Source organism: Sminthopsis crassicaudata, chromosome 5, assembly GCF_048593235.1.
Source record: "Sminthopsis crassicaudata isolate SCR6 chromosome 5, ASM4859323v1, whole genome shotgun sequence".
NCBI classification, from domain to species: Eukaryota; Metazoa; Chordata; class Mammalia; order Dasyuromorphia; family Dasyuridae; genus Sminthopsis; species Sminthopsis crassicaudata.
This window is the reverse complement of record NC_133621.1, coordinates 306,163,725-306,224,672: the sequence shown is the minus strand read 5'-3', so window position 1 is coordinate 306,224,672 and position 60,948 is coordinate 306,163,725. Positions and strand designations below refer to the sequence as shown.

General features: G+C 48.1%; 3 protein-coding genes across 8 annotated transcripts; 2 read left to right on the top strand and 1 right to left on the bottom strand.

Moving 5' to 3' along the window:
* The first annotated feature begins 553 nt into the window (after positions 1–553).
* Positions 554–31,059, top strand: ZBED4 (zinc finger BED-type containing 4). 2 transcript variants are annotated; one of them, XM_074272062.1, is made up of 4 exons: positions 554–678; positions 2,228–2,304; positions 15,124–15,227; positions 25,724–31,059. In XM_074272062.1, exon 4 carries the CDS (start codon positions 26,089–26,091, stop codon positions 29,608–29,610), a length of 3,522 nt encoding a protein of 1,173 aa, XP_074128163.1. In that variant the 5' UTR covers positions 554–678; positions 2,228–2,304; positions 15,124–15,227; positions 25,724–26,088; the 3' UTR covers positions 29,611–31,059. The 2 variants fall into 2 exon arrangements, with proteins under 2 accessions (XP_074128163.1, XP_074128161.1); XM_074272060.1 differs by lacking the exon at positions 15,124–15,227.
* Positions 31,060–41,622: 10,563 nt separating this feature from the next.
* Positions 41,623–50,352, bottom strand: ALG12 (ALG12 alpha-1,6-mannosyltransferase). Of its 5 annotated transcripts, none has more exons than XM_074272055.1 (11): positions 49,910–50,352; positions 47,289–47,408; positions 46,586–46,853; positions 46,350–46,482; positions 44,359–44,532; positions 44,079–44,273; positions 43,482–43,585; positions 43,073–43,296; positions 42,583–42,752; positions 42,406–42,481; positions 41,623–42,272 (listed from the first exon to the last, which is right to left on the bottom strand). In XM_074272055.1, the coding sequence occupies exons 3-11, from the start codon at positions 46,745–46,747 to the stop codon at positions 42,041–42,043; spliced, it is 1,470 nt and encodes a 489-aa protein (XP_074128156.1). In that variant the 5' UTR covers positions 46,748–46,853; positions 47,289–47,408; positions 49,910–50,352; the 3' UTR covers positions 41,623–42,040. The 5 variants fall into 5 exon arrangements, with proteins under 5 accessions (XP_074128156.1, XP_074128154.1, XP_074128155.1 ...); XM_074272053.1 differs by having other exon boundaries at positions 49,921–50,293; XM_074272054.1 differs by having other exon boundaries at positions 47,289–47,403; positions 49,921–50,283.
* A 133-nt stretch (positions 50,353–50,485) lies between these two features.
* On the top strand, positions 50,486–59,061 carry CRELD2 (cysteine rich with EGF like domains 2). Its single transcript, XM_074272059.1, has 10 exons — positions 50,486–51,252; positions 52,044–52,126; positions 52,486–52,596; positions 53,256–53,347; positions 53,955–54,131; positions 54,404–54,499; positions 56,068–56,151; positions 57,500–57,595; positions 58,113–58,256; positions 58,755–59,061. The coding sequence occupies exons 1-10, from the start codon at positions 51,097–51,099 to the stop codon at positions 58,802–58,804; spliced, it is 1,089 nt and encodes a 362-aa protein (XP_074128160.1). The 5' UTR covers positions 50,486–51,096; the 3' UTR covers positions 58,805–59,061.
* Positions 59,062–60,948: the final 1,887 nt, after the last annotated feature.

Here is a 60,948-nt window from a genome sequence, read left to right as displayed (position 1 = left end):
GTCATTCACGTTAGCGTTAGCGTTTCCAGGCGATCCCCAAAACGGCCGCGGCCTGCACTGAGAGAGAAGTTTCCCCCTCAGGTTTTCCCCATGTCCCTCCCGGCCCCCCCATGGCACGAAGCAGGCGCTTCCGGGCCGCCTCCGTCACGGGGCGGGGTCGGGCCGCGCGGAGTCCCCCGGAGGAGGCGGGCAGCGGCCATCTTGAGGCGGCCCTGAGCGCGCCCCCGCCCGAGTTCCCCCTCGGACTCCGCCTCCTGTTGCCTTCAGTTCCCCCCACCCCCACTCCCGCTGGGGCGTGCGCGCTCTCGCCCCGATCTCTCCGTCCCGGCTAGCGCGTGCGCGCTCCCAGAGGTGGCTGGCTTCCTCCCCGTCCGGACGTGCCAGGGCGTGCGCGCTCCCTGCCTCTCTCCTCCCCCGCCCTCCCCCACCGTGGTTGGCCGCCGGAGCTGGAGCCGCGGGCGCCCCGCGCGCTGTGGGAGCGGAGCGGGAGGGGAGGGGCGGGGGAGGAGGAGGAGGAGGAGGAGGAGGGAGGGAGCGGGGAGGGGGAGGGGGAGGGGGCCGAGACAAAGCGGCCGCTAATGAATGGGGACCGGGATCCGGATCCGGCTGCTCCTCCTCCGCCTCCGCCTCCTGCAGCCGGGCCGCCGGGCCGAGGCCGGGGCCGGGAGAGCCGAGGAGGTGAGTGCGGGGGGCGGAGGGGCCGGCACGGCTGGGGGCGGGGGGCGGCCCCCCCCACCCCCCGCCTGGCGGCCAGGAAGCGCCCGCCCCCGGGGCCCGGGGCCCCCATTGTCTGCGGCCGCGGCCCCGACCCGGCCCGGCCCGGCCCGGCCGCCACGCGGCCCCGCGCCTTGACAGCTGCCCCGGGCCGCGGAGAGGGGCGCCCGTGTTGGGGGGGGGTTCGCGAGCCCATTGACCGTCCCGCCGAGCACGGTCCGACCCGGGCTCGGCCCAGCTTGCCCGCTGTCTCCCTGGGGTGGGGGGGTGGGGGCGCCCAGGGCGGGCGGGCGTGAGTGTGGCCGCCAGAGCCTGTGCTTGCATCACTCGGGGCGCCCGTCGGACGTGCATCCCCGGGGCGCCGCGGCCGCTGCCCGAACCCCCCCTCCCCCGGCCCCGCGGGGAGAAAGGAAGCCAGGGTTCGTATTGAATGGGAGGAAGCGGCGCCCGGTGGGCCGGCCCGGTGCCCGCCGCCTGCCATCCGGCCCGCTCCGACCTGCCGGCCTCCGGAAATAAATAAATATTGGTGCTCCGGGAGCTTTCCAAATGGGTCACGGTGACACGGCGGGGGCAGCCTGCGAGGCGAGCGAGCCAAATTTCACTTCCTTGCACGGACGGAGTGAAAGAGAAAAGCGGCTCGGAGGGATTTATGGTGTGGGGGAGGCTTTGTGGGGCACAGGTGTACCGAAATTACGCGTGGGGCATTTCAACAAGTCCCTTAAACAAATAGCTGCCAGATTATAGTCTTGTACTAATCCATATTCTGCCCCCTCCCCCCCAAAAGACTTGAATGACATCCAGAGTCACCAACATTAACAATATTTCAGAAGTCAAAAAAAAGTCATTGTTTTGGGATCAGCTTGCTCTGCTAGCTGTAATTCTATGTGCTTTGTCAATTGCTGAAGAGCGCTGGAAACTGACTTTAAACGACCTTTAGCAGTCATCCTTCCCCATTCGTGCTAGTTAATACCTGAATTAAGTGGTTGGTGTTTTGGGCTGAGACCTCCATTCTGTACTGTGACCTCCCTCCGTGTGTGCAGTTGTGGGTGCGTTGGCTGTGCAGGAACAGATACGCCGGGATTCTCATTAAAAAGAAACACTCTCTTTTAAAATTTCAAGGAAATGATGAGGCTAGCAGAATTGAGTTCCATGTATAAACCAGGGAGGAGATTGTCCCTCCAAAAGGCAGATGAACGTTTTTTAATAGTATTTATTTTCCCTAATACATGCAAAGATCGTTTTCAGTATTCACTTTTGGAAAACTTTGTGTCCCAATTTTTTCTCCCTTCTTCCCTCCCTCCCTCCTCCCCAAGACAGAAGCGATCAGATGTAGTTTAGGTTAAACGTGTAGTTCTTCTAAACATGTTTCCATATTCCTTGTGCTGAACTAGAAAAATCAGATCGCAAGGGAAAAGATCACCAGGAAAAAAAAGCAAGCAAACAGCAAAAAGGTGGGGAAGTCTTAGTTCCTTCCTAATACCCCCCAAAGCCTGACTTAACCCCTGTTTTTCAGATCCTGTTTGGACTTATGGTTGGAAAAGTGAAGAAAAGTGTGGGAAATGAAGTCGAGGACCAGGGAGAAGATGATGAGTAAGTGCTTTCTTTCCCGTCGTTTCTCAGTTGTATTTCTCCTTTTTATCTTTCCTGGTGCTGGTGAAGGTTTTAGAGCTGGGTCATGGGCATTGCCAGGTGGGAAGGAGTACTGTTGAGACAGCTTCGGGGCCCCTGGCAGGAAGCTGCTCAAGTTTTCGAAATGGCATAGACTCTGACCCCTGAAGCTGGCCGAGCCCACGAGCCCATGTGCTTCCTGATTTCCTTGTGTAGCAAAGCAGTTGTGCTTTAGGTTGCTTTGCCAGCTCCTTTCAGAATGAGATGGATAAATAGCCTGTGAAGAAAGTGATCATTGCTTTTCATTTATTTTTGTCCCAGTCATTTCTGGATGTAATTCTTCCTCCAGAATCAAACTCTCCCTTATGATAAAGAAAAACAATCAGAAATACTTGGTAATAGTGTACATAGTATTCTGCCCTGGCAGACCCCCGATCTTTGCAGAAAGGAATAGGGTCTGTTTCTCTTTCCCCATTGGATCATTATTGGTTTTTCACTTGGAAATATCTTCCTTTTAATCTTTTCACTTACACTGAATAACCTAGTTTTTAGAGCATTTTACTTTTAGGAAGATACCCTCTGGGACTCTGCTGTTGTACCATATTTTACTCTCCTTGGGGAGCACAGCTAAACAAAGAGCAGAATCTTTTAAAGTTTCGTTGTGATGCTTGCCAAACACTATGGAGCAGGCAGGAAAAACCTGTTGGTGTGGTCACCTATAGAAATTGTTGATGCTGCATTTATACTTATTCTTAGGTTTTTGAGTACGCCTACCACCATTTCCCCTTCCACTCAAAAGCCTCACGTTTGTGACTTTCTTCCTTCAGCGGATTTTTCAAGGCTCCTAGCCTTGCCAGCAGCATCCTTCCCTCTGCCACTCCCTCTCCCTCCCTTGGCTCCCTGAGATCTTATTTTTTGGCAGATTCTGTGAGATCCCCATTCTCCTCATCCCATCCCATAGGAGCTCTGGTGCACAGGGCTGGAGCATAGCAGCAGGTGGAGAGGCCTAGGGCTTGTGGTCCCAGTGTTTTAGTCCTTGACGTACTCCGGGGCCTTCTCCCATCTTGGGGAAATGGCTTCTCTTCAAGATGGCTCGACCCCTGCTGCCAGTCTGGGAGTGCCTGGTGGGGCCCAGCCTCACTGGGCATTGCCAGTCCATTTCTTGGGCGGGCCATGGCTCTTACTCGGCTGTTCTGTCTTAAACCACAGAGTTGGGTTTGAAGCCTTCGGACTAGATGAGAGATAATTTAAGTCTATCCTTATTTGGCTAAGCCCAGGAGCTGGTGTGCTCTGATAGAGGTTCAGTTACTCTACCAGCCGGCTTGTGTGGTTGAAGTGGAAGAAACTTGGCAGACCCTGGGGGTCCCTAAGCCTCAGTGCAGTCACTGATGGGGTACAGGTGCACCTCCTTTTGGGGAGCTGGGAGAAGAACTGACAGCACAATCCAGAGTCTTGGTATTTGACCCAGAACATGCCCAGGGCAGAACAGGGACCAGATGACCTTCCTTTGGACTGTTTGCTTGCTCTGGAATGCATTTTGTTACTAAGGTAGCCTTATCAGACTTCAGAAAAGGGCTCCTGGCCTGACCCCTCCCATTCGGGCTGTGGGCCTGCCATGGTCCCCACCACACAGGAGGCAGGCTGCTCCCGGGCCAGGGGGCGGCTGTGTGCCGGCCCTGGGCTAGAAGGAAGGAAGGGGCAGCGGCAGGTCGCCGCTTCTCTGCCCGTAAACAAGGCCCTCGTTTGCATTAACCTCACTAGGAAAGAATGCGATCTACCAGTTTGAACCAGGCCAACCAGGGGCTGGCGAACTCTGCCGGCTTTGTGTCCAAAGGCTCTGATTTACTGGGGCCTCAGACCGAGCCCGCCAGACCTTCACTGTCCCAGTTTGGACGTATAGAAAAGGGAGCCAGAAAACTGCCCCAAAGTCTGTCTGGGGAGATTGCTTTAACATTTGTCAAGGATTTGGGGTGAAAAGATATAACCCAAGGAACTAACACACTTTTTGTGTAGTATTCACCAAAGAGAAACAAGTGGAAGAATAAAACTAGGATTTTACTAGTCTAGGGACCTCTGAGACATGGGAACTTCCTCGGGAGGGAGCCCAGACCTTCTTTGTCATTAGGGATCACCTGAGGGTGCTGAGAACTTGGGGAACTTGCCCTAGAGGATCAGAGGCTAGGCAAACCTTGATTGAACAGAAAACATAGGTATACTCCTTGCTAATGAGAAAATTGGCACTTGGGTTTCCACATTGTCATTATTTGGAATGTCTGTTCTTAAGGCTGATGAGTGAAAGAGATAAATTCAACTCCAGAAACATGCATTAACTGTCTGTTATGGACAGGGCTCTCTATTGTCTCTGGGGCTGCCAAGACAAAGGTGCCAGCTTCCTTGGCATGACTGTATTGTTCTCAGGCAGTCCCAGCACTCACCCCTTTGGGAATATGGGAGTCAAGTCTTTAGAGAAGACAAGGATTATGACAGAAAACCCAGTTTCCCCAAGAGAGGCCATTGAAATTGGAGGATGGTTCCTTGTCTGTTTGGGCTAGACCAGGTAAAACTTCCTGAAGACGATCATTGTCAGCCCGAGTACCAAATGAAATCTTTGAATGAAAATCCTGGCTTCCTTCAGCAAGGGACAAATTTGTTGGCTTTTTCAGCTTTGAATTTTTTTAAATTATTAACTTTTTTTTGTGCTTGGGATCTCGTTGGATAAACTTTATTTCATTTTTTATGGTTTCAAAGATTGTTTTAGCTTGTTCCTTTTTACCCCCGGCCATAATTGGCGAGCAGCCAAGTGCTGGGGTTAGGGTTATGTGTGTAGTTCTCCCCTTCCCCTATTTTGGGCAAGATCTCTCATGGATGAAGTCCCAGAGCAGGATACTTTTATAAAGCAAAAGTTTCTGGCCCTTGATGATGGCCTGCCGATGACATAGAAGCAGGCCTGCCATCCATGTGAGGAGGCTTATTTCTTGAACTTTTTGTTTACTGCTTATGTGTCATCACAGTTGGGGAGACTGCCTTCCCAGCTCCAACAAAAGAAAATCAGACCCATCTCTAGAAGATGGCTTGGGATAGGGAGCAAAGATGAATTCTCACTGTGACCCCCACCCCGGTCCTGGAGAGCAGGGCTCACACCTTCGACAGTGCTAAGCACAGGATCAGGGCTGGTTTTGGCTTTGTTTTTGAAGAAAAATATTTAAAGGAAAGAAAAAGAGAAATTTCAGTTAGAGGTTAGGGAATATGAAGTTGTACATCTGTTTCCATCCACAATCACCAGCCTTTGGCCTCCAGGGCTGCTTGGGACTCCTTGGGTAGTTGTGAGGGAGCACCGATGGTTGGGACCTGCTTTGGGAAGCTGGGCCAGCCTACTAGCACCCTGCCAAACACTTCGTGACTCCCCTCGTTGGACCTCACAGTAACTCTGGGAGAAAGGTATTGTTAAAAGACCCATTTTACAGTTCAGCAGACTGAGACGGGGAAGTGTCTGCGACTGGATTTGTGCTTTGACTCCCTGGACCTCCTGCTGTGCCCCTGTGCCTTTCAGGCAGCTTGCTGTCCCAAGAATGAATGAGAAGGAAGGCGCTTTTCACAGGTTGGCAGGCCATCAGTAAGGCTCCAGGGTAAATTCATTATTGCCCCCACTTGTATATACTGTGGTCAGGATTTGAGAGAGAAATATAGCGTGATTTTTGGTGAAGCAATTGGGGTTACGTGACTTTCCCAGGGTCACAAGTATCAGTATTGTAAGTATGACTTACTAGTAAGTAAGTGTGTGAGGCTGGATTTGAGTCCAGGTCCTGCTGCCTCCAGGCCGCTGCTCTATCCGCTGCCCCAGTAACCTGTTTTAAAAAAATAAACTTTGAAGTGTGTGGGAGGACAAGGCCTTGGCTGAGCTGCCGCACACGTGAGGAGAGATTATATACAAATGTGTACAATGTGAAGAGTTTTGGGGGCCCCTTGACCCCTTATCCTTTGGCTGCGCTGTCAAGGGCAGCTTCTTAGTCGTAGATTTCAAGGGTTTGTGGAGCCCTTTGTGCCCAGCACTGCGTGGGGGAAGGTGAAGAGCTTCTCATTGAAACTGGGAGATGCTGGGCTCCCTCAGGATGGACCAGCCAGCCCAGGGATGTGTCCGTAATCCATTGTCCCTCTCCTGAGGAGACCTGCTCTCTAGAACCATGTGCAGAGAGAACAAGGAAGGTCCGGGGCACTGCCTGCAGAGGGACGGAGGGCCATCAGAATCCAGAGGAGGGGTGAGTGGGACCCCCCAGCGGTCAGCTCCCTGCTCCTGACCAGCCTTCCTGGCTTTCCCAAGGCTCTGAGATTCCTTCCCTTCCTGCTTGGGTGTGTGAGAGCAGGCAGCTTCAGAAAGGAGACTCTAGAGGGAGCTCCCCACCTTTAAGAAGCTTTTTGGTTTCTGTCCCACTGTCATTTCCCAGGGTGTTGCTTGGAGAGGGGTGGAAGGGGGAGAAATCCAAGAGAAGTGTTTGAAGCTGGGTATACAGCACCCTGCTTAGGGGCTCCCACCTCCCCAAGGAGATCCTCGAGGAACTTTGCCGAGCCCCAGCCTGGGTGTTGCAATTTGCCCTGGAATCTGTGGTCTCTCTCCATTCTCTGCTTTGGCAGCAGTGGTCTCCCACGTTCTATCACCAAGCACCCCGGCCTCAGCTCTTCTAAGCGGGGTGGTCAGCTGATTCCTCACTGATAGGCCCCAGCATGGGCTTCATTTTCTTAGAAAGGGCTGATAAGAACATTCTTGCTATACATGGTATCCTGCTGTCTTCTTCCATCTCTTGAGGGTTGTGCCCAGGAGGGGGATCGTGGGCTCGGCTGGTGTCGACAGCTCTCCCTGAGGCCTCCCTGGCCAAAGCCAGGCCCCAGTCTGGTCTGGAGCAGAAGCTTGATCAGAGTCACAGAAATGGGCCAATTTGCCTGGGATCAATAATGCCCCTTAGGCCTCTTAGTTCCCCTTTCAAACCTGTTTCCTGTTTCCTCTGATTTTGGGGTATTTGGTACTTGGGCCTTGTTTGAGAAAGTCACTTTTCTCTTGGCCCCGTGATTCCCTCTCTGTGCTGACCTTGCTGCCCCCCTTATAAGTCCTAATGGAGCTTGGCCCTGCCCTCATTCTTATCTGGCCTAATTGGTTTGGCCCAAGTAAGTTATAAGCTGATTAAGAATTGTTTATCCTTGTGAAAATGAGGTTCCACCTTAAGGACTAATGTTCTAGGCATGAAACGGTCCCTTGTAGGCATTATATACAGATATAAATTACTGAATTGTGCAGTGTACAATTAGAGACTAGAAGTGCACATTATAATGCACTAATTGTGTGGAACAGACCGTTCTAGAGTTGGGGGGGGGAGTGATTAATTAAAGCTCCTTGGAGGCCATGGGGCCTGAAGGGGAAGCTGGGGTGGGCCAGAGAGAAAATAGCGAGGGGTTTGGGAGGAAAAGCACTTTTGGGAGAAGGTTTGAGAGGACATCCGAGGCCATGTTTGGGAGGTTCCTTTGGAATCCCTTAAGAGCATGCTGGGGAAAGTCTTGGAAGTGTGGCCAAGACCTGTGGTTTCCCCTTTGTAGCATCTCAGACTCACCCCCTTCTGTAACACAACTCCTCTTTTCCTTGTGCCAGGTGGTTTCAGAGGGGTTGGCCACCTTCAAATCCCTCCCTCCTCCAGTCCATTCTTCATTCAGCCACTAAAGTGATTTTCCTAAAGTTCAGGTGTGACGGTGTTGCCCCTACATGGTAGACTCTAGTGGCTCCCTATTACTCCCAAGAACAAATACAAAATCCAGTCTAGTGTTCAGAGCCCTCTATAATCTGGCTCCAACTTCTCCAGTCTTCAGTTACTCGTCCTCTTTGCTCCAGGTCAAGGCCCTCCCTCTCTATTCTGGGCCCTCTTCAAGGCCTGAAAGGCTCTCCTCCTCTTTACCTGTTGACCTTCCTGGCTTCTTTGGAGTTCCAGCTGAAATCTGCTTCTAGAGGAACCCTTCCCCAGCCCCTCCTCCCAGGGCTTGCCTGTTTGTCCAGTACATTACCTGCTTTGTGTGTCTGCGTTGTTTCCTCTATTATACTGTAAGCTTTTTGAGGTCAGGGATGTCTTTTGCCCCTTTCTGTTTTGCCAGCACTGAAGGCCGGGCCTGATTCATGGAGATGTTCATTCTGGACCTTCATGATATTGCGGCCATGCCAAGCCTTGCGTCCTCCACCACCTCTTGAACTCTGTTGCTTCTATGCCATGATCCATCCATTAAACCCCCCCCCCCTTTTGCCTTCAGTCTTTCCTAATATCAGGGTCTTTTCTAGTGAGCCCTTTCTCATTATGTGGTATTGGTATTTAAGCTTCATTTTCAGCATTTGTCCTTCCAATGAATTTGTTGCTGTTCACTCGTTTCAATCCCATCTGACTCTCCAGAGATACTGGAGCTCATTTACGAGTGAGGAAACGGAGGCAGACTGGGTTAAGTGACTTGTCCAGGGTCACACAGGAAGTATCAGAGTTTGATTTGAACATGGGAAGATGAGTCTTTCTTATTCTAGGCCCAGCACTCTAAGCACTGCTTCACCTTATTACCCAATAAATAGTCCGTATTTGATGTATTTATTTAATGTTTTTTTCCTTAGTTACATTTTAAAATGCAATTTTGTTTTTTACATTTGTTTTAAAAATTGTTCAGTTCTAGATTCTCTTCCTTATCCCCACACCCAGTGAAGATACCACTTATGGTTATGCAGAACATTTCCAGAAAAGCCCAATGAGTAGTCTGAATTCATTTCTTGAAGTACAGACTTACTTGATCTCCTTCTAGTTCAGTTCTCGCACCTGCACATTGCTACTAGAAAAACCACAGCTTCAACTTACACTTTGTTGGCAGGGTGATGTCTCTGAGTTTTTCTTTGCTGCCTAGATTTCCCACAGCTTTCCTTTGGAGAGGAGCGTCTTTTGATTTCATAATTGTAGTCAACTGACCATAGTGATCTTTGAGCCCAAGAGTATAAAAATCTGACCCTGCTTCCATTTTTTTCTCCTTCTATTTGCCAGAAAGTGATGAGATGAGTTGCCAAGATTTTCTTGATGTTAAACTTTAGTCCAGCTTTTATACTTTGCTCTTTCACCTTCTTCAAGAGGCTTCTCAATTCCTCTTCACTTTCTGCATCAGAGTGGTATCTCTGCACATCTGTTGGTATTTCTTCTGGCTCCTTTTGTTCCAGCTGTTGTATCATCCAGCCTGGCATGATGTACTCTGTACATAAGTTAAATAAATCCTTGTCGAGCTCTTTTCCCAGTCTTAAACCAATCGATTGTTCCATGTTCGGCTCCAACTGTTGTTTCATAGCCTGTTTACAGATTCCTTAGGAGACAGATAAGATGATCTGATACTCCCATCTCTTTGAGGGCTTGCCACTTTTTGTTGTCATCCACATGGTCAAATGCTGTAGTGTAATCAGGGAAGCAGAAGTAGATATTTGAAGTTCTCTCGCTTTTTCCATAATTGGGTAAATGTTGGCAATTTGGCCTCTAGTTCCTTTGCCTCGTAGAAAGCTAACTGTTTTGTTTTTTGGGTTTTTTTTTAGAATTCTCGGTTCATGTATTGTTGAAGCCTAACTTGCAGAATCTTAAGCGTAAACTTGCCAGCGTGTGAAATAAGCACAGATGTTCTGTAATTGAACATTCTTAGCATTGCCCTTCTTTGGGAATGAAATGTAAACTGATCTTTTCTAATCCGTCGGCCACTGTTGAGTTATCCAAATTTGTTGGCCTATTGAGTGCAGTACTTTAACCACATCGTCTTTTAGGGTTTAAATAGCTCAGCTAGATTTCTGTCACTTCCATCAGTCTGCTTGTTAGCAATACTTTCTAAGGCCCACTTGACTTTGTTCTCCAGAATGTCTGGCTCTAGATCAGTAACCACACCATTGTGGTTGTTGGTACTGTTGAGAGCCTTTTTATTTAGTTCTTTTGTGTATTCTGACACATAGTAAGTGCTCAATAAATGTTTATTGAATGAATAAATTGAATGATTGGGGATAATTTGTTAATTTTCCTTAATCCAAATTTTCTCGTCCTTAAAATGGTGATAATATTATTTTACATTATTGTAAGAAAACTGCTTTGGAAATTACAAAGCACTATGTATTTTAAATTATTTTTAATAAGTCTTTTATTGATCTTTTAATTTCAGAAATATATTTATTTTTATTTTCTTTCTATCCCTCCCACTGCCTCTGCCCACAAGACTAAAAAAGCCCTCCCCCCAAACCAAAGCCCTCATCATAAGTATATACATAATCCTGCAAAACAAATTGGGGGAGCCTGAAGATGTCAGTCTGTCTCTGCATTTTATGTTTTTTGCCTTTCTGGTACAAGTGAGTGGAGTGTTTCATCTTCACTTCTTCCAATTCATGGCTTATCATTGCCTTGATAACAGTTTAGCGCTTCTTTTCTCTCTCGTGTTTTTTATTTATACAATTTTATGTATACAATTGCCATTGTATAAATTGTTCTCCCAATTCTGCTCACTTTGCATCCTTCCAAATTTGCTTTAAAATTGTCCATTTCCTCATTTTCAGTATAATAATATTCTATTACATCCTCATGCCCCAGTGTGTTTAGCTATTAGTGTGTATTGCCCAATAGGAATAGACTTTCTTAAGTCTTTAGTTTGAGGCTAACTAAAAAAAAATGTAACTCTTTGCGCCTAATTCCAGATTGCTTTCCAAAATGGTTGGAGTAGTTCACAATTCCACCAATGATGAATTAGTGTCCAAATTTTTCAACTTTCCCCTTCAATCAAAATATTACGAGGCTATTTTAATTTGCTTTTCTCTGATAAATGATGATTTAGCACATTTATTCATATAATTATAGATTGTTTTGATTTCTTCATTGGAAAACTGCCTATTCATATTTTTAGACCATTTATCAATTGAGGAATGACTTGTATTCTCATAGATTTATATATTTTAGTTTGAGATGTTTATCTGAGAAACTAAATATTTTCCCCCAATTTTCCATTTTCCTTCTGATCTCATCTATCTTTGTTTTATTTATACAAAACCTTTAACCTTAATTTAATATAATTGAAATTATCAACCTAAAAACTTTCTCCCAATTTTCTGCTTTCCTTCTGATCTCATCTACATTTGTTTTATTAATGCAAAACCTTTAAATGTAATATAATTGAAACTTTGTTCTCTGTCTCTTGTTTATTCATACATTGTTTGCCTAGCCATAAATCCAATAAGTAATATATCCCCTGTTCTTTAAATTGTCTTGAAATAGCTTTCTTTCTATCTAATGTATCCATTTTGTATCCATTTTTGACCTTATTTTGATCAGTGGTGGAAGATATTGGTCTATGCTCAGTTCCTGCCATATTGTTTTTTAGTCTTTCCAACACTTTTTATTGTTTCTGGGGGATATTGTGGTGCTTTTAAAAAATGCTTTACTAACAGATTGACATTGAGCAGCAGTAAAAACCCACTAAACTTGCTTAACCACTATTTATTTAAATTAACTCAGTGTATAATATATTACAGTCTTTCTGTGTAAGGAAAATTTTGCAGATAAGTGGGATTTGTGACCAGATATTCAGATTAAAGGACTAAGTTTGAAGACTGGAGAACAGTGGTGCAGTTAGCGCACCCTGGGGAATGAGAACAAGTCAGAAGGCATAGGGCATTGTTTAGTTTTTTTTTTTAATAATAGCTTTTTATTTTGCAAATACATGCAAAGATAGTTTCCAATATCCACTCTTGAAAAACCTTATGTTCTAAATTTTTCTCCCTCCCGTCCCCTCCCCAGACGGCAAGTAATCCAATATAGGTTAAATAAGAAGGCGCAGGGCATTGTGAAGGAGCAGTGGAGCGCGGATGGGAGGCTCCCTGCTCCTGGCTGTTGGAAATGGGACGGAGCGGAGGTGTAGAGGCCCAGATTGTGGGAGAGAGGAGGTGGCCTGGGGTCCCTATCCTTATGCCTGCACCCGGGGCCCAGCCAGGAAGGGATGGCTGCAGCAACACTCCAGGGTGCCCAGAGAGGACAGGCCTCCTCCTGCCAGGGCTGGCAGGGAGCAAGGATGGGGGCCAAAGGCTCGTTGGAACGGATAATTGGTGAGGGAGGGGAGCCTGTCCCTTGAGCTCCTTTCTCTCATGAAGGTCCATGTGGGCCATTGGGAGCCCCTTTATGGAGAATGGAACCCCCATGTCTTTTTGAAGACAGATGGAAAGAAAGGTGGCTAGGGATGCCTTGGGGGTGGGGCAGGGGTTCTAAGAGAGGGGGGTGGGGAGGAGCTAGCTGCTCGCCTTGGAGCTCGCTCCACCTGCCACACTTCCCCATCTGGCTCTCACACATGACACTGTGCCTTCCTCTCCCCCTTCCCATCTCCTTCCTCAGACATCGCTTTTTGTGGCCCAAAGTCTCTCCCATTTCCCCCAGCTGCTGGTTCTCTTCCTCCCTCACCATCTTCTTTTTAGTTACATCCTCTATTTATTTGCTTTTATTTGCCTGTTTGCTGCCATAGATATTTATGTGTGTGAGCAGGGGTTGTGTCATTCTTTGTACTGGTATTCCAGCACCATGGGGCCGGGCACCGTAGGTACTTAATCAGTTCTTGTGGATTGAAGGCAACTTGCTCTGATTCCCTGTGTGTGTGGGTCAGATGAAGGACGACCTCTGACTCATGTGTTCCCTTGGCTTGGGATTATTTCTCTTTTATAAAAAGTTGGGGGGGGGTTGGGGCAAGGCTTACTTTGGGTACCTGCTGGGTCCCCCTGCCTCAGATCTTATGGTTCCCTCCAGGTCCACGGGGCCTTAGGCCACAATCATTAATAATACTGGCAACTAACTGATCCAGATGGGGAGGGGCCTGATCTGAGGTGTCCGAGCTCAAAGAATTGATAGTCATTCTATAAACACTTTAATCACTGATCGGAGTATTTAATGTTGAGAATTTAACAGTTGCATTTGGGTGAGTGAGAAGTAACATGACTTAGGAAACATTTTAATTCAAAATGTATTGTTAGGTTCTTACTAAGTGCTAAGTCGGTACTTAACAATTCTCTAGTTCACATCTTTAGTTCACACCTTTAAAAGGAGTTCTGAAAAGGAGTTTACACAACCTTTAAAAGGAGCAAGTTCATTGGTTGAAGTATTTCCCACAAGCCCCTGAGTTCTCACATGCCCATTCTCTGGGAGGATAAAAGAAGACAACATTGGGCCTGGACAAGCAGTCTGGATTGGGGAAGGACAAGAGCTGGAGGAGATTCAGAGCCAGGATTCAGGAAAAAGAAGAAGAGGCTGGCTGGAGGCTCCAGAAGCCTCCCAAGAAACCCGCACACAGAGAAAAAGATTTAACAGAAAAGAAACCTCCTCCCAGAGAAGGATTACAATTGAGAGACGACAGGACTTTACAATGTATCTTTTGTATCTTTTACCCAAAGATAAATATTGGTAGGTGAGCAATGGCAAATATTTTGAATATTTAAAACCTTGAATTCCTCAGTTTCAAGTGATGTTATAAGGAGTGTCACGGAACCATTCAGGGCAGAAAAATCATTCTGGGTCTGGTCGTGTTTAGCTGATATGGAGCGGTTCTGAAGGAGGCGTGACATACTCTCATTGTTTGTCCTTTGTCCTCCAAGAGGATGTGACGTCCGAGAGGGGATGCCATGACATGTGAGGGAGGCAGGGCAGTGCTAGGTCATCAACCTTGCCTTCTCCTCCAGAGCCCTCTGTCTTCTCTGCATATTTGTGCAGGGGCTGATGTCTCTGTGGGAGGTTAAGAAGGTCCTGCTCTGAAGCGCTGTGCCGCTATGTGGTGAGGGGCTGGGAGGGGAAGAAAGTTGGAAACAGAAGAGATCTGCAGACAAACATTAAGGGCCTACTGTCTGCAAGGAAATCCTCCAGGACTTCCAGGCCACATGCAAACGAGAGTGTGGTCATTGCAGATTGAGGGGGGCTTTTCTAGGAGACCTGGCAATGAACCTTGAGGAAGTGAGGGATTTCATGTATCACAGGCCCCAGGAACTGGCTGTACAGGGCATCAAGGTGGAGAAGAAATGACATGTTGGGCTAGACATGAGCATTGGGCGGGAAGACTGGCATGGGAGGCGGAAGCCAGATGGCAATGCCTGAGAGGGGGCCACGCCTGAGCTTTGGAAAGCCCCCTTGGCAGGTGGGTGGAAAAGAACTCTGAGGGGCTGTCTGCCTGACCGGACTCCTCGTGATGGCAGTGGAGGCCCAGCAGGACACTGGTCAGCCTTAGTAACAAGGGACATGTGTGGGCAGCAAGGCCCAGATACTTCCAGAGCCAGGCCTGCCTGCTGCAGACCAGGACCTGGCTTGAAGAACTTCCAGGGTCTTGACACTTTCTTAGAAATAATTGTGGGATTTCTATTGAACACTCGATGACTTGGGCAAACTCAGGAGTAAGTCATCCATCCCACCCTAGATACCCCAAGTCAGATGCACCTGAGTGACTTTCCTTTGTCTTTCCATTTCTGTCAGGTATGGGTTAGTGTGAGAGCTGATAACAGCAGCCGCTTCTGCTTGAATGTTTGCCGAACGTTTTATTAGGCTGTCTCTCTCCCCATAGGTGATGTCCTATCCCCATTTTACAGGTGAGAAAACTAAGCGCAGAAAGGCTGTGCCATGTGCCTTGGCTCACACAGCTGGGGAACTGTCTCCCTAAGTCTCAGTTTGGCTTCTTATCTGCTAGGCCACAGGGACAGACACTGACAATGCTTTTCCTTGTAGCCGCAGACTGCTGCCATAGACAGTTTGTCTTTTTCATTCACAGAAAACCAGCAATTCTGACATTCGGGAGCGCTGGGGAAAGGTTTGCAATTGGAGAGCAAAACTAGCACGTGGCCACTGAGTCTCTTGTAGAGTCTCCTCCTCCAGGTTAGAAATGTCAGCCCTCTCTTTCCCTTTACTGACTGTTTATTTCCCTTTTGTTTTTTAAATAAAATGTTACTGCACTCTCTTGTTTATCTCTCACCTTCATTTCCTGGGGTGGCTTTCCCTTTCCCAGAGAGGCCTATACTTTGTAACAAAGGGTCAGAGAGAGAGGAAACAATGTAGCAAAGCGCTCAAATGTTTCTTTCAAAAAACATTCCATTTTATATATCTTTCCCCCTCCACCCATTGAGAAGGCAAGAAAAACAGTATCCATTACAGATACAAATAAGAGAGACATGTACAGAATAGATTTCCACGTTAGAAGCATTCAAGGCTTAAAAAAACCAGGGAAAAGGAAGACAGCGCCTTCAGTCTGCCCCCTTAGTCCTTGCGCTCTCTCCCGAGGCAGGCAAGCTCTTGGAATTGTCTCAGGCCATTGTTTTGATCGGGGCAGCCCCATCTCTCCCAGCTGGTCGTCCTGGGAACGACCATGAACAGCGTTCTCCCGGGTCTGCTCACCTCACTGGGCATCAGCTTATACAGATCTTCCCAGAACCATCCCCCTCATGGTTTCCTACGGCCCGGTTGTATTCCGTCTCTTGTCTGTCTCACCTGACAGGCTTCGGCTGAGCTCTGTTTCAGAAGGTCTGATGGGATGTTCCACAGCCCTAGGCCTCCATCTCTGATGCAGAGGGGCTTTCTCTTTACCTTGGTTTTGTTCTCAGGTCTGTTTTTTCTTCTCGGGTCACTGGTGTTCTCCTGCAGGCCACTAAGGCCTCAGTGAGCTCCCGCCCATCTTCCTGGCTTCCCAGTGCTCATCATGTTCATCACTTCTGTGGCACCGCAATTTCTGTACCCAATTCCCCCATCATCCAACATAGACTATTAAAAATAGAGTTTTCTTTCCGATTCTTTTCTCTGGCAGAGAGTGTCGCTACCCATGGTTCAGTTTGGTCTCTCTGTTTATAACTGAGAGAGTACGTGTCTCCCAATGGGGGTTTGGGGGCCAAGGGGTGTGGATGTTATTTTCAGTTTCTTTGCATAATTACAGATTTCTTGGCTCCCAGTTTCTTCAAGTTCTCTGATTCTCCTTTTCCCTCCTCTCTCTAAATCTGGTCATTTCTTCCTTCTGTTCCTCTGCCTGCTCTCCTGGGCAAGCAGATCTCACACCCAGCGGAGGTAGAACCCCCCTTCCAGCCCACTGTTGACTCCTACTGCCCTCATGGGCCATAAAAGGCCCTGGTCCCTCTCCAGAGTATGCTGTTCAGGCATTGTCCTCAAAGGAAAAGCTTCATCTCCTTTGATCTGACATGTCTTCTCACCATGGCTGGCCACTTATTATCTGTGGTCGCTCTTCCCTCTGATCTTTGTCATCTGTGTGATGATCACGTGGCCAGGCTTTTGGTAGGCCATAAAAATGCTAAGCAGTGCCCGGCCAGGCCGGTCCTGGAGGCGCCTTCTTTAAAGACTCTCCTTAATCCTACTCTCATCACACACTTCCTCCCGTCCCTTCCACCAGAATCTATCCCCAGTGGGTCACCAGGGCCAAAGCCCAGAGAATAAAGAAGGCCAGCCCTTCCATCCCCCTGCAGGGCCAGGCCGGGTGCATGAGTGTATGTGCAGCATTCCACGGTCTTTTAGCAATCTGAGTGACTCGGGAGTCATAGACTAGTGGGAGCCTCCTTTTCTGGCTAGCCTCCGTCTGTGCCCCAACCCTCCTTTTGCAGGGGGGGCTTGAGGACCATTCCCAACTCCCACCCCAGTCTTCAGATGCCCCGACTTGTCTGGGCCCAGCGTTAGGGTTCCGTCCTTCCTTTCCTCATATGGCCAACTCCTCAGTGTGGCCTCTCTGGACTCTTGGGAGGGCAGTCGAGATGATGAGAAGGGAGGCATCTGGCCAGCCTTTCGCAGGAGTCCCACCTGTGGAGGCCTTGTCTTGGCTGCAGGAACTGGTGGGGGTGCCCTGCTGCTTTTTCTGCCCAGTGTAGTGCTTTCCCCTCAGCTTGGGGGATTTTTTGATGTAAAGATGAATTCTTCGTGTTACTGAATGCTTCTTAGGGCCCACCATGCACCCCAAGGCAAAAAGCCCCCCCTGCCTTGTCAAGATCAACCTTGTGGAGGATTCCACCGGAAGATAGCTCTGTGTGCAGCGGGAGTGGAATAAAGTGGAACAGCACAGGGGGCACTAGAATTAAGGGGGAGGAATGGGGGAATTAAGAATCGTAAGGTGGGATTTCGGTTGGGGCCTACGGGAAGTCAGTGGTGGGCTCGGAAGAGAGCGAGCATTCCAGGGATGGAGGATGCCTCGAGTCCAGAGGAGCTGGGTCAGGTGGCACAGCCGGGAGGCTGGAGAAGCCAGATGGAGGAGGTTGTGGCCAAGCTCTGGAAAGGGAGAAGGGGGCTCGGGGCAACAAATACAGGGGTTTGTGTTTGTTCCTGGAGGCCTCAAGCCCTGAAGTCAGTTGAGTGGGGGGCCATGGTTAGACTGGAGCTTTAAGATCACCTGGACACTTAAGAGGAGGATGGGCTGGAGAGGGGAGACCTCCCCCAGCAGCTACCGGTCTGCTGGCCTGAGGGGGCGAGGGCATGCCCTGGGCCGGGGACCAGGAATGATGGGATTACAAGGGTTATAGAGGTGAACTCTGACAGGCTGTGGCCACATTGGGGGGGGGGGTGTTGCCCTGTTGCCCTTCTGCCCTTCCTATGACCAATGTCATTCTTTTTGAAAGGTCTGTCTTTCCTGAGCTATTTCCTAATTAATTCATAATTAACTCCTAATTTAGCTCACTGCCTAGAGACAAACCCCCGCCTTCATGGATTCTCACTTGTATATGTGTGGTATATTTTTGAAGAAAAGCCAAACAATTACATTGGTGATTTCATTGTTTCAGAATCCACCTTGGCTTTCTGTTTATTTCTTTCTAAAATGAAAGTAACTTATACTTATTTTAGTTATTTTTGGTTTCATTTAGAATTTCCCTCCCTCTCTTCTTCCTCATTAGAGAAGGCTAGCATTTGAAACACATGTGTGATCTGTCATTTTAGCTCTGTTATGACCTCATTTTGGGATTCTCTTGGCAAAGATGTTGGAATGGTTAGCTAGTTCCTTCTCCAGTCCATTTTACAGATGGAGATACTGAGGCAAGCAGTTAAGCGATTTGCATGTAGTTGATGTGAATGTTCCTTTTACTCGATCTAGCTTAGTCATTCACATTTCTTTTTCAAATGATATTTTTTTTTATTGTATACAGTGTTCTCTTAATTCTGCTCATTTCAGTCTTTGTTATTTCATGCAGATCTTTCTAAAGCCTTTTTTAAAAAAATTTACCCACTCGTCATTTCTTACAGCACACTAGTACTCTACAATTTTATATCACAATTTATTCAACTATTCCGGGCACCCGACTTCTTTGCCAGCACAAGGAGAGATATTGATAATATTTTAGGGCACGTAGCTTCTTTTCCTTTTTCCCCAATCATCACCTTGGAAACAGATGTAATAATGATATTGCTGGGCCAAAAGCTATATACAACTTTCCTTTTTTTTTTTTTTTTTTTTTTTTTTAAAGGCATTTGGGGTTGAGTGACTTGCCCGGGATCATACAGGGTATACACAGTTTTGTTTTGTTTTTTAATTCTTTGGGCATCATTCTAAATTGTTCTCCAAAATGGTTAGATCCAGTCACAATCCCACTGACATTTTATTATGATAGTGCCTTAGTTTTTCCATACCATGCCAGTGCTTGTGTTTTTCTCCCCCTATCACTTGAGCTTATCTGATAGAATAAAATGGTAGCTAAGAGTTGTTTTAATTTTCATTTCTTTAATCAAGTTATGGTTTGGAACATTTTTTCATATGACTATATGCCTTTGATTTCTTCTTTCATAAATTATCTGTTCATATTCTTTAATTATTTGTCCATTGGGGAATGACTCATATTCTTATAAATTCAACTCCATTCTCTATATATTTGAGATTTGAGACCTTTATCTGAGAAACTATAAATTGTTTTCCCCCAGTTTTCTGCTTTCCTTTCAATCTTGGCTGCTACATCATTTTTATTTGCAAATAAAGTTTAAGATTTAAATTAATGTAATCAGACAATGCTTTCTGTCTCTTATTTAATTAATAAATTCTTCTACCCATAAGCCTATTAGGTATATGTTCCATGTTCCTCTAATGTACTTATGATATCTCCCTTTCTGTTTAGGTTATATATCCATTTTGACCTAAGATGTTACTCTTCATCTAGTTTCTGCCAAACTGATTTCTAGTTTTCCTGGAAGGTTCTACCACATTAGTGAGTTCTTACCCCAAAACTTTGTATCTTTGCATTTCCCAAATACAGGATTACTATATTTATTAGCTACTTTGAATTGCATATTTGTGATAGTCTACTGATCCACCACTCTATTTCTTAGCTATTGCCAGAGAGTTTTGGTAATAACTAATTTTTTTCCCCAAGTCAAGGGGAAAAATTTATTGTAATTGTAATGGCAATTGATGTGAGTTAAGTTACAGAACAATTTAGCAAATAACGAGGAGAAAGAAGACAAATTTACAGAAAAAAGTGGAGAAGTCTGGTTTTTTATGTCACTGAGATGCTAATTTTATGGCCCAGAGGTAGAATTGAGGAGTAATCTGGTATCCACCTCACCATTTGTTTCAGAAACCCTATAATAATTATCTTTTAACAGTTTAAGATTTGGGACTGTTAGAATTCTTGCCTTGTGTAATTTTTTTTTATTATTATTAATTCCTTTGATATCTTGACTTTTTGTTTTTCCAAATGGATTTTGTTGTTATTGCTTCTAGCTTAATAAAATAAATTTTGGTAGCTTAATTAGGATGGCACTGAAGAAGTACATTAGGTAGAATTGTCATTTTTATTATATTGGTTCAGCCAATGCATGAATAATATTTCCCCAATTATTTAAATCTGATTTGACTTGTATAAAAAGAATTTTAAAATATCTTTGTATAGTTTATAGTTCTTGGGTATGCTTTGTCAGGTGTATTCTCAGATATTTTATATTGACTACAGTTATTTTAAATAAAATATCTCTTCTTGCAGGACTTTGTTGTGATAATAGAAAAGTGGATGATTTATGTGGGGTTATTTGTATCTTGCTACTTTGCTTAAAATGATTGTTTCTGCTAATTTTTTAATTGAATAGCTAGGATTTTCCAAGTGTATATCATCACGTTGTTGGCAAAGCGGAGAGAGTTTTTATTTCTTCATTGCTCATTTTGATTCCTTCAGTTTCTTTTTCCTCTGTGATTGTGATTGCTAGCATTTCGAGTACAATACTGAATAATATTGGTGATAATGGACATTTTTGGTGTCTTTATCCTCATTAAAGATAATGCTTGCTAATGCTTATTATCTTAAGGAAAAAAATCCATTTTTACCTATGCTTTCACAAGGTTTGGCAAGAGTGAATGTTGAAAACTATCCTTGCATGTATTTTGAAAAGAAAAAAACCTATTATTTTTTAAATGTCATAAATGTTTTAGAGTATATAGGAACTTTTTTCTTATCAATGGCTACCTTGTGGCTATAAGTTCAATAATTGAGTGTCTGGTTCAAAGAATATTTTTAGTCACTTTATTTGCATCATTTCAAATTTGCCTAATTTTCAATAATTGTGCCATTTTGCAGCTCCATCATCTGTGTGCCTTTCTTTCTGCATTACCTTCAACATTAACTGTTGAATTTTTTTGTTCTCTTTGCCAATATGCAAGGTATGAAATGAAAACCTCAGGATTTGTATTTCTCTTATTAGTGTTTGGGGATATTTTTTTTTTTCTTGTGGTAGTATACCAACTGCATTTTATGATTTAATCTAACTCAGGTCCTTTTTCTTTTCAGTTTTGGTCTAGTTTGATTTCTGTCTTATAAGAAAACTTTATTCAATTGTGGCAATGGAGGGTAAAACCTAGCCCCTCATGGCTGGGAAGCTGGGTCACTTCTTTCTACTGCTTAGGGACTCTTATTAGCTCAGGGCCTATGTTATGCTGCTCAAAAACCAGGAATGATACAGGGAAGTTTCTCACAATTAATAAATCTCAGGCAGGTCTTATGTTTTATCTAAAAACTGGCCCCTGTCCTGATCAGTCAGCTACTACTTCCATCTTCCTTTGATTTTTTTTATAGACACTGTGTAGGCAGTGAATGCCTTTTTTTGGTGGTTTCAGGAAATTGCTCCTATTCACTCTCCCCCTCCCCATCACCTAATCATTCCTCTAATTGAAAATCAGGTTATCTAATGTTGTATCAAGGCTTGTGTCTTGTTAAGTGTTTTAATTAATTTATCTTATTTGATGAATTGTTTTTATATATATATATATATATATATATATATATATATGTCTTTGCATTCAGGGACTTTAAACTGGTACTGGAAAGTCCACTGATCCATTTTTCATAGCCTGTTTTATTAATAAATCAGATAGCTCAGATTGTTACCTCAGTCATTACTTTGCAGTTCTTTGAAGAACGATTTATTCATACCCTCTGACTTTTATCTATTGAGGAATGACTACTAGTCATTTTTATTTATCATTTCTATATCTTGGATACCAGACTGACCAGAGAACTTTGATACAAAGATTCCTTTCCATTTGGCCACTTCCCTTCTTCTCCAGGACGCTTTCATGTCTGTGCCGAAGCTTGTGAGTTTCAGTTCCCTTTTCTGCCGTAAACACCATATTATGTTCCTTCAGTTGTTTTACTGCCATCTTTTTTTAAGGAGACTCTGTTTACACTAGTTCCCTTCCTTTCACCCCAATGTCCTCTTCTCCTTTGATAATCTCTCTTTCTCCTCTCCCCTTCAGCTAGTCCTGGTCCTTAGTTTTAAATTTCTTTTTTTTAATGCCCTTTTTTCCCCCTCTTCTCATTGCTCCTTCATTAGCCATTGTGTACTCTAGACCCTCCTTCTCTGATTCTTGACGGCTCTGCTTGTCTGGTCTCTTGCCCCTCTAGGCGCTCTCTACCACTGCCAGCCCGTTACTGGTGCTTCCTTTCCAGTGTCCGCCATGGCAGGCATCAGGACACCATCCTGACCTGCAGTGCCCCTGCTCAGGAGCTCTCGCCTGTCTTATGGATGTTTTATTTCCTATGTTTGCTTGAGAAGCTCCCTATGCCCATATTCTCCCACTCCTCCAGCTGCAGTTGCCCCCAGAGCAGTGGAACTCTTTTTTGTTGGTGGCGGGGGGGGGGGGGAGGGATTGTTTTTGTCTCTGTGGCCCCATTTTAGGTTTTCCTATACTGTGGCTGGCCATTTCTTTCTCTGACTCATTTTATGGATGAGGGAACAGAGGCACAGAGGATGCTGGTCAGGAGAAGCTCCCCCTTCCCCCAAGGAAGGCCCCATTCCTGTCCCTCCTCTTCCTTACCCTCTTCCTAGGAGGCGTCTTCATTCCTAGGCCCTGCTTTGACAAGTGTCACTTTGGTCTGTCCTTTCTCTCCCCTTTTGTGGTCCTTGCATGTCGGATTGTTATCCCACAAATGACACATTCACCACTAGGCCGGACGTTGCCAGCTTCTGTTTGATTTCTCCTCCTCTCCCCAACACACTTTAGGAAAAAGTCTAACTGGTCATTCTGTTGTCCCTCCTTGCCTGCCGCATTATTCTCTCTTCTGTACTTCTGTTATTTGAGGTACTTGAGGTGCAATTAGTCATTTCTGGTTTTCTTTTCTAAAAATATTTCAAACTCTTCTTTATTTTTGAACATCCATCTTTTGTCCTATGTGGTTAAGTTCAGATTAGCAGGATAGGTCACCCTGGGCCTCATCCTGTGCTCTTTGGAACACAATAATAGTCTATTCTCTCCTGCTTTTTGCAGTGGGTGTGGAGTAGTCTTGTGTTATTTAAGTGTCCTTCCCTTGCCTTTCTCCTATGGCTTGCAGAACTTCTTGTTTCTAAATTGAATTGTTAAATTTAACTACCTTGAGTCTTGGCATTTGTAACTTTAGGTTTTTCCCTGGAGGTGATCTGTCAATTCTTTCTATTAGAATTTAATTTTCTATGTTTTGAAGTTCTGAGCAGTTTTCTTCTATTATTTCCTTCATAATTGTGTTGATGTTTTTTGTCTTGTCATGTTCTAACAGATCTAGGACCTTAAATTATTTCTGTTCATTCTGTCTTCAGGATCTAGATGTTTGCTTGCATCGTGGCCATATTTTCTTTTAATATATGCTATTGGTTTTTGCTTCACTTCTAGGTTGTCCTCCATTTCTGTTTATTTGCATTCCCCATCTATTGTGCTCTCTTTTGTTTCTTTGGTGAGGCTTGCCATTGCAGATTCTGGATCTTCATTCCATTCAATATTTTTGCTGCCCAAGCCCTAAGTCCTGTTCTCATAATTCTCATTTCTCTTTTAAACCATTCAAGAATAGCTTGTTGTAAGAAAATGGTATTTACACACATATTGAATCTAGGTTATATTGTAACACATGTAAAATGTATGGGATTGCCTGTCATGGGGGGAGGGGGAGAGAGTGGAGGGAGAGGAGGATAATTTGGAAAAATGAATACAAGGGATAATATTATAAAAAAAATTACTCATGCATATATATTGTGGAAAAAAAATTCTAAATAAAAGTATATTTAAAAAAAAAAAAGAATAGCTTGTTGTGTTTTGCGCTCTCCTCAAATTCCACAGTGTCCTCTGTCTCATCAAATGTTGAATCATTTTCCTTGGTCTTTATAGTATTCATAGAATTGGCTGGACTAATTTATTTCCTCTTGTTGTTTCTGTTTTTTCCTATGATTTGTTTATAAACAGCTCAAGACGTTGAAATTTCTTTTCCTGAATGACTTTTGAGTCTTCTTTCTCCCCTTCCTTATTGTTCCCTTCTGACTCCCTCCCTTCTGATTATAGTTTCTTTAGGAGTTAGATCCCAAAGTGCCTTAGCCTCTTCCAACACATCAAGAAATTCATATTTCACCAGTGTAGTTCTCTGCCCCAAGTGATTCTTGGGTGGTACACATTGACTCCAGCTGGGTACTGGGTAATGGAGTGTTGCCCAGTTCTTGTCTGGATTATCTGTCTTTTTGTTCTCTGGCCAACCAAAGCTCAGAGCTTTCATTCCCCAGCACCATCAGTTCAGAACTTGGACCTCTAGTGCTGCCAGATTGCAGCCCCTCACTTGTTACTGAAGGGCTGGGGCCAAGATAACTATTGAGGCCTGAGCAAATTTCTAAATCCTGAAGCTGGGACTTTAACAGCATTGGGAAGAGGAAAGGGAGAATGGGGTACAGGGGTGGGCTTTGAAATAAGACTGTGGAAGGCAGAAGGGTATATTGAATGAGTTCAAAGTCATCTTGTTTAGTACTGGAGTGGTTTGCCATTTCTTTCTCCAGCTTATTTTACAGATCTGGAAACCAAGGCAAACAGGATTAAATGACTTGCCCAGGCTCCCATAGCTAGTAAGTGTTTGAGACTGGATTCAAACTCAGATCCTTCTGACTCCAGGCCTGGTACTGTATCCACTGTGCTTTCTAGCTGCTCTTGAGCTTAGGGTTAGTGAAAATCAATTCTTAGCATTTTTTTTCAACCTTGTTTTGGTTTCTAGGCACACTTACTGAATGAGGTTTGATTTTCTACACTTAAATCTCAGTTCAGAGTTAGTTATCATTTCTAGACCTTCTTTAATTTTACAATGTTTTGGCTCATTTCAGTCCTTATCGATAATTATAATAAATTAAGGAGGGGAAAGTTACATTTAGGTTGTTGTTTTTCATCTTATGATAGCTCTTGCTAACATTTTTGTCAAATTTTCATAGATCAAGAAAGGGTACATTTTGGGGTTCTAGATATCCTTGTTTTCCCTCCTCTTTATCAGTGGATTTTTGAGTGTTTACTGTGATGTTTGTTACTTTTCTTTCATTGGGCTTTTTGTTGGTATCTTTTATTTACAAAACATCTCCTAAAAGCACGAGCACTCACATACCCTTCCCAATGAAAAAAAAAAGAGTTAAGCCCAGTTGCCTAATGTGTGATTATGACTGACAGTACCCATCACTTTCCAGTTTTGTAGTTTACTGCTTGTTTACCAAAAGAATATGATTTTTTTTTTTTTTTTTGGTTTTGGAGCCAGCATCATCTGTAGTCTTTGACAACAGTGTGTTTGCTTAAGTGTTTGTATTCATAGATATCATTATAGTTGTTATGTTTCTATATTATTATTTTAGTTCTGCTTTCTTCACTCTTCATTAGTTTATATACATCTTCTCAGCTTTCAAACATGAGGTTTTTAAGTTTAAAGAATCTCCTTTGTTAGGCAAGTTCATGTTATTAATGCTTTTTTTCATAGGCTTTATTTAATGGGATGCAAAAAGTTAAAATGGAAGGACACTCTACCTGCTTTAATTCTCCTTGGTAATTTGGAGAAATTATGTAAGAATTATGTCTTCTACGTTTGTTGTAGAATAGAGATTTTTAAGGTTTGATTCAATTTAGAATTTAATTTGATTCCATCTTTTATTTACAGGTGATACAAAAGGATCATGTTTACATTTCCAAGATGAATGGGATTCTGACTTTGAGAAGAGAAGCTGAACTGTCACTGCCCACATTTATGTTCAGAACATGGAGCATGTAGTACTCAAGAGGCTCGAGAACGGTGACTTAGGCCCTGGGATGATCTGCTCCTAAAGAGAATTAGAGGGTTTTATGAGTTATGTCTGCAGATTTTCAATGAGAGTTGACAATGAATTCTGTCTGCAAAAACGGCCACATTACAAAAGACTGAAGATTGGATGTTTTGTGCTTTTGCACAAACTCCATTATTTGGATCAAATTGTACTCCTAAGTTATTAACGTACGATGGTACAGCCAGAATAATCACTCCCAATCATGGATAAGAATCAGGAAACGTGTCCAAAAATGGATAGTAGTTTTGTGTTAGATAAGATAAATTTTAAAGTAGAACCCGAAGATAATATAACTAACCATAGTTTGGAAAGAATGGATTTTAAAAGTGAGCAAGAGGACATGAGACAGACAGACAGCAGTGATGAACAAGCAGAATTCAAAGGAAAAAACTGTAACAGTCGTCACCCTGGGAAATACTCTTCTCCTGACAATGAGGAGGATTATGGCTCTTTATTTTCGCAGTATAGCAGCACACTGTATGATGTGGCGATGGAAGCCGTGGCACAGAGCCTCCTTTCTAGCAGAAACATAAGCTCAAGGAAAAAGTCTCCAGCTTGGAATCATTTCTTTATTTCTCCTCGGGATAGCACTAAAGCAATATGTATGTACTGTATGAAGGAATTCAGTCGGGGTAAGAATGAGAAGGACCTAAGTACAAGCTGCCTGATGAGACATGTGCGAAGGGCTCACCCTACTGTGCTCATTCAGGAAAATGGCAGTATGCCCAGCATTGCCTCCTTTCCGTCTCCATCCCTACTCCTCCCTCCACAGCCTACAGACGTCGGCGACCTGAGCGCCGTGTTGTCACCTATAAAACTAGTTAAGAAGATTGCTTCCAAGATGCCCTCCCCAGATCGTGTGATGGAGGAATCCAGCTCTGTCATTTCTTCTGAAGAAATGTCATCTGACTTGTCCATCTCGGAGAAATACAACAAAGAAGAAGCACTGGTGGGCTCCTCTCCACACCTGCCCGGTGCCCAGTACGATGAAACTGTGGAGAACGTAGCAGAAAAGACTATTCCAGTCCCAAAGAGCACTTCAGGTTCCAGGAGAAGGTCTGCTGTCTGGAAACATTTTTATTTGTCTCCTTTAGACAATTCTAAAGCTGTCTGCATACACTGCATGAATGAATTTAGTAGAGGAAAGAATGGGAAAGACCTGGGCACGAGCTGTTTAATAAGACACATGTGGAGAGCCCATCGATCCATTGTGTTGCAGGAGAATGGAGGTGGCACGAGCATCCCACCTCTTTATTCCGCTCCTCCGACTCTGTTGCCTTCTCTGCTGCCCTCGGAGGGAGATTTGAATTCTGTGGCGTCTTCTCCAGGAAAGCTGGTGAAAGAATCCCCTTCAGCCTCCTCTTCTCCTGACAGACTAGCAGAAGAAATACATTCTCACCTCAATCCTGGAGATGCATTAATGGAAGATGTGTCTGTTCTGTCATCTTCTGACGACGTAGGGGAAGCTTCGGTGGTGTCTTCGCCCGAGAAGCAAGGGGATGGATTGAGTACCTTAATTTTTGAGCCGGGCACTGTTTTTCAACAAAACAAAAGGATAATGAAAAGACTGAAGTCGGAAGTCTGGCATCATTTTTCACTGTCTCCCACAGACAATTTGAAAGCAGTCTGCAGATACTGTAGTTGTATGATTAGTCGTGGGAAAAAGGGTGATGTCGGTACAAGTTGTTTGATGAGGCATCTCTACAGGCGTCATCCGGAAGTGATTGGGAACCAAAAGAGCTTTATTGATGCTAGTTTGGCAAATTCTCCGTATGCCACCTTGGCTTCTGCAGAATGTTCCTCCTCTAAATTGACTGACTTGCCAACGATGGTTACGAATGATAATCAGGTGATCTTTCCTGTTAATAGCAAAAAGACCTCAAAACTGTGGAATCATTTTTCGATTTGTTCAGCAGACTCAACAAAAGTAATATGCTTGCACTGTGGACGTACGATAAGCAGGGGGAAGAAGCCAACCAATTTGGGTACCAGTTGCCTTCTAAGACACTTACAACGGTTTCATAGCAACGTGCTAAAAAATGACTCCTCAGAGACGGTGTTGCCCTCTGCTGCCGAGATACGTGTGCCCCTGAGCACAGAGTTACTAGGATCATCGTCCTTAGATGAAACCAATGAAAAGTTTTCTGACTCTCACCCAGTTGCCAAAAAAATCACAAGTCTTGTAGCAGAAATGATTGCACTTGACCTTCAGCCATATTCTTTTGTAGACAATATTGGCTTTAACAGGCTGCTTGAATACTTGCAACCTCAATATTCTTTACCTGCGCCATCTTACTTTTCTAGGACCGCAATCCCAGATATGTATGATAATGTGAAGCAGATCATCGTTTCCCAGCTTAAGGAAGCCGAGAGCGGCGTGATCCATTTCACCTCTGGGATCTGGATGAGTAGCCAGACTCGGGAGTATCTCACCCTCACTGCACACTGGGTCACATTTGAGTCTTCGGTCCGGCCTCATTGTGAAGATTACCACTGCTCTGCACTTTTAAACGTGTCCCAGGTGGACTGTGACTACAGCGGGGTCAGTGTTCAGAAGCAGCTGGAATACTGGTGGGAAGCCTGGGTCACCTCTGTTGGCCTTCAGATTGGGATTACTGTGACTGATAATCAGAGCATTGGGAAAACATTAAATGAAGGGGAACACTCCAGTGTGCCGTGCTTTGGTCACACAATCAATCTGATTGTTAATGAGGCTATTAAGAGTCAGAGGATGGTTCAGAACTTGCTTAGCATTGCTAGGAAGATCTGTGAGCGGGTGCACAGGTCGGCAAAGGCAAAAGAGAAGCTCGCCGAATTGCAGAAAGAATACGAGCTGCCTCCGCACCACCTCATTCAAGACGTTCCATCCAAATGGAATACGTCTTTTCACATGCTCGAGCGTCTCATTGAACAGAAGAGGGCAATTGATGAAATGTCGATTGAATGTAGCTTCCGAGAACAGATTAGCTGTGACCAGTGGGAAGTCATGCAGTCTGTGTGCCACGCGCTGAAGCCATTTGAGGCGGCAAGCCGGGAGATGAGCACACACATGTCCACCCTGAGCCAGGTAATCCCAATGATCCACATTCTCAATAGGAAAATAGAAATGTTATTTGAGGAAACGATGGGCATCGACACCATGTTGAAGTCTTTGAAAGAAGCAATGGTAAGTAGATTATCCTCTACCCTTCACGACCCAAGGTACATTTTTGCTACACTTTTGGACCCTCGTTATAAAGCTTCCTTATTTACAGAAGAGGAGGCTGAACAGTACAAGCAAGATTTAATCAGGGAACTAGAAATATTGAGTTCTACCTCAGATGATAAACCTGTTTCCAATGGGTGCGATATAGGTTCACCATCTACAAACTCTGTTGGAGAGGACAGCCTCTGGTCGCTTATGGCCAAGCTAAAAAGAAAAGACCTAAAAGACAAGACGAAGCTGCCAGAAGAAATGGTGCTTGCCTACTTGGAGGAAGAGGTGCTCGAACACAACTGTGACCCCCTAACTTACTGGAATTTAAAGAAGTCGTCCTGGCCAGCCCTGGCCAAGCTGGCTGTCAGGTTCTTGGGCTGTCCCCCAAGCATCGTTCCTTCAGAAAGACTGTTCAACAACACATCCAACGAAAACAGCAGCTTTAGCCAGTCTAGGCTAATGATGGAACACTTTGAAAAACTGATTTTTTTGAAAGTAAATCTTCCCTTAATATACTTTCAGTATTGAAACGAATGAACAAGCTGCCAGGTTCAAACGATTGACGCCTACTAGACATTCACTGTCTCTGTGACTGGGATTGTTGCGTTGCTCCACTTAGGGGCCATGTATGACATCCAATCAGTGACCCTGATTCCAAGGTTAGCTCCACTCTCCAGCTTTCAATCCAATGTCTACATGTGCCTTATCCATAATTCTTCAGGCCAGATGGTGTATATATGTTTTTTGTTTTTGTTTTTTTTTTTTTTAAGAAGTCCACACTAGGTAGAGTCTGTCTTGTCAAATTATAAAATATGATTATTAGGTTTTAATCCATAACTGTAAACTTTAAAAAGGGGGGGAGGGTCTCAGTCATTTGTTTTAATAGAATGGCAAAACAAAAAAAACAAAAAAAAAAAAAAGAGATGTACACAGTTTGACTCTATAGTTTTTTTTGTTTTTTTTTTTTATTCAATTATGTAAAAACTATGAACCAGGTACTGTATTTTAGTTAAACTTTGCTCTTATGGCAGCAGAGCAGCTTTTGAAGCTGTCCAGTGAAAGCTGGATTTCAAAGGTGGAGGTCAAAAGCCATCCTTTCCTAAGCAGTTGTTGACCGCAGGCTCTCAGATACTCGGAGGGTGCAAACAAACCAGACAGGGGGAGAGCCGCTTACTAAGACAGGAAATTTTTTTTAGTATTCGAACATGCAACTAAAATTAGAGGTATTATCGAATATCTTATACAGGGATCTCTAAAGAAACTTCCCATTGGTTTTTGTGTTTGTTTTTTTGTGTGTTTGTTTTTTATTCAGGTTTTACATTGTCCTTGAACTTCAGAAATATTCTGAGTATTTATATAAGCTGCTTGGTATTTTCACCAAGGTTTGTGAATTCATGCTTATGTTATTTAACACAGTGCATAAGATGGCAAGAAATCTACAGCAGAAGTTCAGTTAATTGATTGTGAAGCCTTTAAAATCAATTTTGTATATCCAAGCTATGAGGCTCCTGGTGTCAACAAGCATTGGCTCCCGAGTCGATCTGTTGCATGAGAATCTGTTGTAGAAAACTGATTACTGTATTCCCTTCACAAGAATAGCCTTATAGACGTGGCGCACTGCTTAGTCTTTTTAAATGTACCTAGGGGTGATTCAGCAGGCAGGCGGGAGATTTTAGAATCCTAAGGCATCAGGATAAAAGGAGTCAGGTTGTCTTTGGACAGTATGTTCTCAATGTTATTATTTTTTTTTGTTTTTGTTTTAACATCTAGAAAAGGGGTCAATTTCTCATTTCAGTTTTTAGATGAAATATTTGGGGGGTAATAAGTCACTCATTTGCCTATGAACCTTTAGAAAAGTTGTAGTTTTGTTAAAATACTGTACCTTTGCCTAATCTAATTTTTGCATTTACTATGTTTTAGTGTATTTATAAATGGTGAATTCAGTTTCTGAAATTAAACATTTTATTTGCAATTTTCTAGTGCTGGTGAATCCTGATTTTTATTTCTAAGTGCAAACGATCGGTGTGAGCAATACCCAATCCATACAGCGCTTTAAAGTCTAATGTGGTTCTAGATCGAAGCTCAGTATGCCAAACTGTCGGTTACCATTCCCATTAGTTCTCCATGCCCCATGCTGGGATAAGGGGGCCCTTTCTTGCCTCTCAGGGGCAGGTGTGTTTGGTTCTTTGTAAACTCCAAGCCAGGTAACATAAGGAAGGTCTAGAGCAAAATCCAAAGCATTCATGCTTTTGTGACAGTTAACTATTTAGGTCCTTTAAAGATTCTATAGATGGCTTGTTGGTTGTTGTTTTTAAATAAACACTCCCCTTTTTGGTGGGAAACTTTGTTAACTTCATCTATGGAGAACCGAATTGAAAACCAAGAAGGAAGTAAAGAAAGTCTCTGAAGAGCTAAAACTGGATGCCCACACCTCCCAGTCCCAAGAACATTTCAGATGTTACTGCAGAGAGCCAAGGAGCACTTGAAAAGCAGGAGCCGTGCTCATTTTGTTGGATGCGGCACGTCAGGTCAGGAGCCAGCTTTCCTCTTTCAGTTTGGGAAGACTGAGTCCTGCTTCTGAGACCTGCCACGGTCAGTCCCTGACTCTTCAGGATTCGAGTGGCAGCTGATCTGCAGAGAGGTGGCATTCCCCACCCTAGATCCCTAGGGTCTCTCTCAGTCAAGATTCTTGCCTGAGTCCTGAGTGTGGCTCCAGGAAGGGAATAGTCAAGGTGTTTGCTGCCTGAAAACTCCAAGAGAGTTGTGCTTACAGAAAGGCTCCAGTCTGTTCTGCAGTAGCTCCCAAGTCTGGCTTCTTGGGAAAAGCCCACCTGGGCTTCAGCCATGACTTTTCTATCAAATGGCCACTTAGCTCAGCTTCTCATGGAGCTCATTGCATTGATCAGAGATGCCGTCTCTCAGCACTGTCTTGATGAGATAATTCTGGTGTAAGTGATCCTCCTGGTTTTTGCTCACTTCACTCAACACTCAGACTCATAGGAGTCTTCTGAATCTGGCCCTCCATTCTCTTTCTCTTTCTTTTTTTTAAATTAAAGCTTTTTATTTTCAAAACATATGTATAGATAATTTTCAGCACTCACCTTTGCAAAACCTTTTTTTTTTTTTTTTTTTTTTTGAGGCTAGGGTTAAGTGACTTGCCCAAGGTCACACAGCTAGGAAGTGTTAAGTGTCTGAGACTAGATTTGAACTCGGGTCCTCCTGAATTCAAGGCTGGTGCTCTATCCACTGCACCACCTAGCCGCCCCCTCCTTTGCAAAACCTTGTGTTTCAATTTTTTTTTTCCTTTCCTTCCTCCCCATCCCTTCTTCTAGATGCCAAGAAATCCAATGTATTAAACATGAGCAGTTCTTCTGTTTGTATTTTCAGTTATCTTGCTGCACAAGAAAAATCAGATCAAAAAGGAAAAAGAAATGAGGGAAAAAAAAAAAAGGCAAGCAAATAACAAAAAAGGTGGAAATGCTATGTTGTAGTCCATACTCAGTTCCCACAAAACTCTCTCTAGGTGCAGGTGGCTCTCTCCATCATAAGACCATTGGGACTTGGCCCTCCCTTCTCACAGCATGTTCACACACCACCAGCTGATAGAGGCACCTCCTGATTTTTATTTAATGTATGTGGAACCTTTTTCCTCCCCAGTCTTTTGTTTTTTGTTTTTTAATGTTTTGCTGATATAAAAAAAAAAAAAATTGTCATTTACTGGTCCTCCCTTATACAGAAGTACAACCAAGCATAAGAAACTGGCCATTTTAAAGCACCTGAATTGCCTCCCAATCTTCTCTCTCCCTGGAGAAGCCCTCTCTAGTAACACAAAGACTTGGACAAATCCCAGCAGACTTAGTGAGTGTGCCTGAAGGCATTAGGTGGCTCGTACCCTTATAGTGGGACACTTCCTTTGACCAGTGTCCCCAAACTTTGGAAACTCAGAACCTGCTAGCCTTCTGACTTAGTTCTCCTCAAGGATCCTCTTGCTCAAGCTGGTTCCTATTGCACCCACTAAGAAGAGAAGAGCAATAAAATAAGAAATAATTTTTTAAAAACTATCTTTAAGATATACCCCTCCCTTTCTCTGCTTAAAAAAAAAAAAAAAATGTAGAGTAATCGACCTCCAAAGTCTCCCTACTCAACTCAAAGAACTCCAGGTAGAAGGGACCTTGGTGGCCATCCACTCCAATATATACCTCATTCCAAAAAATAAAAGTTCAATCAAAACTTCAGGATTCCAATTCCAATTGATCAATGATGGACAGAATCAGCTACACCCAGAAAAGGAACACTGGGAAATGAGTGTAAACTGTGAGCATTTTTTTGTTTTTCTTCCCAGATTATTTTTACCTTCCGAATACAATTCTTCCTTTGCAACAACAACAAAATAATTCGGTTCTGCACATATATATTGTACCTAGGATATACTATAAGATATTTAATATGTATGGGAATGCCTGCCATCTAGGGGAGGGGGTAGAGGGAAGGAGGGGAAAAATTCAGAACAGAAGGGAGTATAGGGGATAATGTAAAAAAAATTACCTATGCATATGTACTGTCAAAAAAAAGTTATAATTATAAAATTAATTAAAAAAAAAGAAACTTCAGGATTCTTGATTCAGGAAGAAGAAATTCCCTTTTATGCTGATAGCAACAGTCCAAAGCATTTTTGTGACACACTGAAGGCTATTTATGGGCCCAAGACTTACAGTATATCTCCACTGCTCTCTGTTGATCGAGCCCCATCAATTAGTAATAAGGACATAACACTAGAGGATGAGCTGAACATTTCAAGAGACCGTCATCAATCAAAGCTGAAGCCCCTGACTGTTTCCTTCAGGATGAAGTTGATCCCTCCCTAGATGAAGTTCCAATCAGAGAAGAGGACGAACATTTGTAGATCTGACACTGCCAGTCGTGAGCGCTTATGGAAAATTGTCAACATTTGCCCAGAGAAGTTCATCTGTATGGTGGGTCAGCTTCCTGGTGGTGTGCCGGGTTCTGGACAGCGGGCGATGCTCTCGAGCTTTCTCGGTCACCAGTGGAGTGAAACAAGGCTGGGCGTTTATTCCCTTGCTTTTAGTATGTTGTTTAATGAGGATTACACAGCATTAGCTACCTACCAGCTGAGGGTAAATTCTTCAACTTGAGAAGGCTACAAGCCAAAACCAGAGTGAAGGGAGTGCTGGTGCGTGGGTTTTTGTTTGCAGATAACTGCACTCAGTGCAGCCTCTGAAGCTGCAAGGCAATAAAGTATGGTTTGATCCCCTCCTGCTTGTGCTCATTTTGGATAAACAATAAGACAACATAGGTGTTCCATCAGCCAGCACATTATCCATCTATGGAGCCATTGGCTACAACACTTGGAGAAGTTTGGAATGCTGTGGATAAATTCACTTTCCTTGGCAGTCTACTTTCCAGGGATGTCCACACCGATACTGAGGTTGACACACACATTATCAGAATTAGTTCAGTGTTTGGAAAGCTCCAAAGAAAAGTATGAAGGAGGAGAGGGATTCAACTGACTACCCAACTGAAGAGCTGATTGTTGGATGCCTGTGAAATTTGGACAGTCTACCAGTGTCGTGCCAGGAAACGGAATCGCTTCCATTTGGATTGTCTTAGGAAGACTCCGAAGATTTCTTAGCAGGAAAAGGGTCAAGACACTGAGGTCCTTTCTCCAACTAACCTGCTAAGCATCCAAGTGCCAAATGTACACTTGACTATTTTATGGAGAACACACACAAGGCAAGCACTCACAAGGTGGTCAGAAAAGGTGATACAAGGACACTCAGTGAATCTTAACTTTAGAATTGATTGTATAACATGGAAAACACAGGACCACCCAGTATGCAGGTGCTATGCTATATGAGCAAAGCAGGATTGAATTTAGCTCAGAAGAAAGGTGAGAGGCACCGAGTTAGAGAGTCCACCCCAAATGTTCATAGGGACCATTTGCGTCCAATCTATGGCAGAGCACTCTGAGCTCTTGTTGGTCTGATTGGCCACAGCCAAACACACTAACTTGACTCTAACAAAGTAATAGGGGTTTTTTTATTTTTGCCCTCTGAGAATGAAGAACGACCATCAGTTTCTAATTCCTGTCATTGCCTCTAGTGCCCCGCCAGTTGATAGATAGCCTTTCTAAGTTGTGGCACCCAGAGCTTGAACACAAGTCTTCAGATGGCAGCTGACTAGGACATGAGACCATGAGCCTAGAAGTGATGCTTCTAAATGAATGTCCCAATGGTGTCTTTGGATGTCTCTCCACACTGCTGACTCACTGGACTTGGACACTTCTTTTTCAGATAAATATGTCTAATTGAACCTCTCCTATTTTATACTTGGGAAGATGATTTTAAGAGCTCTCTTTAATACTCAACCCTTATTTAATGTCATCTTTAAAAAAATGATTACTTATTTGTCCATTATCTTCTCTAATATATCCTTCCCCTTATCTCAAGAGCCTTCCTTTGCAGCATAAATAAATAAAAAGGAAAAGAAAAGCTGTTGGCTTAATTACCCAACACTTAGATTAGACTTGAATGTCCTGAATTCATTTACCTAGAAGCTCCTTAATTCTTAAATTTTATCAGGACAAGGAAGCCCACTCACTGGTTTATAATTTGAGGACTCATTTTCTTTACAAAATTAAAATATTTGCCCCTCCGTAAGGCGTGGAATGATGCTCTCATTCTCTACACTTTTTCAGTTGGAAAAATCTTTCAATTCCCAAGGAAGGAGTTCATTTTGGCCAGGTGACATGGCTTCTTCCAAAGCAGCTAGATGCTCTTATTGTCTCATTCCTCATACTGGGGGTCAGCTGGCTGGTCGCCATTTTGATTATTTCCTTAGCAGCAAAAACCCCAAAGCAATACCATTTTGAGCAGCTCTGCCCTCTGTTCTTTGCTGCCACCTCATCCACCCCACCCCACCCCACCCCCAGCTGCAGTCCCAGCTCTTCTTTGTCTTCCTCTCTACTTCAATATGACTTTTAAAACAAAAGACCAGTCTCGTCCCTTATTCCTAGCTTCCTCAACTCATTCTGAGCTTTAGGATTCCTGATGGTATTTTTTTTTATTATTATTTAGAATTTTTTTTCCACAGTATATATGCATGAGTAATTTTTTTTAATATTATCCCTTGTATTCATTTTTCCAAATTATCCCCCCTCCCTCTACTCCTTCCCCTTGATGACAGGCAATCCCATACATTTTACATGTGTTACAATATAACCTAGATACAATATATGTGTGTAAATCCCATTTTCTTGTTGCACAATAAGCATTAGATTCGGAAGGTATAAGTAACCTGGGTAGATAGACAGTAGTGCTAACAATTTACATTCACTTCCCAGTGTTCCTTTTCTGGGTGTAGTTATTTCTGTCCTTGATGGTATTTTTAAAATAGACTTCTTTTTATTAATATTTTTAGTTTTCAGACTGATTATATCTCCCTAAAGAATCATCCCTTATAACAGAGATTTTTAGTAAAATTTAACGCAGCCAGGAAAAATCTCTGTTTATAGAGTTCCACATCTGCAGACCTTCATCTCTTAAAAGGAGTGGGAAAACATCTAATATCTCTGCTTTTGAGATGTGCTTTAGTTTTGCAGCATTCAGATGTAATGTTTTGTGGGTTTTGGTTTTTTGTTTTGCTGTAGTCAAAAGTCATTTCACTTTCTATCAGTTCATAATCAGTTCTGCCTGTGCTCCTGCTTTCTTACTATGTTTCGTCATCTCTTGCAGCACAGTAATTTTTCATTACATCATGCACCACCATCTTTATAGTCATTCTACAATCCATGACCATCTACTTTGTTTTCAATTCTATTATAAAAATTGCTGCTATAAATACTTTTGGTTTATTTGGAACTTTTCTTTTTGTTAGGATTTGTATCTATCAATAGAAGGAATCTCTGAGCCGAATGTTATGGACCTATTTCGCCATTTCTTTGCATATCTCCTTACTATGTTTCCAGAATGGTCGTACCAAATGACAGTTCCACCAGCAATGCACTGGTATGCTTGTCTTTTCATACCCCTCTAGCATTTTTGCCCCAACACTATACCTGTAGGATTATGTCACTCTTGACCTTTTTGCCATTCATGTTTAAGCCCTGTTGGTGTGCCTCTCATGCATCCAACTCTTTTCGTCATCAGAATTGGGCTTTCAGAATTAGAACCTTGAGACTCTGGTCTGACTTTCCATGTAGAATTTTGATACCCAGGGAAAGTTCTATATTCCCTCTCTACCTTTGATGTTTCCTCCCCAGTCTTGCTTAGTTTCCTCCCACCTTCACAATTCTAGGACAAAGTGGTCCCCTTACTCTCTTCCACTATTTCTATACCAGCTTTCACTTTCTTGTGAATCTCAAATCCAGAATACAATTTCTTCTTGCTGGTTCCTACACTGTTCAAAAAATGAAATTGTGGTTAAGGCAAGTCAGACAGTTAACTAGTTAATCTGCTTTTGGAAGAACTCCCCTTCCATCTGGGTAGCTGATGCTGTGCATCTCTTTATATTGTACCTTGTGCAGGCTCCTGATGTTCCTTGACCACATCTGCATCCACAAGGATCTTTATGTAGCCTTAGTAGCATGAGATGTGTCCCACTCTCCTCAGCCCAAAACTGTTACCTGCATACTGTCATCTAACCCCCAACTGCTTAAACCATGGGTCAAGACCCCATTTGTGGGGGTTACAAAATTATGATTTATATTATCAGATGATGTTTGATTTTATTACCTATAATACCCAGGGTCATGTAAAAATCCCCCCAGCAAAAAAGAGTTGTGAGTGGAAAAAATTTAAGAAGCCCAGATCTGTCAGATGAGAGTGACTGAGTTGCTAAATCAGTGACTGTCAATCTTAGACTATTCTAGGGAATTCTCCTGAATTAATCAATATAAGCCAAGTAAAAACAAGTCTTTCCTTGCTAAGTTTAGGAGATGGGCAGCCCTTAGGTCACTGAATGAAAGAAGGCAGAAAAGGCCAGACCTGGAAAGATCTGTTCTTGGTCAAAGACAATCAGTGTCAAGGTGCCACGTCCTTGAGAAAGAATGGATTGTGGGCTGGGGAGGGACCGAAAACTTGGACTTATGTCCTTGGTGTTGGCAGCAGTGGCTGACCCAAAGCCAAATTCTCTCCTCTCTACTCAGTAAATTTCAGCGAGACTCTGTTGCCTATTAGAGACAGTTGAGTGGTCATAAAAAGATGGAAATTCAAACTAACCCTGTGATACTGAACGCGATACTTCCCTGTCTGCTCCACTTTGCTCATCTGTAAAATTGGGATCATATTATCAGCCAGCCACCTAGGACTGTCCTGAGGATTAATTTGTAAAGCGCTTTGCAAACCCTCAAACACCACATAAGCGCTATTACCATTTCATCTTTGGCCAGAGATTGCTCCCCTTAAGGCCTTTCACATCTTGGCTGCCTCCTTACTTTGTAGCACCTCATTCTGCCCCCCTGGTGCTCCATGTCCAAACTGTCCTTGTGTACCCTGACCGCTTCTCCCCACCTCTTACAATCCATAGCTTCCTCCAGAACTCAGCCCAAGTAGTACATTCTACAGCAGAATTTTCCAGCCTTTACTCCCACCTTCCTTTTTTTTTTTTTTTTTTTGGGTATATATCTGCTCGTGCACATGGTACCCCAGATAGAACACAACTTCCTTGAGGGTAAGACTTCATTTTCGCCTTAGGGTCTGGCACAGAGTGGATTTGTTGCTCAGGCTTCTTATACCAGCTCCCCTTTTGTCTTGGTCCACATATGACTCAGGAGGAAGTGATGAAAGATTCAAGCCTTAATTCTCTATAGAAGCCACGAGATTTTGTCCTGGATATTCAAGACAACTGAAATGGGCCCCATATTTACAGACAGGAAAGTTGGTGTGGACCGGCTCTTTCTTGTCTGTAAATATGGGGCCCATTTCAGTTGTCAAAATGAGTTAATGGCGTTTTGCACCCTTTAAAAACAAGCTCTTGTATTGGAAAATGGGAAATGGATACAAGAACTGACACTGACATGGTCTCCGACCATTTCCTGAGGCAGTTTAATGGATGTCCATTGTTAGAAACCCATCTCAGCCAGCAAACTTTTGATCTCCTTTCAAGCAGAGACGTGGCAGCTAAGAGCCACACTTGTCTGGACCACAAACCTATTTGTCAGGTCTTAAAGAAGGGACGATGGACAGTCACTAAAGAGGGAAGAGTGGAGGGGAAAACTGGCACAGGACCCCCTCAGAGGGCATTTAAAGATAAACCAGAAGACAATGGGTGGAAAATGGGAAACACTTGTAAAGATTTTCAAAAACTTTTTTCACAAGGGATGGTGGAGTTACCACATGGAGTCTCAGAGGCCAGAATTAGGGCTACAGGAAGGCATAAAAGTAGTGCTAAAAGGGCAATAATGAGAACAACAAATGGGAGAGACCCCACATATAGCCAGATGAGGGTCTGTGCTGCGGGAGACTTCCTTCCATGGCTTGGGGACAACACTAAGGACTTGTGGGAAAGTCGTGGATCTTACTGCTGAGAAACAGATGGAGACCAAGTAGAGAGAAAAGAGAGGAAGGGAAGAGAGAAGAGGAGTGCAGATAAAGGAGACGGGGGCAGAAAGAGAAGGGGAAAGCGGAAACACACAGGAAACAAAGGGGAGAGATAGACTATTGACCTTTGGGCTTCCTCATCTCTGGAGCATAAATCTGCAAAACCATAGAGAACATCCTTGAAGATAGTCCCAGGTAGACTCCCTGCTGGGGCTTTAAACTAAACAGGGACAGAACTTGGGGCTCTCAGTAAGTGATTAGGACTTTTCATCTCTTCCCCCCTTCTTTCTTTTGGAAAGGCCTTTTCTCTGGAAAGCCCAAGTGTAGGAAACTTATGTTTCTATTGCTTTATGGGGGATTTTGGTTTATCCTGGGGATGGGAGCCAGCAGCATCCACCTCCCTATTTCCTGGGCCTGTTTTCCCCAATGGCTCTGAGCCTTTCCCCTGCAAATGTAACCAGTCCCCTTCGGTGCCCCAGCACGTGGGGAGGCACAAGGGGTGTGTAATGGCCCTCCCCCCCTTAGAGACGTTGCTCAAACTCAGTGATCTCTCTCTTCCCCTTATTTCTGGTAAAAGCTCAGCGGGAAATTCTTTGGCCCTGAGAAGAGCGTCCGGCTCCCAGGTACCAGGTGCCTCAACCCCTGTGGCGCTGGGCACTTACTTTTGTCAGAGGTCTATGTGCCCGATTACTGCCCCAGCACCCCCGCCCCAGGCTAGATTCTTGATACCTCTTGCCCCCTTTTTGTCTTAATTCACTCCGAGGCAGAGGAAGTGACAGAACCAGAGGGAAACTAGACCAGAAACGCTTCAGCAGGAGCCGAGTTCGTGTGCGCTCCCAAAGCCTTCCTGGGCGAGCCTTTTCTGCTGGCTCTGTTTTCTGCTCTGTAAAACGGGACCACAAAAGCGCTTGGCTCCCAGGATGGTCGGGAGGCTCCCCAGGAAATCTGCAGAGTGCTTTGCCAGCCTCCAAGCGCTGTGTCACCAGCAGGATGATCAGAGAGGTCACTGGTCTGGCTCAGCGGGGACCCCTTAGCTGGGGCCTTTGCTGAAGGCCTGTGGATCCCTGCCCAGCCCTTTACAGAGCAGGAAACAGGCCAGGGACAGAGGTGCCAGAGGAAGGCCCCAGGCCAAGGCCTTTGGCTGTATCCAAGGAGCACAGGAGGGTGGGGGGAGGTCCCAGGGACCCGGACGAGATGGTCACACAACGCTGCTTTCCTGTCCGGCGTCCTGCCCCTCTGCCCTCACTTCCCCTTCCACAGCCCTGAGCCATGGAGCTTGAGCCAGCTCTGCCCTCCATCAGAAACCCTTCCATGTCCTGGTCACTCTCTGAGCATCTGTGTGCTGACTGCTCACAGGCCCCAGGCTGAGGGCAGGACTTTTCTGTCTCCCAGCACACAGTAGGTGCCTACTCAATGCATATTGACTAACAGACCCCAGAGAGCCTGGGTGGTGGGACCTAGATCCTGTTGAGAAGATGGTTAGGGATTGGAGCCAAGGCCCCCTTTTATGGCACCCAGAGCCAGGGGAGACCCATCATGTGGAGCCGTGGAGGGGCAAGCCGAGGCCCCTGGGGACCAAGGCCAGTCTCCCTGGTGGGGACAAGACCTGGATGCAAATCCTGCTCCCTGCACCGGTCCCAGCCCCAGCCTCCGTTGGGGCCTTCGAGGGCACCGTGGCAGCTGTCCCTGGGAGGCCAATGTGGGGAATCCCAGTGTTGAGGAGCAGCAGGGCCCCCAAAATCTGGCTCCATCCACGGCTGCCCAAGGCGATGGGTCCCAATCGCTCTGCTGCCCCCCACTCTGCCTAAGAACTCAGGGTTCTCCCCCTAACCCCCAGCATTGCTTTTAGTCTGGGGTAGACCCTTCTCCAGACCCCCCACGATAGGAAGGCGAGGTCATCTGGGGCCGGATGGGGACCCTTGTGGCCCATGTCCCACTGCCCCTCCCCCCACCCAGGAGCCACAAACCCCAGCAGGGACACCACTAAGAAGATTCCTTTACTTCGGACTTTGGCATAGTAGAGTTTCCGCGGCCCGGTCCGGTGGCTGATGTCCGCACTCAGGCCCGGTGAGGTCCCATACCATAAGGACAGAGGCTCCCGCCCCCAGGGCTGACGGCACCTCAGCACCCCATGGTGGGGGCCGGGGAGAGGCCCCACCCCCCACTCGGGCCCTCCTGGGGGCCATGGAAGGTATTCCCTGAAGGCCAGGGAGAACATGGGCCCTGAAACCCTGCTGGGGGTTCTGCCTTCTCCCGAGGGTCTCGTGGCGGGTCTGCGGGCAGGTGGCCCGTGCCCGAAACTGCTCCCGGGTTCAGCGGCGGTGTCGGCCATGCTGTCCGGCCGTCACCGAAGGGAGGGCCCCGAGCGTGGTGGGCAGGGCCGGGCGCTGCGGCCCACGCCCTCAGGAGGGCCTGAGCAGTCTCTCCAAGAGCACCAGCTTGGTTTTCAAGTTCAGGTCAAAGGGAGGTAGCTTGGTGAGGTTCAGCTTGACGCCCGTGGTGCCGGCGATGTTGGCCAGCACGCGGTGGGTGTTCTTGTAGTGGGACAGCTGCACCGGGTCCATCTCCAGCAGCAGGTGCGTGTAGGACATCATGGGGCCCGTCCCGGGCTGCAAGCCTTCCCTTTTGTCATACCTGGGAGAGGGAGGCGGAGAGGAGACCCTTGGTGACCCAGCACAGGGAGGCGGCTTCCATCCCCCCGCGCCGGCAGTCACTAATTAAGTCAGCCACAAAATGGCACCACGCACTAGGGCGGCGGCAGACTTACTTCCAGTCATCGTTGACCTCCAAAAATCGCGAGACGCCCGTCTGTGCGGCAGCCACGTCAATATGGAGCGCCACGTCTGGGAAGAAGCGGGAGGACACAGGCAAGGATCCCCTCACGGCTCAGCTCCTCCCCACCCCCCGCCCCCTCTCCCACCGTGAGGCCTCAAGCCCCTCCTACCTGTTTTGGGGGGCACCAACTCATGGAGCTTCTGGATGGCCACCCCTCCGGGGTAGTTAAAGTGGGAGACGTAGAGCGAGGTGGCCGAGTACATGGCGTTCACCAGGAGGTGGGCCACGACCAGCAGGGAGCCGAGCTTGTACAGCCAAGACTTCTTGTAATTGTTTAACCTAGCAGGCGGAGGAGCGGGGCTTGGGAGTGGGCGGTGTCTAGGGCACCCCCCATGACCCTCCCCACCTGCAAAAACCCCGGCCTTGGGAGCACGCCGCTCCCGCTCCTGCCCAGGTCCTCACAAACACGGCCCCTGGCCCTGGGTGCCCAGAGACCCAGGAGCATCACGCCTGCCCCAAAGCTCTGTCATCTCCTCAAAACCCTCCCCGGGGGGACCGGCTCAGAGGGGGCCGCCAACGGGCAGGGCCCCCTCGGCCGTCTGGACCGGGACGGTCACTGGGGAGATGCGGCCGGCGCAGACCCTCCCGCTGGCACTCACATGCGGGCGCAGCCCTTGGCGGCCACGATGTTCAGCACCGGGAAGGTGTACATGATGAAGCGCAGCTCCTTGTGGGGCAGGAAGGAGAAGAGGAAGATGAAGCCCAGTGCGGGCAGGATCAGCAGGCGGGTCCGGCGGTCCCAGACGCCCAGAGGGATGAAGAAGATGCTGCAGCCCAGGGCGCGGGGCAGGGCCGAGTAGAAGTACCAGAGGAAAGGCGAGGTCTGCGGCAGCGGTCAAGGAGGCAGCGGCCAAGCGGGTGCCTCCTCCACCCCACCCCGTCTGCCCTGGCTCTCAGGCTGAGTGTCTGGCACGTGGAGGGGGAGCCCCCAGTGAGCCAGGGAGACAGCCACAAGCATACCACAGACCAGGACCCGCCCCTTCTCCGCCCCACAGGCTGAAAGGATACGCCCCAGTCTGAGCTTTTGTTGAGAACCGTGTTGTACCACAGCACCTGGCCCTCCGGCCACAGAATGTGGCGCCAGAACATGGAATCCACGGCCACCGTCAGGCCTAGAAGGGAGAGAGCCGGTCTTTAGCCCTGAACCAGCCGCCCCCCAAGGCAGAGGGTGCAAGCCCAAAGGGAACTGACCCCGGCCCTGCTGGCGCTCCCCTTGTGGAGGCAGAGGGGGCTGGGTGGCGGCGGGGACCCCTGGGCCAAAACCACGGGAGCCCGTGAGCTGGGAGGGTGCTCAGAGGGGCCCCAGGCATGCTCTGCACTGTGGGTGTCAGAGAAAGGGTGGCAAAGAGCCTGAGCCTCCATCTGGGGACTCCCCTCAAACCCCAGGGGGAGGGCACACACATGGCCCCCACCCAGGCCAAGGGAAGCTTCTCCTCCCACATTGGCACCCCTTTCCTTTCGGCTTTCAGAGGGAACGAGGGCTCTGCCGCTGGGTCCTTTCTGCCCTCCGTTCCCTTGGCTTTTTCCTTTCTCCCACCCTTTGCTTCCCCAGCTCCCAACGACCAGGGGGGCCGTGCCAGGGATCGCCATGGCCCGCACACTCACCCAAGCAGACGGCGCCGGCGGGGACGGCGTGGCCCAGCACCTTCAGGAGAGTGACCTTCTTACTCAGCAAGGTGAGCAGCAGCATGAGGCCCAGGAAGAGGCTCAGCTCTGCCCGGAAGACGACAATGGCGAAGGCCGAGAGCCAGATGAAGCGCCCCCGCTTCTGCTGCATCCAGGCCGTGAGGGCCAGCAGGACTGCAGAGACACGAGAGGAGGCTCGGCCACAGCCCCACAGGGCACAGACGCTGCCACCCTCCTCCCTGGGCGGACCCCCACGTACCCGGGGGCAGCGCAAACACGTTGGGCAGCGTGCGCGTGCAGTAGAACATCAAGTGGAACTGGGAGGCGGTGATGAGGCAGAAGACGGTGGCCACGGTGGCGCCTAGGTGCCGGCGCACTTCCTTCTGCAGCTTCCAGAGGCCCCAGATGACACCGAGCCCCAAAATGCCTCTCACTGTGGGGAGGGAAGAAGGAAACACCCGGTCACCGGCAGGTGTGGACGTGGCCGTGCTCCCAGAACAGGGGGTCCCGGACCCCCCAGGGCAAACAACGGCCCCGACTCCACAAGAGACTGGGCGCCCCTCGATCCCTCTTCTCAGGGCACAGAGCCGGCTCCCAGGGAAGGGGGGAGGGCACGCCATGCATGCCAGTGAGACGGATGGGCCAGGCCGGAGCCAGTGCCCGCAGGTTACAAGCACCTTTGGCACCTCTTCAGCCGCCGCCCCATCATCTACCTTCCAGGAAAGGCTATCCCAGTCAGGTCCCTGCATGGGAACCCCAGCTGTTCCTATATGCACCCAGCTTCCTCCTTTGAGCACAGTCAGCATGTGGGCACTCTTCCCTACCCACAGGCCCCTGTCCATGTCAGGCCTTTGGGCCCAAGCTTTGATCCAGGCAGCAGGTACTCGCGCGCCTTTCAGGCGGGCACAGACCCTGAGTGAGGCAGCCCCTCCAAAGCCATCTCAGCCCAAATGCCACCTTCTCCAGAAAGCCTTCCTTCCCCTCCATCCCTGGCAATACCGCATCCAGGGTGTTGGACCCTTTCTGCTGGCTGCCTTACACAAGCCGGAGACGCACTCCCCAAGGTTAGTCCTCCGTGGCCAGGCACACAACCCACAAGGAACACCCCTTGACAGACCCGAGCCTTTGCCAACACTGGGCAACCCCCAGGCCAGGCTGCACAGGGCCCTTAAAGCCCGATGCAATCAGATGCTAGCCCTTTAAATCTCCCTTCTTGCCACAACAGAATCGGCGTCGACGCATCGGTGCCAGGCAAGCTGTCCATGCTGGTCACCTGGGGCAGAAGGGGCACGTGGCACCAGGACCGAGTCTAAATGGAGCTTTAGAAAGCAGGCAGGGCCCTCCAAGGGCCGTCGGACACCACTCTTTCTGTAGTGAAAATGCCTCAAAAAGCTTTGTCGCTGATTCTTGAGGAAGACCAGGACGTCAGGGAGGCGATGCCAGGATATGCAAGGCGAGGGAGGCCGGGCAAGGCCCCATCTCACTCTCCCCTCCAGGGGTCTTTGGATGACTGGAGCTGGGGATCACCAGTACTGAGGGCACTGCCCTCCATGGTGTCCCGAAGGTGGCTCATCAAGCAGGGACTGGCTGCTTGTTGAGGCGAGATCTCTCCACTAAACTCACTTCAAATCGTAAAATTTAGGGAGAAACTGCCTTAGCCGCCCATGCAAGGAATCTCTTGCCAAAAGGTAACTGTGGCAGAAAACTTGGGCTGAGTCAGTCATTAGGAAGGCCAGGAACGAGACGTTTCCTACTGAGCCTAAGGTTTTCCTTGGTCGTCTTGCTGGTCTACCTGCTGCAGCCGACCCAGAGGGAGAGAGGGCCGAGGCTAGCCCCTCAGTGACACACAGCTCATTCCAGGATGGACAATAAAGCTACATACTTTTTTTAGAAGGGAAATGCAGCCAAGCACCTCCTCACGTACCCTCTCTCTGCTCGGCGGAAGGCAAAGGATTCAGCGCTCCAACAGAAAAGGCAGCCACCAGGGCACGCCAGCCCCTAGACCGCCGCCGCCGCCGCCGCCACCGCAGACCAGCAGCACTCCTCTGGGCCTCCGTTCACCATGCACAGAGCGAGCCCTTCTTGGCACAGACGAGCCATGGAGCTGGCTCCTAACTGGCCATTCATCACCACGACGGCTGGATTTCCTAGCCCACAGACTGGGGCTCAGCACCCGTGGCTCAGGCTCCAAGAGAAGGGAATTTCTGGTGGTGGGAGGATAGCTCCCCCTGCACCTTAAAGGCTCCTTACCTATCAGCTGAGAATAAAACTTGGACATTTCCAGCATGGACAGCACATAGATGGCAGGGCTGGAAAAGGCCGCAATTAAGATTGGCCCAAGAAACGTTCTTGGGACGACGCCAGGAAACTCATGATGATCGTACTACAAAGAAAGAGGACACGGTTACCAAGCAGAGCATTTGCAAATGGGCCACTGCTAGCGAGGCGGGGCTCCGGAGGTGCCCTCCTCCCCGGCACCCACTCACCTTGTCCAGATCCCAGCGGTGATAGAGGATGTCGTGGATGGCCTGCAAGTTGAAGCTCTCTTCCACCTTGGCGTAGGGACAGGCCGCCAGATGGATGAAGGCAACAGCAATGAACAGCAGGAGCAGGAGGGGCTGCCGCTTTCCTTGTCTCTTCCCAGCCATAGTGGTGTTGGCAGAGGCAGCCCCTTCCAGGAACCTGGGTCAGTGAGCGATGCAAGCCCAGCACTGCCCTTCCAGGCTTGGCAGACGAGGAGAGACAAAGCTCTGTCTGAGGAAACACAACAGGAAAAATGCCGAGAACCTGGATGTGGTGTAAACTCCCTTATCTTGGCCGTTAACCTGAGGCCTTGTCCCCTGTCTGATATGTACACACTCGTGTCGCCCCAGGGAGAGAAATGTCAATCTCAAAACCCTAAATTTAGGCTTCTGGACAAACAATGCAAAAACGAATAAATAAAACCCCAGCCCCGCAGAATGCCTGGATCACTGTTCAGAGGATTCCCGCTCCTCAGCCGTCACTGGCCCCCAACTAAAGTGGACATTTTATGTGAGAAGTCGGAGACCTCCCCCGCTAAAGTGACGAGGAAAGAACCAGGGCCGTGTGGGGATCAATTAGCTGCAGCTCTTGATCTCAGATCCAAATAGCCACGTGCACCTCACTAAGTGACACAGCCACAGGATGAAAAAAAGAGTAAGAACTCACTAATTCCTTCAGTGCCTGGAACTTAGACTAGCTCCTTCCTCTCTGCTCTGGTCATCAGACGGAGGTTAGCAGACACAGGAACGGGTCACAGCTCCTCGCAGTCTCCTCCAGAATCCTGCTCTAGAAGGAAAGCATCCTGTGAGCACTCTCCCTTTCCCTGGCTGGCTCCATTTACATACCCTCTCCCTCCCCAAAGGACCAGGCATCCCACCCTGAGGTCCCATGAAAAATGAAAACAACCATCAGAGTCCAGACAAAGTGCCTTCTCCCTGATGACATCAAGGCATCAAATGCACATAATTCTTGTGGGCACTGCCAGCCTCAGGGAAAGGCAGCAGAACCAGAGCCTCCCCATTCAATAGCCTCCATGAGCTAGTGAGCTTGGCCAGAAGGGTATGAAAAGCTCTCTGAGTGTCTCTAGAAGTGTATCGGGGGATGTTCTATACTGCCTGCTTCTTCCCTTCTACCCCTATTCCCTCCAAATAAAGACTGTCCAGTTCTACTGCCCATGGGGGGGAGCCTTCCAATTGTGAACTGGGGTCACAAGACAGAAAACCTGGCTTAAGCCAATTTAGAAGATCCACATCTAGCAACATTGTACACAAGTGTAACTAACGGGGGAAATTTAACATGGCTCCACAGAGAACAGGTGTTTGCACAGATGGTGATACTTTGAACATTGCTGTCATTACGAACAAGTGAAAATGAACACCATTTTGACTTTTTCCCAGAATACTAAGTTGCTTCTAACTTTCGGGACTGTTTCAATGTGAGGGCAAATTCCTAAATGGCAAATATCATCTCAAGAATCACACAGCAAAGTAATCATGGGGGATTTGAGAATCTGTTCAGTATCTGAAGCCAATTAGACTCATATAGCAGGGAGAAGGAAACAGCATTGTCAGGAAGGATTTTTCTTGGAACCAGGTGACCGAGGGGAAGACAACAAAAAACAAAATGCCAGCAAACGTAACCTAAGTACTAAGATAATCTTGTGAAAAACTTGGGGATCCAGTAAGACAGGATTGTGATTAAGCACATTAAAATAGCAAAACTCACATAGATACAATTGTCTACCCCACTTCCCCAAGAAGTGGACAGTATAAATATTATTTACAGATGGGAAAACTAAGGCTCAGAGATCAAGTGATTTACCCCTTGTCACAGAGCTACTAAATAACAGAACCAGGACTTGAATCCAAGGCTTTCCAATTTTTCGCTCTGCCAAAATGCAAGAAAAAGCTGGTCCACAGCCGGTCATGACTGTAGCTGAGGTTTTCCAGTTAGAAAACTCCCAAACAGCTGGATCAGAGGCCAATAACAGAGAAATGGGACCATAGGAGGGGGAGGCAATCTTTGAAGAACTAAGGCAAGCAGGAGAACCAGGGGATGAGAGAGGCATCAAGAAGTTCCAACCCTCAACCTGTAGACTTCCCCTCTAAAGTACCTCTTATGGGTTTCACTCCCCTAGCATCTCTTGTCCACTTTATCTGTGCAACATCTCTCCTGTCTCGGTGGGATCTGGTCCAGCTCACCTCTGCAAACCCTTGTGCATTTCACCTCTAGACCATCTGTCTCGTCCATTTCATCTGTGCACCATTGCTTTTGGATCTCACCCATCTATTGTCAATTTCACCTGTGCAACATCTCTCCTGGATTTCACCTCAGTGGCATCTCTCTGATCCACTTCACCTTGGAACCATCTCTGTCAATTTCACCTCTGCAACATCTTTTCTGGATTTCACCTTGTTCATTTCAACTGTAGATCATATCTTGTGGATTTCGCCTTCCCAGAATCTCTTAATAGGTTTCACTTCTAAAGCATCTCTCAAACCATTTCAACTCAGCAGTATATCCCGATGTGCTCCCCTTCTCCTCTAACCCTGCTCCTAAACCTGGTGCTGGCCCTCATCACCTCACACTTGGAGTGCTTTAATCATTCATGTAGTCTCCCTCTCGACTCTCAGCTCCCTTAGGGGTAGGGGGTTTTTGTTCTTTAACTTTCTTTCTATTTCCAACACTTAAAATCAATGTGTAGCAAACAGCAGGCACTTACTAACAATACAAAGTTTTAAAAAGCTGGCAGAGTAGCTGTGAGCTACTCGCTGGAGACCTGAAAGATGGAAAACTAGGGATCGCAGGAGGCTTTTAAAAGAACACTGGCCTCTGGCAAACAGCCAGATTTTCAAAACAAGAAGGAAAATAAAAGTTTTACAAATAGCTCCGAACTTCCAGCCGGTTCAGTTTCTTCAACCCTAAAAGGGGGAAAACTAATTCCACAGTGGAAAAGACCACCAACCCTCATGGCCCGGGGTCGGGACTAGGGGGAAGCCCTCCCTAGGTCAGCATGGTCTGGGGGGCTTCACTACTACCTCCACCTCCAGCCCCAGCTGCTGACCGGGAATGAGTTCTCAGCCATCAGAAGACTGACGGAGGGTTACGGAGATCGCCTAGGCTGACCCCGCGGGGAGAGGAGAAACAGGAGCGAGCAGCACGACACCCTACCCACGCCGAAGGGGAGAAGGCGCCTTTGTCCCGGCCGAGCCCCGCCGCGGACACCCTCCAGCTGTCTGCCACGTGTCAGCCCCGGGGCTCTCAACCCTCCCGCTTCCAGATCTCACCCGGGTCTCACCCTCCTCCGCTCAGCTGTCCGCCCGGCACGGCTCCCGCAAGCCCCCGGTCACGACTCCAGCTTCTATCTCCGCGGACTCCTGTCCCGTCTGGCTCGTCGCGCCCGTCGCGTCCCGCTGGCGTGGCGCGGCGTGGCGCGGCGTGGCGTGTCCAGAGGCGCACGCGCGGCCAGCGGCTAACGGTCGCTGAGCGGCTCCCGAGGGGCGGGGCGCTCCGAGCATGGAAAGACACCGACGGAGGAGGCCGGAGGCTGCTGGCCCTTTAACGGCCTAAGGAGGCGCGGCCAGAACCAAACATGGCCGCCGCACGGGCGGGAAGCCACAGCCTTTGCCCCTAGTCAAGATGGCTATCCATTATGACGCAACTCTTGAAGCGGAGCTGAGCAGCTCTCGAACCTCCAATACCGGCTTTGTGCTGACACGGGTCTCTCCCATTGGGTCGAGCTTGTTGGCGAGGTCTGATTCGTTCACGTACTCTCAGCGCGGCGGCTTCTCGACCAATGACCGTCCGAGAGTTGGCAAGGAGGGTGGGGCTTGGCTCGAATCCTCAAGAAATAGACCGGCACCGAAGGCACCCGGCTTCCGAGCGAAGGAGGTGGGGCCTCGCTGGTCCTCTCTGCGCCTGCGCGGTCTCGAGCTCGGGCCTCGGTCCCGAGCCGGTCGCTCAGGGACCGGCCGAGGCTTGGAGGCGGAGCCTCCCGTGTCCCGGCTCCTACTGGATCCCTCGTGCTGATCCCGGATCCCTCCTCCTTCCCCTCATTGATCCCAGACCCCTCCTCCTTTCGCCTCTTTGATCCCAAACTCGTCCTCCTCTCCCCTCATTGATCCCGAGCCCCTCCTCCCTCATTGATCTCAGACCCGTCCTCCCTCTATGATCCCGAGCCCCTCTTCCCTCATTAATTCCAGACCTGTCCTCTTCCCTCATTAGTCTCAGAGTCCTCCCTCTCTTTGATCCTCCTTCCCCTCACTGATCCCGGACTCCTCCTCTGCTGATCCCGGCTCCCTCCTCTCCCTGTTGAACTCAAGACTCCTCCTTTTCCTCTCTTATCTTGGACCTCTCCTCCGCTCTCCCTCCCCTCTGCTGATCCCGGATCTCTCCCCCTCCCTCCCGGATCTCTCCTGCGCTTTCCCTCTGGTCCCCCTGCCCGTCCTCCCTCGGCCTCCCGGCTGTCCGGACCATGCGTCCCCCCGGGGGCCCCCGGGCTCAGAGGCTTCGGCCGCTGCTCCAGCTCGGCCTCCTGCTCTTGCTGTCCCGAGCCTCCCTTTCCTCCTCCTCCTCGCAGAACCACAAGCCGTGCACAGTCTGCAAGAACATCGTGGATCAGTTCAACAAGGTGCGAGGGGGTGAGAGCAGAGCGGGTCTCCCGTTACCTCTGACACCGCAGCCCCTCCCCCTTCCCGGCACTGCCGGGGGTGGGAGGCAGAGTCGGCCAGAGGGAGCCCTCTGCTGGGAGCCTCAGTCTCCTCAGCTGTCAGATGGGCCCTTCCAGACCGCACCGGGGTACCCGCACCCACGTGTGCAGCCCCACAGAGGGCTCAGCCGTGGCTCTCGGTTGGGAACCCCCCAGAAGGGAGCTGACTGAGCCATGTGGGGCCTTAGCCTAAGGAGAAGCGGGCGTCCGGGCCGTCCCTGGACATTTCCAGGCTGTGGCGGGAGACCGCTTGTGGGGGGTGTGGCCCGTCCCAGCACTGGGGGCGCCCCATGCTTCCTTCCTGGCTCGGGGCTCACCCCCTGCCCCGGGAGGCCGTTCTGGCCCCTCCCCCGCCCCCTCAGATGCCCCTTCTCTGGCGCTGTGAGCACCTGCCGGGCAGGACCGCCTTCTGCCTTTCTTTGTGGCCCGGCTTCCCCCCCTCCCCTCCCCTCTGCAGGGACCCGCTCCGTAAGCGCTGCCTTTGGAAATGGGGGGGGCTCCTGTTCGGCACAGACCAGAGTCTCCCCCAGGTCCACCTGAAGCTGGACTCAGGGGAAGTGCGAGAGGCCGATCCCCCAGACGTGCAGGTGCCCCCTGGGCCCCCCGGGAAGACAAGGGGCCTCTCCGAGCCTCTGTGGCTTTCCTGATAAAACTGATCGTTGGTTGGAGAAACCTCCCTAACCGGACAAACGCTCCGCGCTTTCCCTGGGCAGGGCTTGGCCAATACAGAAAAGAAGAATTTTGGCGGCGGGAACACAGCGTGGGAGGAGAAGACGCTCTCCAAATACGAGTCTAGGTCTGTCCCCTCGGCGGGCGGGCGGGAGAGGGGGAGAAAGAAGCGAGGGCGGGCCGAGGCCGCCACACTCTCGGGGCTCCCTTGGGGGAAGCAGCCGGGCCGGGGGGCGCTGGCACTGGGTGTCAGCGGCTGCCCGCCAGAGCCGGGACGCGGGCAGTGACGCTGCTGGTGGCGGAGGAGGAGAATTCTGCGTCGTCTCCTTTTTCTCCTAGAGAGCGAGATAAGGAGAAACTCCAGGGGAGCGGAGTCTGACCCCCACCCCACATTGTTGCCATCTGCCATCCCCCTCCCCACGACCTCACACCGACACTAGAAAGGTTAATTTCCTCCAGCGCCGACCCACGGTTTTGTTATTCCAGTGAAATTCGGCTTCTAGAAATCATCGAGAGCCTGTGCGAGAGCGACGCCTTCGATTGTAACAATATGGTGGAAAATAACGAAGAGCACCTGGAGGATTGGTGGTTCAACCAGTAAGTGGAAACGTTCTTTGAGGGAGGGTCCTAGGCCGGCAGAGCCCGGCCCGGGATGTGGGGAGGGCACGGGTGCAAGCAGAGGCCAGCCGGAGTTATTGCTGGGCTGCCAGAAGCTCTCTGAGCAGGGAGGGTAGAATTTGGGTTATTTCTGGTGCCCGAGCAGAAGGAGCTCTGAACGGACCGAGCTGAGTGTGAATCCTGCCCGGCTCGGGGCCGCGGACGGGAGACCTCCACCTCTGGGACCCTCGGTTCCCTCATCTGTAAAAGGGGACATGGCACTAACCGTGGGATGACTGCCCCCATCCCCTCCTGTCGCCGGCAGACAGACGAGGTAGCTCGTGATGCCGGAGGCAGTGGGGTCCGGGAGTGGGCAGCGCGGAGGCCGAGGGGGTTCAGGCCTCCTCTCGGGATTCTGGGCAGCAGCTTTGTCTCTCCCAGACTTGGTGCCGTGGGTCCCGGGGGACCCTGCAGAGGCGTCTCCCACAGGGGGAGCTCGGATCCCCTGCTGCCTCCCCGTGAGGGGCTGTCCCGGCCCGAGTAGGGAAGCCTGCCTTGGCGTCAGCCCCCAGTCTCGCTGCTCGGCAGGCATTGGTTTCTTTGAGGGGAACCCAGCACGTTCTCAGCCTTGGTGATAAAACCTGCTTCTCGCTCCTCAGGAGGAAGAACAACCCCGACTTATTTACGTGGTTTTGTGTGGAAACTCTAAAGGTGTGCTGCCCTCCCGGAACCTACGGCCCAGAGTGCCTCGGTACGTCCCTCCCCGCCCCTTTGGTGTCAGGGCTGAGGAGAGGGCCGGCCTGGGGGAGGGGGGGGCGCCCTGTGGGTGACCCCTCCCCCACTGTCTCTCACACTCACCGCCCCCTCCCGACCTGGCAAGTTGCAGACCCTCCGTAACTCAGTGATGGATGAGGGAATGGGGCAGTAAATGACCCTTTCTTCCCTTGCTTTGTCCACACTCTGGGTGTGGATCATGACCCTTCCCCTCTGGCCCCGGAGCTCACTACTTTGGACTTTTGCTTTAATCGGTACCACAGGAGACAGAGCCTCACAGGTCCCTCTGCCTGTGGGTCTCAGAGTGGCTTTGGGGGTGCCGCTCCCCACTTCTCTGTGCCTGGGAATGCCAGGAGAAAACTGCCCCTGCCCTCGGGGAGCAGACAGCATAAGAGACGGGGTCGGGGCAGAAGAGGGTACAGAGAGCAGGGAGAGCGGCAGACAGATGGGGGAGGGAGCATGTGACCTGATTGCAGAGGCCCTTTGGTGCAGGATGCCCTGGGCCCGGGATCTCCGGCCTCATCTTGGAGGGCCCTTGGTCTCCAGTGGCCTCCAAGTGAGACCCATTTCCCCTCCAACTCCAGAGTGCCCCGGGGGGTCCAAGCGACCATGTGCGGGAAATGGCTACTGCAACGGCGAAGGGACTCGTGGCGGAGACGGCAAGTGCAAGTGTCATCTGGGCTACACGGGGCCGCTGTGTATGGACTGTGTGGAGGGCTACTTCAGCACCTGGAGGAACGAGACCCACTCCGTCTGCATAGGTGACTTGGCAGTCTGGCCACCGGGCCTTCCAGGGCATCCTGCCCCCGGGGAGGAAAAGCCAATGCTCTGAGGCTCCTCGGGACGAAGATGAGTCTGGGGTCCAGGCTGGCCACATTTGTCCTTACCCTCCCCCCCAGTTTTCCCAAGGCCTCACCTCCGATTCTGGTTCCTTGACATTTGGGGGGGTCCCCAGAAGGGATGTGGGAGGTGTCTGAGGGTGCCGGACACCCTGCTGCCCCTGCCGAGCTGCTAATGGCCGGGCCTCTTCCAGTGTGTGACCGAGCCTGTAAGAACTGCACCGGCCCGACCGCCAGAGACTGCGGAGAGTGTGAAGTCGGCTGGGTCTGGATGGGAGACACCTGTGGAGGTGAGTTAGGCGGCCTCGGGGCACAGCGTGTCTGACAGATGGGGAAACCAAGGCAGGCATCCGGGAAGCAACGTTAGACCGGTTACTTGACACCGCCTGCCTCGGTTTCCCATCTGCGAAATGGGAATAAGAAGCCCTGTCTCCTGAGAGATAGCTGTAGGGATCCCATGAGCTTGTGATCACAAAATGCTATTACTAAGGATGGGTGTTGGGGTGGATTTGAACTCGGGGCCTCCTCTCTGAGTCCAGTGTTCTCTCCAGGGAGGTCGGGAGATCAGGTGTTCTTGTGCCCATTTTCCGGGATGAGAAAACTGAGACTCTGGCAAAGTTAGGACCTGCGTTCATTGGGTAAATCCAGTGTCCTCTGATAGGGCCATGGTGGGGGGGGGAAGGGATGCCCACAAGCCTGGCAGAGGTTACACAGCTAAGCCCACCGAGAGGCTGTTGGTGGGGCAGGACGGCCACAGGGCGATGTCAGAGACCACCTGCTGCTGGGGAGCCACAGGAGCCCCCATCCTCTGCCCTCTGGGCCTCTGCTCTGAGGGAGGAGTGAGTGGCCAGGGAGAGACCACCTGTTGCTTTTAACATGCTGGGCTACATACAGAAGGTAAAGCCTGCCATCTCTGCCCCCGGGGACGGACGCTCTGCTAGTTACCTGCTACAGAGCAAGGTGCGTGCCAGGGGCAGAGGCAGGATGCCCGTGGAGCATTGGCACCTGTAGGCCACTTGGAGGAGGTGGCCCCTAGCCTGAGCCCAAGAGCAGTGGGTGGAAATTGCAGAGACCAATAATAAATGATCAGAGGAAAATCTTGCCAGAGGTTGGGGTGGGCCACTGTTCCAGGTAGTGAGCTCCCCATCAGGCCTTTGAGCAAAGATTAGATGACCCCTTGTCGGGAACAGTGGAGAGGGGAGAATCGCTCAGGTGTGGGTCGGTCTACGTCCGCACAGAGTATCAGTCTCACTTTGAGATTACATGAGGCTGGGCCCTCGCTGCTGGCCGGCCAGTGACTCAGGGACATGGGTGGAGGCAGAGGGAGGAGGTCCTCGGCACCTTGGAACCTTTTCTCAGCCAGTCAGCCGAAAGGGCCCCTCCTCCTGTGCCCCCCTAACAGCAGAACTGGGGACAGCTGACATGTACGTGTGGGCCCGGCCGTTTTTTCTCATGAGTCTGATGACAGTGCTTTCATCCTCACACCTGTTTTACAGAAGGGGAGGCTGAGTCTGGAGGAGGCAGGGTCCAAGGTCAGGCAAGTGTTAGGACTAAGCCTCCAGGACATGGGGCCTTGTGGGTTCCTAGCAGAACTGGGCCAAGAAGCTGCCTTCCTGACTCAGAGCCCTCTGCCAGCCTGCCTTGCTCCCTCTTTGGGGGCTCCGGGTCTCTGGAGAGCAGTCAGTGTGTGAGGCATGTGACCAGACCAGGACCACTGGGCAGGGGGTGCCCCTTCTGGCTGCTGGTGTGGAGAGTCACGGGTCATCTTGGGAAAGCAGAGGCCTTGGAGCCGGGGCCTGGCCCTACCTGCAGCCTTGCAGGGAGCCAGCCCCAGTCACAGACACCCCTCTTGTTTCAGATGTGAACGAGTGTGCGGCAGAGACTCCTGCTTGTGACGAGGGCTTCTACTGTCTCAACAACAATGGCTCATTCTCCTGCAAAGGTTGGCCCCTGGGTCTCTGGGTAGTTCTCACAGGAGCTGGGGGCCTTTGGGGCCTCGAACGTCTGCTGTAGCTCAGGGTCCTGTCCTGGGGCACTTCTGCCTTGTGCCCTGAAGCGAATGTGGGTAGGTGACAGGGCCAAGGTTGGAGCCCCCTCAGGAAGTAAGGGGCACACAGCTTTGCAGCAAGCTGCCTGATTCGTTCAGGTTTCAGGAGCAAATGCTTAGAGATTTGTTTGTTTGTTTGTTTAATACACTAGTTTTTGGGGCAGCTCGGTGGCACAGTGGCTAGCACAGCAGCCCTGAGTTCAAATCCTGCCTCAGACAATTAACATTTTCTAGTTGTGTGACCCTGGGCCAGTTACTTAACCCCAATGGCCTCAGAAAAAAAAAAAAAAAAAAAAAAAAAAAAAAAAGATCTCAACATTCTCCCCTGCAAAAACTTGTGCTCCATATTTCTTTTCCTCCTTCCCCCTCAGACAGCAAGCAATCCAATATAGGTTAAATGTGCAATTCTTCTAAACTTATTTCCATATTTATCTCGCTGCACAAGAAAAATCAGATCAAAGGGAGGGAAAAATAAGAAAAAAACAAAACAACAAAAGGTAGAAATGCTATGTTGTGATCCACACTCAGTCCCCACAGTCCTGTAGATGTAGATGGCTCTCATCATCCCAGTCACCTCAGTGTTGAAGAGAGCCATGTCCATCAGAAGTGATCATCATATAATCTTGTTGTTGCCGGATACAATGATCTCCAGCCATCTCCAGACTTTCTGAAATCATCCTGCTGGTCATTTCTTACAGAACAATAATATTCCATCACCTTCATATACCATAACTTACTCAGCCATTCCCCAGCTAATGGGCATCCCCTCAGTTTCCAGTTTCTGGCCACTACAAAGAGGGCTGCCACAAACATTTCTGCACACATGGGTCCCTTTCCCTCCTTTAGTATCTCTTTGGGACACAGGCCCAGTAGAAATGCTTATGGGTCAGAGGGTGTGGACAGTTTGAGTCCGTTGGGCAGAGGTCCAAATTGAGCAAATGTTTTACATGAATCAGAACCATCTGAACTTCTAAAAGGAGCCAGTGTTTGGAATTCAAGATAGAAGCACTAAAGCCAGGAAAGAAATGAATCTTTAGGAAAGACGCCCAGGAGGCCGGGCTCGGGGAGCTTCTGGGGCTGGGCCAGGATGCCCGCAGTCCAGAGCCGAACCTTGAACCCAGGCCCCGGGCCCCGGGGCTACCCCCCCAGCCTGCATTGGCTCGCTTGCTCCAGTGTACGTGAATGACTTTGATGAGGCCTCAAGGCTGGGCCGGCTTCCTCAGCATGCCCCTTTTGTTCCTAGAGTGTGACCCCAGTTGTTCGGGCTGTGTGGGCGAGGGCCCAGAACATTGCACCAACTGCATGGCCGGTTATGCACAGGAAGATGGCGCCTGTCGAGGTGGGTGAGGGGCCCTGGAACCCCCTGTCCTCAGGACTGCTGCTCAGCGGGTTCTGGGCACAGAACAAAGCGCTGGCAGCTCTGGCCCAGGGTCCTTCTGCCATGCCCCAGCCCCACTGACCCCTTCTTTGGGACCTAAGCCTTCGCAGGCGGGATCCTGCCCAGCAGTGTATACAGCTGTCTGTCCCAGGAGCTCCCTACCTCTTTGGAGGGGTCACAAGGGGAAGGTGGGCTTCATCTGCTCTCCAAGACCTTCAGTGACTTCTCATTGAGGAGGGTTCAGCAGTCACTCAGGTGGTTAGACATCAGCGGGCATGGTGTTCTCTTGGTTCTGTTTACTAAGCACCATTGAGGGGACCCTGGGGAAGGAAGGGAGAGGCTCCATAGGGAAAGGCAGCCCGAGACCTTTCTGGCCAAGTCGACGGGCCCTCGGGAGCCTGGGGTGCCACCCCGACCATCTAGCAGAGCCTGGCTGCCAGCCGCTGCTCATGGGAGCACACGGGCATCTCTTGTGCAGATGTAGATGAGTGTTCCCTCCCGGAGAAGGCATGTGAACAGGAGCACCAGAAGTGCTTCAACACCCCGGGCAGCTACGCCTGTGCCTGTGCCGAGGGCTTCCAGGAGAAAGACGGCACCTGTGTGCCCATCCAGGACACCCCAGGTGAGTGACAGGGCTGCCAGCAGAGGCTTCCCTGCATCCCTCCCTTGCAAGGTGTCCCCTCAGCCCCATCTATTACCCTGACCCTGTGCATCCCCCCCCAGTTCTGTGCATCCCCCCCCAGTTCTGTGCATCCCTCCCAGTTCTGTGCATTCCCCCCCCAGTCCTATGCATCCCCTCAGCCCCTGTCCCCATCCAGGTCCCACCAGGACTCTCCTTGCTTGTGCCCTCGCTCCTTAGATTCCACAATATAAACCCAGGCCCTGTTTGGTTAATTGGTTTTTGTTTGGGTCATCATTTAAGCCTGGGTCTTGAGCTGCACCAAGGATGTGAAAAGAGGGGGATCTTTCCCAGGTGTTTCTGGGAAGAGACAGAGAAAACCCGGGTCTGCCTTTGGGGGGAGGAGGAGGCTGGGAGGGGAGGTCAGCAGCTGGAAGGAGAGACAGGCCCCTCCTTTTACAAGTAGGGCTGCTCACCCTGGTGTGTGCTTGCTTTTGACAGAAGATGAAGAGCCAAAGGAAACTCCAAAACCGTCCCACGAAGACCTGTGAGCCGCCTCCCCAAACCTCCCGAGACCTGATCGCCGACGTAAATTATTCAGACGAAAACTGCCTTTGGTGGGAATCCCCCGGAAATCTCAGCCACCCACCAGATCATCATGACCACCTGCCCACGCTGGGGGAGAAAACCTTCATTGGGATGGGCCCTTTCTAAAGCTGCGTTTTCTCTTGTTCATAAAGAACTATATTGTCGTATATTTTGATAACTATTCTTTGTAATAAAACTGACTATGGAAGGTGGACCAGAATAGAAGGTTAAGCGTATTTACTCACTAAAAGACCAACCAAACTTAAGTTCCCAAATCCCAGATTTTTGAAAAGAAAAGTCTCTGTATGGAATTCACTTTTGGCTCTTCCTTGGCAGTTGGGAAGAAGGCAAGTGGATGATGCCGAGCGCCATGTTGGGCAATTTTGCGCCACTCCCTAATAAATAAATAAAATGGTTCTTGATGTAAATCCACATTTTTTACTTCAGACTTGCCCACTGGGGCATTTGATGGGCTGTTAAGGCAGTGGGTGTTTATAATCCCTAACAACAGGTACCAACTCTTTTTTCTAAAATAAATTTTTGGGTTTTTTTTTTTATATTAACATAATTTTCTCTAGTCTCTCTCCCAGACAGGAATTCATAGAACGATACCTTTTAGAGATAAAAAGAGATGAAGACTCGACATCACTAATCATTGGGAAAAGCCTGGAAACATGTTCAATATATGGGGGCCTTCCATTGTCATGAAGGGCCATATTTGGGGGCATCCTCTCATCTCCAAGTCCCGGTTGGTCTTTATCATTTCGTTATCTCATTTCTTATTTTCAGAAATGTCGTTCTCGCCATTGACATATAGAGCGCTTTCTTGTCTCTGCTGATTTCTCTGCATCAGTTCACAGAGGAGGCCTTCTAGAGGTATCTCTCTTTCACATGCATCATTTCTTAATAGTATTTTATTTTTCCAAATACACGCAAAGAGAGTTTTCAACATTCACCTTTGAAAAACCTTGGGTTCTAATTTTTTCCCCTCTGTCCATCCCTTTCTGCTCCCCAAGACAGCAAGCAATCTGGTATAGGTTAAACACGTACGATTCTACACGCATCGTTTCTTGCAACAGGAATATTCCATTCCATACTTGGTCATTTCCCAATCAATGGGCAACTATTTTGTTTCTAATTCTCTTGATATTACAAAAAGTGCTGCTATAAATATTTTGATGTATTTGGGTCCTTTTATTGATAGCTTCCTTGGAGTGTGAACTCAGTAATAGAGTCTCTGGGACAATAGGTATAGACTTTTTAGTCATTTTCTTTACATATTTCCAAAGTGCTTTATAAAATGGTGTTATTGACCAGCAACTCCACCAACAATACACCAGCGTGCCCATGACTCCTCCAACATTAACTATTCCCATCTTTTGTCATTTTTGCCAATTCATAGTGTGTGAAGTAAAAGCTCAAGGTGGTGCATTTTACATTTCTTTTTATTAGGATTTCGGAGCATTCTTTCATATGTTTGTGAATAATTTATAATTTTTTTGAGAACTGTTCAGATCCTTTGATTTTGCTTTTGAGGAATCAGTCATTGATAAAACTGGCCCAGGTTGTAGTATATGAAGTATGGAAAGGTTTACAGAAACTGATGCTGAGCGAAACAAGCAGAACCAGGAATACATATACAGTAACATTGAGAATGTGCGATGATCAGCTGTGAAGACTTGGTTTTGCTCAGTGGTTCAGTGAGTCAAAGCAGTCCCAGTACTTTGGACAGAAAATGCCATCTGCATCCAGAAAAAGAACTAAGGAGACCGAATGTAAATCAACACATGCTATGTTCACTTCTTTTTTCTGTTTTTTTTTTTGTTTTGTTTTGTTTTGTTTTGTTTTGTTTTTGTTTTTTGTCTCTTGTGGTTTTTCCCTTTTGCTCTAATTTTTTTTCTACCAACATGACTCATAAAGCAATGTGTATTAAAAATAAATAAATTTGCTAGAAAAAAAAAGATAAAGCTGGCTTGGGGACTTTCCTTAAAATGAAGATTCATGTAGGAACCAATCAAAAGAAGGGGCCCCCAAAGCAAAGGATTTTATATGGATTTGGGAAATGGGGGTGCATTTTTGAGAGATAAAATTGAATTGAAACAAAGCA

Bases quoted from the DNA above. Each gene is read 5' to 3' on its own strand.
- ZBED4 (XM_074272060.1), top strand. From the start codon at position 26,089: ATGGATAAGAATCAGGAAACGTGTCCAAAAATGGATAGTAGTTTTGTG.
- ALG12 (XM_074272055.1), bottom strand. From the start codon at position 46,747: ATGGCTGGGAAGAGACAAGGAAAGCGGCAGCCCCTCCTGCTCCTGCTG. The intron at 46,483-46,585 runs GTGAGTGGGTGC...CTTTCTTTGTAG, and splicing joins ACCGCTGGGATCTGGACAAG to TACGATCATCATGAGTTTCC. The intron at 44,533-46,349 runs GTAAGGAGCCTT...CCCTCCCCACAG, and splicing joins GTTTTATTCTCAGCTGATAG to TGAGAGGCATTTTGGGGCTC.
- CRELD2 (XM_074272059.1), top strand. From the start codon at position 51,097: ATGCGTCCCCCCGGGGGCCCCCGGGCTCAGAGGCTTCGGCCGCTGCTC. The intron at 52,127-52,485 runs GTCTGTCCCCTC...TTGTTATTCCAG, and splicing joins CTCTCCAAATACGAGTCTAG to TGAAATTCGGCTTCTAGAAA. The intron at 54,132-54,403 runs GTGACTTGGCAG...GGCCTCTTCCAG, and splicing joins GACCCACTCCGTCTGCATAG to TGTGTGACCGAGCCTGTAAG.